General features: G+C 48.4%; 4 protein-coding genes and 1 pseudogene across 5 annotated transcripts; 4 read left to right on the top strand and 1 right to left on the bottom strand.

Annotated features, from left to right (window-relative positions):
* Positions 1–10,908: 10,908 nt before the first annotated feature.
* LOC116898555 (WASH complex subunit 1-like) lies at positions 10,909–13,390 on the top strand. Its single transcript, XM_032899765.1, has 4 exons — positions 10,909–11,269; positions 11,983–12,141; positions 12,743–12,811; positions 12,895–13,390. The coding sequence occupies exons 1-4, from the start codon at positions 10,909–10,911 to the stop codon at positions 12,954–12,956; spliced, it is 651 nt and encodes a 216-aa protein (XP_032755656.1). The 3' UTR covers positions 12,957–13,390.
* Positions 13,391–18,716: 5,326 nt separating this feature from the next.
* On the top strand, positions 18,717–20,898 carry LOC116898553 (ATP-dependent DNA helicase DDX11-like). Its single transcript, XM_032899764.1, has 2 exons — positions 18,717–18,860; positions 20,578–20,898. Exons 1-2 carry the CDS (start codon positions 18,717–18,719, stop codon positions 20,896–20,898), a joined length of 465 nt encoding a protein of 154 aa, XP_032755655.1.
* LOC116899557 (ATP-dependent DNA helicase DDX11-like) lies at positions 20,848–30,476 on the top strand. 2 transcript variants are annotated; one of them, XM_032901454.1, is made up of 7 exons: positions 20,848–21,258; positions 22,761–22,913; positions 23,697–23,743; positions 24,076–24,155; positions 25,006–25,050; positions 25,164–25,231; positions 30,134–30,476. In XM_032901454.1, the coding sequence occupies exons 1-7, from the start codon at positions 21,100–21,102 to the stop codon at positions 30,221–30,223; spliced, it is 642 nt and encodes a 213-aa protein (XP_032757345.1). In that variant the 5' UTR covers positions 20,848–21,099; the 3' UTR covers positions 30,224–30,476. The 2 variants fall into 2 exon arrangements, with proteins under 2 accessions (XP_032757345.1, XP_032757346.1); XM_032901455.1 differs by lacking the exon at positions 25,006–25,050.
* A 23,123-nt stretch (positions 30,477–53,599) lies between these two features.
* LOC116898552 lies at positions 53,600–54,309 on the bottom strand (annotated as a pseudogene).
* A 12,385-nt stretch (positions 54,310–66,694) lies between these two features.
* LOC116898551 (putative sperm motility kinase W) lies at positions 66,695–68,176 on the top strand. Its single transcript, XM_032899763.1, has one exon. It carries the CDS (start codon positions 66,695–66,697, stop codon positions 68,174–68,176), a length of 1,482 nt encoding a protein of 493 aa, XP_032755654.1.
* The last annotated feature ends 1,738 nt before the right edge of the window (positions 68,177–69,914 follow it).

The raw sequence follows: 69,914 nt of genomic DNA, 5'->3' as shown, positions 1-69,914 counted from the left end.
CAATTCCACTCATTGCACACAGCAGCTAACTCACGCCCCATTCTTTCCTGACCTGGTCCAGATCTCCCCTCCAAACTACTCAGAGGACGTTATCCATCTCTCAATTGTCTGAGGTGCAGATGAAGAACGGCATTAGGAGGAAAGCAGAGGTGAAAGTTCCTCTCTTGCGCATCCTCAGAGAGTTTTAGCTGTTCAGTCTCACAGAGGGAGACCATGACTGCGAGCTGCCTTTTTGAACACCATGTTCTCTAGGGACTTGAAGCAATGACGTTGGGATTCCTCTCAAGTGGCAGTGGCCCATGCTCTCATAGCAGAGTGCTGTGTCCTTTTATATCTCAGGGGACAGATGATCCGCCTCTCCCACAGATGTGAGCTGGGTTTAGGACTGCGCACACTGGGAGAGCGCACATTCGATCAGGGGGTAGCCTGTTTCTTCTGGCCCATCAGGGAGCCATGGATCACCTCTCTGATTCTTTCTGCTGCCTGGAGATCTCAGGCTCTTCTGAGTTTAACATGGCGTGACACTGGACTACAGGCCAGTGTGGTCTCTGGTGCAGAGAGGCCTCCTTTTCCTGCACATTCTGCCCATGCCAACCCTGCTCTCTGGCTTCTCAGGAGGCCATGTTGTTCTCTAAGCTTTGCCAGTGCCTCTGGAGGACTCCATCTGGCTCGTTCTTAGCACTTCCAGTGGAGGACGCCACCTGGAAAGACACGAGCTTTGATTATCGCATGCTTTTCCTGCCCTGTTTGGTATGTGCGAACTTCATGAAGACCAACTTAGAACTCTACACACAAGATGTATTTGGGAAATTGTCAATACTGTTGTCCTCCATTGTGCCCCTGAGGTCCTGCTCCACCCCCGACAGGTTATCTCCTCACCAAGGTTTGCTGTCTTTCTAGTATTTGTTCAGTTGCATCTGGCCCATGTTTCCTGGGAATATCTCCTCCTGGTTTCTAGCAGTGACCCAGCTGCTTTGAGCTGGCAGACTGTCTCAGTTTCTGAGGTGGTTGCTGAGTAGAACATCTCGCTTGCCTTATCTGATGTCCAGTTTCCAGTATAAAACAGCTTGCAAGGAGGAGTTGAAAGGACAACATGTAAAGTTGTATTAATGGGCACAATTTTCACGGAAACTTGTAGACATGAAACACATGTGGCTTAAGAGAAACCTAGTAAATTTGCAAACCCTATGAAATTCCCAGTGATGTGCTCAAAGGTGTGATGCTCGAGAGTGTGGTTAGACTTTGGAGAATTTTTTGTACTCGGGAGCCTAAATCGTTCTTTTCAAAAGACTAGGCTAGGGTGTAACCATGAAGAGTTCAAAGAATGTCACTTCAGGAATCACCCAGGGCTGAAAAACAAATCTACTATCCTCTGGCATTCGCACAAACACGTAAACCCAGGTGCCGCCTAGAGGTCATGAATGAGCCTTTGCTTGTAGCTAACCTGTCATTCTTTAGGCTTGAGCTTCCCTTTCTGTCATGTTTGCACTGCCTCTTGGCCTACACCACCCTCTCTTCTTGGCCGTCACCAACAGTCTGGGACGTTACAAAGGCTCGATGATGTTCCAATGAGAGGTCTGGTGGCTTACCCCCTAATTAAAAATTCAGTGAGTTGTGGGGTTTTCCTGGGTTCAAGGTACCTGAGCAGAGTGGGGCAGGACAGGTACACACAGTCTGGAATCAGTGGTCACGCTTTAGCCATTCTCTGCTCTACTGTGGAAGACAGCACAGGAGAGGAACTTGACACTTAGCTGACTTGCTCCTCATTATACTCTCACAGCTTTTCAACGTAGACCTCACCCGCTCTGGTCAAAGTTGCAGTCCAGTGTGTTATGAGTTCCTATCTACCAGTTGGTGGATGAACCAATAACTCAATGGATACTGTTTTGTAGAACATTCTGCACCTCCATGTTGAGCCAGCCTTTGATATCACGATGTTTTGTGATCCCTGCAGAGTTCATGTCAACATTTATCATCGTGAAAAAACCTTCTAACCAGCACTGAGAATTCATTTCCCAGAAAATGGAACATCCTTGTGGCAATGACATCTCTGGACTCTCATAAACCCATCCTGGTGGAAGGTAGAGCTCTGTCAGTCATGGGAGCAATGCGTCTCTGCTGGTCAAGATGAGTTGATTCGTGGGAACTTTTATCAAAATGTGTTAAGATGATCTCAACCCTTAGACTATTAAGTAAGTGTTCAAAATGGTGTGTGGACACCCCATTTGCCCAAAGGAGGTAAGAAGTCTACTGAATTCTTTGGGGGCTTTTGGACATGGCTTGTGTGTTTAGCAAGGTTCAGGTGTGGGAGGACATCTCTGGACAGTGGCATATCTGCAGTGTCCCACCATTTCTTCATGATGCTCCCTCAAGACTGGGAAATGGAGAGGACACTATTACACTAAAATAGAGTCTCTTGTGTATGAATGTGGGGGCTGTGCACAGTAGAGTGGGTGCTCATCAGAAGTAACATTTGGACATTTTTTTCAGCTATGGAGGAAGAACCATTGGCCATCATCCTCACCCCTGGATGTGTTTATATGTTCATCCCAGCCCTTGAGCTGTCAAGTCTCCAGGGGAAAACTTCGTAGGGGAAGCTGCAGGATCTATGTGTGGGTCTCTTTGCTTGCCTTAAGTACATGGATAACACAGATGATGCTTCCTCTAACTGGATCTTGCGATCGATGAAGGTGTAGTTGTGTCTCTCTGTCCTCAGAGTTCTGCTGGGAAACTCACATTCTCTGTGCTCACTAACCCCATTCTTGAAGCTCTTCCATACCTGATCCCCAGTCATGGTCTGACCACAGTGATCAGACTTTTGAGGTGTCCATGTGGACACCCCTGACTGGATGTTTCCATTCTTAGCCATTGTAGGGAGGAGAACAAAGGCCTGGAGACGTCATGCTGTTCACCAGTTCAGGCAGTCACCTTCCCCAGGACAGCTACGATGCCACTGGACAGGCAGTATGGCACAGGTTAACTCTTTGCAAAAAAGCCTGACTGTCCTAGTGCAGAGAGCTCCCAAGTCTCCCCTCTCAGCCTCCTTCAGTTCTTGTATGTCTCCTTGGCTAGCACTTCAGTGAGCTTCTGATTCTGCTGACAGGAGAGCACCATGGAAAAGCTCAGACTCTCAGGTTGGAGGGACAAGTATAGTAAGGAGGGTTTCTTATGCATTGGTGGGGCGCTAGGATGTCTGGGAGGTGCAGACTGGTGGGAGACAGCTGGGACCATATCTACTGCAAGAAACCATTCTTCTCTCAACTTACACAAGTTCCTTCATTTTGTTCTCCATATTCAGCCTCTTGTCACAAACATTGTGGCCTTGCTGATGTCCCCAGCTTAGCAATGGATTGCAGCCAATAGCTTGGGCTCTATAAGGATGGACCACATCCTTAGGAAGTACATGGAAAGCATCCATGCACAGGAGGAAAGTTCAAGGACCAAAGTCTCATCAGAGATTCCAAGATACAGAGAGGCTGACAGCCTCAGGTCAGAGGTTACCTTGAATCCTAGAAGAGGAAGAAGGCCCCACTCCACAGAAGAAGCTTGGTGGTGATGCTGTTGCAACCAGGACTAGGAATGTGACACTTGTGTTTCTGTGATACCAGGTTTAGGAGTCTTGTGCCCAGGTATCCACAGTCCTCCTCAGGTACCTCATCTATGAGAGAGTCCTGATTGGGAGTGTCATGTCCTGATCTTATCCCACTTGACACATGGGCTAAGAAAGATTTTTTTAAAGAAAGATTTCAAGGGGCTGGAAATAGGTGGACCCACAGGCGACATTAAAACTCCCGTTCTGTCCTTTGTGGTTATTGATGCTTTTCACCCTTGTTTGACTGAGAACAAGGCTCTGAGCCTGATATTTCCAAGATTCACCTCTATGCAATTCAGAATCCCACAGCTCAAATCTGTACAGATACCACTCTGGAATGAGTCCCGGGACAAGGTGCCTGACATGGGTTTTATCCATGATTTGTTTACAGGCCCATGCCTCAGCAACACTAAACCTACAGAGAATCATTCAGAGATTCCAACTTTAGACATTGGGAGGGGACGTTAAAGAAAATGACCTGTGCAAGGCTCACAGAGCCATGTCATGCATCTGTGACCCTCAGTGTTGTGATTGCCATGCTCTCTGGCAATCTCAACGTGAGCCACCATTTACAGAATAGCAGTGCAGGGCAGCAGAGCAATGCAGTGGCCCTAAGGTGGTGTAGTGAGTGGTTCCAGTGGATACTGAAATCACTACATCCTCTGCTTTTAGGAGGAAAGCAAAAGGAAAGTGGGAGGGATTGTGTGAGGGTGAGATTCATGACTCAGTGTAGCCCAGGTATCAGCTCCTCCATCTGGAAGAGCACATCTGCCTCTGTATGGAGGCTTCAGGTCAGCAATGCCACCTGGGACACAGGAATTCATGATCACCCTATGAAGTCACTGTACCTGACATCTTGCTCTAGGATAGAACAAAAACAGGATAGTTATATCCCATCACCCAGGTTCCCGTCCATAAACCCCCATCACCCCCCTTCCTCTGTATCTTTGAGTGTGTTCCCCTACCACCCTCCCCTTCCTGCTTCCCCAGCCTGACATACCCCTACACTGGGAGTCCAGCCTCCCCAGGACTAAGGGCTTCTCCTACCATTGATGCCCGACAAGCTTATCCTCTGCTACATATGCAGCTGGAGCTATGGGTAACCCCATACTCTTTGGATGGTGGTTTAGTCCCTCGGAACTCTGGTTGGTTGGTATTGTTGTCCTTATGGGGTTGCAAACCACTTCAGCTCCTTCAATCCTTCCCTAACTCTTCCATTGGGGACCCTGTTCTCAGTTCAATGGTTGGCTGTAATCGTCCTCACCTCTGTATTTGTCAGGTTCTGGCAGAGCCTCTCAGGAGACAGCTATATCAGGCTCCTGTCAGCATGCACTTCTTGGCATCTGCAACAGTGTCTGGGTTTGGTGACTATGTATATGGGTGGATCCCCAGGTGAGGCAGTCTCGGGGTGGCCTTTACTTCAGTCTCTGCTCCAAACTTTGTCTTCATATTTCCTCCTGGGAATATTTTTGTTCACCCTTCTAAGAAGGACTGAAGCATCTGCACTTTGGTCATCATTCTTCTTGAGCTTCATGTGGTCTGTGGATTGTATCTTGGATAATCTGAGCTTTGTGGCTAATATCCACTTATCAGTGAGTGCATATCATGTGTGTTTCTCTGTGTTTGGGTTACCTCACTCAGGATGGTATTTTCTAGTTCCATCCACTTGCCTATGAATTTCATGAAGTCATTGTTTTGATAACTGAGTAGCACTCCATTGTGTAGATGTACCGAATTTTCTGTATCCATTCCTGTGCTGAAGGGCATTTTGGTTCTTTCCAGCTTCTGGCTATTATAAATAAGGGTGCTATGAGCACAGTGGAGCATGTGTCCTTGTTATATGTGGGAGCGTCTTTTGGGTATATGCCCAAAAGTGGTATAGTCATGTCCTCAGGTTGTAATAGGTCCAATTTTCTGAGCAACCTCCAGACTGATTTCCAGAGTGGTTGTATCAGCTTGCAATCCCACCAACAATGGAGGAGTGTTCCTCTTTCTCTATATCCTGGCCAGTATCTGTTGTCACCTCAGTTTTTTCTCTTAGCTATAGTATGAATTGGAATGTCAGGGTTGTTTTGATTTGCATTTCCCTGATGACTAAGGATGTTGAACATTTCTTTATATGCTTCTCAGCCATTCAATATTTCTCAGTTGTGAATTCTTTGTTTAGAACTCTACCCCATTTTTAATAGGGTTATTTGTTTCTCTGGAGTCTAACTTCTTGAGTTCTTTGTATATGTTGGATATTAGCCCTCTATCAGATGTAGGATTGGTAAAGATCTTTTCCCAATCTCTTGGTTTCTGTTTTGTCCTAATGACAGTGTCTTTTGCCTTACAGGAGCTTTGCAATTTTATGAAGTCCCATTTGTCTATTCTTGATCTTAGAGTATAAGCCATTGGTGTTCTGTTCAGGAAATTTCCCCCAGTGTCCATGTTTCGAGGCTCTTCCTGACTTTTTCTTCCATTACTTTCAGTGTATCTGGTTTTATGTGTGGGGTCCTTGATCCACTTGGACTTGAGATTTATTCAGGTCGAAAAGAATGGATCAATTTGCATTCCTCTACATGCTGACCTGCAGTTGAACCAGCACCGTTTGTTGAAAATGCTATGTTTTTTCCACTGGATGGTATTAGCTCCTTTGGCAAAGATAAAGTGACCACAGGTGTGTGGGTTCATTTCTGGGTCTTCAATTCTATTCCATTGATTTACCTGCCTGTCTCTGTACCAATACCATACAGTTTTATCACTATTGTTCTGTATAGAGCTGGAGGTCAGAGATGGTGATTCCCCCAGAAACTCTTGCTATTTTGGTTTTTTTATGATTCCAATTGAATTTGCAAATGGCTCTTTCTAACTCTATCAAGAATTGAGTTGGAATTTTGATGGGAATTGCATTGAATCTGTAGATTGCTTTTGGAAAGATGGCTATTTTTCCTATATTAATCCTGCCAATCCATGATCCTGGGAGATCTTTCCATCTTCTGAGATATTCTTTGATTTCTTTCTTCAGAGACTTGAAGTTCTTGTCATACAGATCTTTCACTTGCTTGGTTAGAGTCACACTGAGGCATTTTACGTTATTTGTGAGTATTGTGAATGGTGTTATTTCCTAATTTCATTCTCAGCCTGTTTATCCCTTGAGTAGAGGAAGGCTACTGATTTGTTTGAGTTAACTTTATATCCAGCCACTTTGCTGAAGTTGTTTATCAGGTTTGGGAGTTCTCTGTTGGAATTTTTGGGGTCACTTAAGTATATTATCATATCATCTGCAAATAGTGATATTTTAACTTCGTCCTTTCCAATTTGTATCCCTCTGACCTCTTTGTTGTCTGATTGCTCTGGCAAGGACTTCAAGTTCTACACTGAATAGGTGTGGAGAGAGTGGGCAGCCTTGTCTAGTTCCTGATTTTAGTGGCATTGCTTCAAGTATCTCTCCATGTAGTCCCATGTTGGCAACTGGTTTGCTGTATATTGTTTTTACTATGTTTAGGTAGGGACCTCGGATTCCTGGTGTTTTCAAGACTTTTAACATGAAGGGGTGTTGAATTTTGTCAAATGCTTTCTCAGCACCTAGTGAGATAATCACGTGGGTTTTTTCTGTGAGTTTGTTTATATAGTAGATTATGTTTATAGATTTCCATGTATTGTATAATCTCTGCATCCCTGGGATGAAGCCTACTTGATCATGATGGATGATTGCTTTGATATGTTCTTGGAGTCAGAAGAACTTCATTGAGTAATTTTGCATCAACATTCAAAAGGGAAATTGGTCTGAAGCTCTCTTTCGTTTTTGGGTCTCTGTGTGGTTTAGGTATAGGTGAACTGTGACGTCATAGAAGGAATTGGGTAGTGTTCTTTCAGTTTCTATTTTGTGGAACAGTTTGGAGTGTATTGGTATTAGGTCTTCCACGAAGGTCTGACATAATTCTGCACTAAACCCATCCAGTCCTGGGCTTTTTTGGTTGGGATACTTCTAATGAGTGCTTCTATTTCTTTAGGAGTTGTGGGACTGTTTAGATGGTTTGTCCAATCCTGATCTAACTTTGGTACCTGGTATCTGCCTAGAAAACTGTCCACATCATCCAGATTTTCCAGTCTTGTTGAGTACAGGCTTTTTAGTAGGATCTAATGAGTTTTTGAATTTCCTGTTTCTGTTGTTATGTCTCCCTTTTCAGTTCTGATTTTGTTGATTTGAATACTCTCTCAGGGAAATATTTTAACATCAGATTTCCTGCTCTTAGAAGTCAAATAACCTGTCAGACCAGTATTCTTCTCAAGGTTAATACTCTAGGGTCATCTAAGCCAGGCCTGTCCCTCAGCTCTTCTTGCTGGCTATTTCCTGGTCAGTCATTTTCTCTGTGGTGTTGAAGAGCAGCAGAGGGTTGAGAAAGGACATCAAAGTCACCCTAAAACTCTACCCTAGTGTTCACACACTGAGAGACACTTAAGATTCACCTAAGAACTACTCAAGTGTGTACACGTGGACTCCACCACAAAGAAAAGTAAATCAAAGCAGACATGGCATCAGGAGTTTGGAGACTGACCCATCTGTGCTTGCCCAGTGAGTATTTCATACACTATAATTTATCCAAAGGATCAGAGCCAGAGCCACCAAGGGAGTGGCAGGATGTGGAGTGCAATTACAGCCAATGGCATCCTCAGTGTCAAGCCAAGCAGCTGCAGGGAAGCCTCAAACCCAGACTGCTGGGTGGGGCCAAGATCCAGCAAGGAAGACTTCCTCAGGGAAAACCATTCCCAAGTGTATTACAGCTCAATAAGACGGATGCACTCGGATGATTCTTGGTGAAATAACTCTGCACTTTCTTTGTTACTCGAAGGAGGTGGACATTCTGTAATCATTACCAGATGTGCCAGACTCAAAAGAAAGACCACATCTCACAAAGAACTAAAAATCAAGAAGTATGATTGTTCCCCAAAGTTTCAAGCCTCCCCTTTTCCCAAGCCCATGGCCAAAATAAGAATTACAAACTTGTCATTTCTACTTCAGAGCTCAGAGCTCCAGGCCAGCTACAAGGGGTTTCCTGAGAAGCTCTAATGATAAATGGCACAGCAAAGGTGGCAGGCAGTGGTTAGAAAGAGACAGGTTAATCCCTAACTCAGCACTTCTGCTAGCTTCTGCTTCTGCATGCTGCAAACAATGATTCTCATAAGAGTCCCAGTGCATTAACTTGGTTTTACTAGTGTATACATGTATGCGTTCTACATCTTCTTTCAGAAGTCTCCTTTTTACTTGCTTATCATTCATAGCCAATGGAGACCAGGAACCACTCTCAAGCATTATGTAAAACAGTTTAATAAGTTCAATAGCTTTTTCCCTCAAGAATTAAAGTATCCTGTGTTTGTGTTCCCTTCTTCCATTTTTCCCTGGTCTCATGATTGTGTCTCTCATATTAATGATTTTCATAGTTCCAGTAAATTTCTTCTTTCTGGTAATGGACCTTGTATGACTCTCTGTTCCATTTTCTTAATTTATTTCTAGACATTTCTTCAAACTTTCTTTGCAAGTCTGACATTAACCGGAAACTACTGTTGTGCAGTTATCGCGTTGTTCCAAAAATGAGAGTGCACCCAGGGTTGTTGGGTTAATTTTCCAGAACCTCTTTCACAGCACGAACCTGGGCCATTCAGACTGTGCTGTGCTGTCCCCCCATGCCTCAGTTTTTGATTGTTTCAGAATCATTTTATCAATGAACATCTAGTTACACAGAATTCATGAAGGCAGAGGGAGAAATAGGAAAATCAGATATAATAGAATAATTATGCACACCAAGGCTGACTGAAAAGCAATTACAAACAGATGAAATCTATATACCCATTGACCAAGGCTAAAGTTTGACAAATGGGAACAACCTTTTACAAAAGAGCTGCCAGCAGTCTTCTGAGATGTCACCATCCAGGCCTGCTGAGGGCAGTTCCTTATTCCTGATGGCCGACCCCATGGAGGGATGAGTGTCCTGCTTCTGAGGGTCCCATGTCATCCATGTCATGGTACGCTGTCCCCAGAAGTCTGCTGTTGGCACCACATCTGGACTACACAGATATTTGTACATGTGTTTTCAAGGGATGCCGCCTAGTGCACAGACAACTCTTTTGTGTGGGAGACACAGGTTTATTGATAAGAGCCATTGATCTGCAGCTTAAAACCATCCTCTAGACCCATGCTGCCTCAGATGCTGATTATACTGAGTGAGGACTCTGAGGATGAAGGTGGGGAGGACAAGGTGAGGATGCTCAGTAAGGACGGCTCTGTATTAACAGTGGGTCAGGCAAGCTTTCTCCAGAGTGCTGTTTGCCCAGTGTGATATGCTTGGCCCAGGGAGTGGCACTATTGGAAGGTGTGGCCTTGTTGGAGGATGTGTGTCACTGTGGCGTGGGTTTGGAGACCACCTAACTCCTCCTAGGATGCTGAGGCTGTTCCTTCAGGTGAAGATGTAGAACTCAGCTCCTCCTGCACCATGCCTGTCTGGATGCTGCCATGCTTCCGCCTTGATGATAATGGACTGAACCTCTGAACCTGTAAGCCAGCCCCAATTAAATGTTGTCCTTTATAAAATTTGCATCGATCATGGTGTCTATTCACAGCAATAAAACCCTAAGACACCCCAACAGTGAATTTAAGGCACTTTAGTATTGTTCATAATGGCTGGGAAACCATTGAGCAGGAAGAGGGAGGGAAGGAGGGAGGGAAGGAGGGAGGTAAGGAGGGAGGGAGGGAGGCCTTGCTTGGGTGGCTTCGGAGACCTGAGCCTGGCACAGTTCTCAGGACTTGATTGGGTTCCTAAGAGTGGATCTCCAATGCACAAAGTGCTTCCCCAATGCGTAGGAGGGGTGGTATAGGGGCTTCCCTGGCCCCAGGACAGAGGTAGCCTCCTGACCCTAGCCCCCTCCACAGGTATAAGAAGTATGTTTTCCTGGACCCTCTGGCTGGCGCAGTAACGAAAACGCACACCATGCTGGGCACAGAGGAGGAGAAGTTGTTCGATGCCCCTCTGTCCATCAGCAAGAGAGAGCAGCTGGAGCAGCCGGTAGGTGTGGGGCGCCTGGGCAGGCAGGCTCTTGTACTGTTCCATGAGGGCTCCACTAAGCCTCTGTCTACCCAGCTGCGTGGGTCCACTCGTGTGGCCTGCCACATGGTCTCAGTGTGGGCCCTGAGCTACGGCAGAACCATCACATTTCCTGTCTCACGTGTTCCCATAGGCTCCAGAAAACTACTTCTATGTGCCAGGCCTGGGCCAGGTTCCTGAGATCGATGTGCCATCCTACCTACCCGACTTGCCTGGCGTCATGGGACGACCCTGATGTACAGTCTTGATTTGGGCCCCGGTATTGCCCGTCAGCTCCTGGTGCTATTCCAGAGCTGCCTGCCTTCCACATGGAGGTGGCGGCACCTTTCCAGCCAGGTGAGCCAGAGGATGGAACTGACCCAGAAGGTCCTTCCTGAGTCCTTCCTCAAACCCTTCTATGCTCTCACTTCCCTCACAGAACGGGAGGATGGAGCACTGTTGGCACCACCACCACCTCCTCCTCCTCCACCGCTACCTCCCCCAACTCCCACAGCGGTGGTCAGTGCCCCCCAACCACCGATGTCCCCTGACGTGGTAACTGTGACTGGCAAGGTTGCCAGGGGAGAGGACACTGGCAGCGGCGTGGCCCACTCAGGTAGGGTAGTGCAGTGGGGGTACATGTGGTCAGCTCTCTTTTTTTTCTTTTCTTTTTTTTTTTGGAGCTGGGGACTGAACCCAGGGCCTTGCGCTTGCTAGGCAAGCGCTCTACCACTGAGCTAAATCCCCAACCCCGTGGTCAGCTCTCCTTAACAGAACCTCTGGCTTTCTCTTGCCTGGTCCCTGAAGAGCTCTCAGTAGGTCACATATTCCTAGATCTGGGATCTACAGAGAGTTCTCTGGGTGGGTGTCTTGTCTCACTCGGTTGGTACAGTGGTCTCTGTGCTATTCCGAGTTGTGAGAGTCTGACTTTCAGGGCAGAGAAAGCCTTGGAGAAGCTCTCTGCCATTTCTAGTGTAGTCAGCGGGCAGGGGGACTATAACACACTTGAAACCACCAAATTCCAGCTTTCACATCACCTCTCTCAGGCTCTCCCCAGCCATTTCAAGGAGCAGAAAACCCTTGGTTGTCTTTTGGTGCTAAGTTAGAACACTCAGAGCATCAGACTCTCAGGTCTGTCACCCCACAGTGTCACTAAAACAGGGTTGGAGAGGGAGGAGAGACGCCTGGGCCCACGTCCCCTCAGCTCATTGTCTGCAGAAATCCAGGTCCGTTTCGGTTTGTCAGGCTCCTGAGGCAGCGCCCAGCCTGAGGCTGGACAGCCTTCCCTGTCCTGTGATGCTGAGCCTCCCTTCGCCCTTCTCCTCACAGCCTCTGTTCAGGGAGCCCCTAAGGAGGTGGTTGACCCCTCCAGCGGCCGGGCCACTCTGCTTGAGTCCATCCGCCAAGCCGGGGGCATCGGCAAGGCCAAGCTGCGCAGCGTCAAGGAACGCAAGCTTGAGAAGAAGAAACAGAAGGAGCAGGAGCAAGGTGAGGGACGAAGGCTGTCACAGTAGCCAGGCTCCCTGTCGACTCGCCATAAGTCCCTCGTGGCTGTCCTGATAGGTACCCTTGTCCCTCTGGGTGGTGCTACAGGACCTGCGGGGAAGCTTTCCTGTCTTGAGTTCTCCCAGGTAAAACCATGAGGAAGTAGAACCTTTGATTTGCATCGCAAAGAAGTGTGTGAGAACGTGAGGTCCTCTGAGACAGGGGACCTGGAGGCTCTCCCCATCCCGAGGACAAGGCTTTATGGCTGCCAATAGTCCTTGCTGGTAGCTTCCTAGTTAACCTGTGTGCACTGTCTTAGCACCCCAGCACTCAGAGTCCTGGGTTTGCATCCCGGATCTTCTGATTGCTTTGTGGGCGAATGCCAACAGCCTGGCCTCTGAGCTTGTGTCCTCCTCCATGCAGTGAGGCTGAGGACTGACCCATCGAGCCGAGACTGGGCCCATGGATATACCAAAGCTCCAAGAGCTTACAACCAGCACATGGCTGGGAGGCAGGTGTGTCTGTGCTGCCAGAGGCCAGCGAGCCCCTAGTGTGTGATGTCCCTGATCTTACACTGCCCTCCCCTGCCACTTTCCCACTACAGTGAGAGCTACCAGCCAAGGCGGAGACTTGATGTCAGATCTCTTCAACAAACTTGTCATGAGGCGCAAAGGTAGGCACCTTCCCCATTGTCTACCCCCTGGGGCTGGTGAAGTAGTGCCCCACTGTCTCTCTCTCATCGCCTCTCCCTCCCAGGTATCTCTGGAAAAGGACCTGACACTGGCACCAGTGAGGGGCCTGGTGGAGCCTTCAGTTGAATGTCAGACTCCATTCCACCTCTGCCGCCCCCACAGCAGCCAGCAGGAGAGGAGGACGAGGATGACTGGGAGTCCTAAGAGTGCTTTGGCCCTTCTCCCCCACCAGCAGGAACAGCCTGCAGGGGCTCCTGGGCCAGTCGGAGCCTGTCAGGCTCTGTTACCCAAGGAACTGCAGGGGTTTGTGCAGGAGTCCCAGGCCTGTGCCTAAATTCTCTTCATGGAGCCGGGCTCTGTGAGCCGTCTGCTGCCTTCCCTGTTTCATGCGACTGCTTCACTGGATCCTTCCCCGAAGTGCTTCTTCCTTTGAAGGATCCTGAGAGAAAACAGCAACATGGTGGACTAAAGAAAGTAACTGTAGGCCTGAACCCCAGCCAAGAGTGGCCTTTTAATAAATGAAGAGCAGCCATGCGGGCTGTGGCTTCGGAGAAGGTGAACTGTCCTCCTTCCCAAGTGTGCTCAGGCATGGTACAGGATGTCTGGGCGAACTGAGCTCTCTCTCCCTGGGATCAAGGCACATGGGGATGAGGTCAGCTATTGCAGGGGGAGGGAGGGATATCTGTCCACTGGGAAATGCCTGGGTGTTTGCTGAGGTGCTGTGGACAGGAGCTACTGTAGGCCACAGGGAGGGCTTAGAGGCCAGCGGGGAGGGAGTCCTGTGAAGGGTGAGGACACAGGAAGGTAGGGCTGCGATTAGGAAGTGACACTGGTATGAGGTCCCTGTGGCACTGCCCTGGAAATGTGGATTTCTTTGGTGTAGATGAAAGGGTCAAAGCTCAAGGACAACTCGGGTCCGCTAGAAAGGGCCGAGGCAGGGTAGCCTTGGGCAGAGGCAGGGTAGCCTTGGGCAGAGGCAGGGTAGCCTTGGGCAGAGGCAGGGTAGCCTTGGGCAGAGGCAGGGTAGCCTTGCCTGCAGACGGCAGAGGCTCCCAACTCCACAGATGCCTCCTGTCATGCTCTAGGGCCTGCCCTCTACCAAGGCTGGTGTCTGGCATTGAAGTCCAGCAGGACATCTTGTGGGACAGACAGATCTCAGACTGAACTGCTGGGGGAGACAGGCAGGGCTTGCCGTTTCCTCAGGATGATCCAGATTTGCTCCTGGTATCTCTTTGGTATATGGGCCATCCGGGCACCACTCTGGGGTGCCACAGGCTGTCAGAAGACCTGCTTTGTGCCTGAAACTGCACATGCAGGGATGGTTACCAAGGCTTTGCTGGGAGGGAAAGGCAGACTGAACCTGTACACCCAGAGAAGGCAAGGGCAAGGATGCTTTCCCTCCACTGGTGTGGAAACAAGTTTGGCAGGTGTGTGAGGATAGGAGGATAGACACATGCCTGCAGCCTCTCTGATACCTGATCACCCTACCAGGCTCCAAGTTACAATTACCTCAGCACAGAGGTAGCCATCAGGTAAGTTCCCTTCCTCTGCCCTCACATGGCAAACATGGCAGGTAACATCCCAAGTGCTTGACCTCACTATCAACTCCCAGCTGCAGGCTTACCTCTGGCTGATAACTTGGTGCTCAGATTCCTCACTAGTACTGTCCTTATGGCAGGGGTGGGGCTAGGGGAGTGACTGGACTTCACAGAGGATGGCTGGTGTCCTGAATTTGCAGCAAGGCCAGGGTTCACGGGCCTGGGCCAGGAATGAAGTCATAGAGAAGATCAAGTAGATGGAGCCTCTGCCCAAATTCTCTTGTGAGGCAGGGGACAATGTACGGTCAGTGCAGGACCTTGCCTTCCAGCCTAGGGGTGACACAGCTTGTTACCAGAGTTGTTAACAGACTGGGCTCAGCCCTGAAACAGGTCAGTTAAACAAACCCTAATGAAAAGGAGAAAAGGGAGATGTACCCAATGTGACTCCACTGGGAAGAGAACAGGGAGACTGAGTTAGGCCCTCCATGGTTGCTAAGTCCGTCTTTGGGAGTCCTAAGTTCAGGTTCAGGTTTAAGTGAACAGTGAGAGGTCAGAATGTGGTCCTGCCCATCATGACACGTCAGAGCTGTATGGAGACAGGCTCCCCTCTGCCCACCATGGGAGCCTCAGTCTTCCTCCTGGTATGAGATCTCAAGGGGGAGATTCAGTCCCTGCAGGTACATGAGCTCGACACCCTGATAGTCAAAGAGAAGAGGTACAAGTGTCACTAGACTGTCCCATTCTTGTGAGGTTGGTCCCACTGGGTTCCTCTCCAGCCCTCCCCTGTTCTCTGAAATGCTAGAGGTATTTGAAAGGGTCTGATGTAGCAAACCATCTTTCTCTCATGTCAGCTGTTAGCACATACTTGTGGGACACAGGATCCAGGGGTGTAAGGTGCTCAGGCCCTCAGAGTGCCATAAGCCGTTACCCACCACTCTTACAGCCTCTCTGGCTTCTTCCCTACACTTCTGCACCTGCCACCTGAAAGGGGTGTTTTCCCGCTGAGGGCCAGGCCAGGTGAGAGAACTGCATCCTGAGAACATCTTGGCTGCCCACTACTCTGTTCCATGGGGCCCTCAGCCCCAGCAGGAAGGAGCACTTGCTTAGCTGGTCAAGTCATCAGTAGTTCTTCCCTTTGGTTATCTTCCAGCAGACCACAGAGAAGAGCAGGGCCCTTCAGATGACTTCCAGCCATGCTGTAGCACTGGAGGGGACCTGCTAATCCAAACTGGGCAAGCCCATTGCTGGTCCAAGCTGCCAGGTTTTCATGGGTCATCAGCACCTGACCTGCCTGGGTTGTGTTCTTGATAGTATGAAAGTCCAGAGAGGTGGCAAGAGTGAGAGAACAGGAAGAGGAGTCCTACCTGACTGGAATAAACACATGGCTGCCTCGTGGAAAGCACTTAACCTACCCACTAACCACCAGGGAGAGGATGGTTCGTTTTTAGAATATCTGCTGGGACAAGACAATGCTTTTTAAAGGAGGACCTAAAGGCTTGGGACTGTTTAAAATCCTGGACTTTCACCAGGCGGTGCACACCTTTAATCCCAGCACTTGGGAAGCAGAGGTAGGAGGATCTCGTTGAGTTTGAGTCCAGCCTGGTCTACTGAGGGAGTTCCAGGATTGCTAAGCTCACACAGAGAAACTCTGTTGTGGGAAGAAAGGAAAAAAAAATCCTGGATATTCTGGGGTTGGAACTTGATACAATCAAACTTAAGGGAAACAGTAACCAAGTCCACAGAGCCTGGACATGGGGTTAAGGAGGTGGGAGCCAGCACATCCCCTGTCCTCCTCTTCTACTGCAAGCTGTCTTGAGCCTTTCATGAATCCGGAGAGATGACAACAGAACCATCAGGGTAATCAATGGCTTGCAGATCTCACTGAGGACTAAATCCTGCAACTGCCCGTCTCCCCAGAAAATGGACACGAAGGGGCAGAGAATTAATCATTCTTACACCTCTGGGCAAAAGCGGGCGAAGGGCACCAAGCTTGAAGTTGTGGTTAGAATTTTCTGGCACAGCCTCTGAAAATAGGTCATGTCCAATGTTCCTAGTGCAATAAACAGGGACGTTTATAATGACTAATTGTTCTGCCTCCTGTGCTGTGCGTGCTTTTGTTACTAGTGACAGAAAACCAAGTCTCAATGGACTGCCTGTTCCCCAGAGTCTGTTAAATATTTTATTCTGCGTTACACAGCAGGAGAAGTTTGTAAAGGACTCTGTGTAATACCTACACCTTTGTCGTTATTGTGAAACAGATCCAATATCTACAGCAAGGAGGAAACAAATATATGCACGAAGAATATCAACCCTCTTAGCTCTTAAGGGTTTGTGTACATTTGATATTTAATAGTTCCTCTTTTTACTTTTAACATTCTTTGAGAAAAGTGTATTTAGAAAATGATAACTTGGGAGCTGGTGAGAGGATTTAAGAGCACTGGATGCTCTTCCAGAAGTCTTGAGTTCAATTCCCAGCAACCACATTGTGGCTCACAACCATCTTTAGGGAGATCTGATGCCCTCTTCAGGCAGGCGGACGTATATTCAGCAGAGCACTCATACATTAAATAAATAAGTTTTTTAAAAAGCGCGATATTTCTGTGAAAACAAAAAACCCGATAAATGGTAATAGTAAAATCCTAATACGGAAAGTTAGATCAAGGCTCAAGCACATAGCCCTAATCAAAGCAATTTGAACCTCAAGTCCCGAGATGAGCTGGAGCGCTCAAGCGCAGTGGCGCGGGGGCGTGTCCAAGTGGCCGGTTTTTCCGTTTGCGCATGCTCCTTCATTGAAGCTTCAAATCTTACCGCTGTTGCCTGGCTTACTTGCTGGTCTCAGGGAGTCCGCCCTGCGGATGAGAGCGAATACGTGAGTGAAGAGCTGACACCGAAGGCAGAGAGGTGAGAAGGGCAGACTCGAACAGAGGCGAAAACTGAGGCTGCCAGGGAACTGGGTGAGCGAAGCGCACCTTAAGGTCAGACTTGTGGGCAGAGGCAGCGTGGCAAAGAACGAACGCGAGGGCAGCCCAGTGGTGGTAGCAGGTTGAGTTCTAAAATTTAAGGAGGCTGTATTAAGCGATTTTCGGGCATTATTGTGTATAGTGGACGTCAGGTGAAGACCTACAGGTTGACTATAATTAACTTGAGATCCAATTTGGCAGTCTCTCACAGGGCCCATACTGTTACTTTCTCCGTTGCACTGCCCTCTGCCCCGGCATTTTTTTTAAGGTTCAGAAAGTTCGATCTGATGTGTGGAAGTCTTCCACATTTGCGGTGGAAGTGTCATAAAAGTAGGAGTAAATACTAAATGCATGGTTCCTGTATTCAGGAACCTGTCCTGAAATCCAGGCTAGCTTGCAGTGCTCATGTTTCCCCTTCTGCTCTCAGCCCAGGTCCCTGGTTTCCCAGACAGTGACATTCTTCACCTTAGTGTGCATAACTCTAGGACCTCTCCTTTTCAGTCCTGCTACTTCTCTGTTGTACCCAGGTGAGTTTGACCATAGCCTGCTCTAAGAGCGGGGGTCAAATGCTTGCCTTTTCTTCTTTAAGTAACTATGTTACTCCTTAACACCCAGCCCCTTTCAATTGTAGATTAAGCTCCATGCTGCTGTTAGGTAAGGGCTCCAGCAGTGAGCAAGGCCCCCAGTCAGCAGTCCTTTAATATCTGTACCGTTAGCGTCCAGAAGCATGTCATGCTCTGATATCAGTGATAGGTTAAGTGAAATTAAGCAGATGTGAGCTGTCTGATGGAGGAGGTATGGATGTGAATCAGTGCCTTCTGAACAGGTCTTGTTGGTCATTCTGTGCCATTTCCCATAGGTTTATAGGCCTTCATCGTAGGATCAGGTGAGGCAGCTTGGGCAGGCGATGCCCATTACAGAGGCCTTCGGGAACATTGCTGGAGGACTCCCACGTCCAAGGCAGCTTGATCCAAAGAGCACTGTCCTTGGCAAGGCAGGCCTCTGCTTTTGAGGAGGAATTATTGGAAGGGCATCCAGTAGCAGAACAGGAGGTTCATCCTAAGGTCTTTCTGGGCTGGAGCCTACAAAACCAGTATCTGACCAGCATCACTTTATGGGTTGTGTGGTTCTGGTATAATCACGTGTGTGCAATGGACAGAGCATGGTGACTGCTTGCCAGAAAAATGTACAACCCAAAGGGAAACTGTGTGACTAGTGGGAAAAGTGCTTTGGTTCAGCAGATTTAGTCCACTTCGTGGCTCATGAGAAAAGTAGTGTCTCTCTCTCTCTCCCTCTCTCTCTCTCCCTCTCTCTCACTCTCTCTCTCTCTCTCTCCCTCCCCTCCTTCCCTCCCCTCCCTCCCTCCCTCCCTACCTCCCTCTAGGGCAATGGCTGAGGAAAGCCAGGAGATGGGTGGCATCCATTTTCCGTTTCCCTTCCCCCCTTATCCTATCCAGAAAGACTTCATGGCAGAACTCTACAAGGTTTTGGAGGCTGGCAAGATTGGGATATTTGAGAGTCCAACTGGCACGGTGAGTGTGAGGGATGAGGGATGTGCGAGCGCCACTCAGACAGTTTGAGGCGGCCTTTCTCACCCTGACAGTTCACCTGTGTAGACATTGCCTTCCTCAGGAGTGGGACACACTCACAGCTGGCCCAGTTTGTGCGTGAGGTACAGAAGAGCCCTTTTGGCAAGGAGACGCGGCTAGTCTCCCTCGGGTCTCGGCAGGTAAGCAGAAGGAGGTGTTCTTGTCCAGACAGATGCCTCCTCCTGTGTCTTTTCTCTTGGCCTAGGCATAGACAGAGGTTGCTGAGGGCAAGGTGGGCCTGGGGGCAGCGCTCCTTGGTTGGCCAATTATTCTTAACAAGTTGCAGGAGACGCAGACTTGGCAGTGAGTCCGTCCTTTGTCCTTCAGCCAGCGCCATTTCTGTTCTTTATCTTTAAAGACATCTGTCAGTGTTCAGTATCCAAGATGTTCAGCTGAGCTCAGAAATGCCTTGAGTGGGAGAAATCCTCTTCCTCAGGAACCAGTCCACCATTGCCTATCCAAGACCAGATGGTCAGTCCTGCCAACCTACTACAAGTAACGTTCTATACACTGAGCAGGCTGGAGTTAGGCAGATAATGTGTATGCACATAAACACGGATGGATACATATATCAATGAAAGAGAGGCTGTGAATTGGAAAGATAGCAAGGAGCGTTTGGAGGGAATAAAGGGTAGGAGAAAAATGCAGTTTCAATCTCAAAAACAATCAGATAGGGAGAGAGAGAGAGAGAGAGAGAGAGAGAGAGAGAGAGAGAGAGAGAGAGAATGTGTAGTAGTGTGGCTTCCATTTCTCTCATCTAGGCCCAGAGATCACAACAAAGAACAGTAATTTTTTTTCAATAAAGGGCAGAGGTATTCTTAAAAACAAAAACAAAAACAAAAACAAAAACAAAAAAAAACAAAAGAAAAGAAAAAAAACCCACTGCAAACTCACCCTTTGGTTGGGAAAGAAAGAGAATGTGAGCACATGAAACCCTTTCATATAGGTTGGTGTGGTGCTGCACACCTTTAATCCCTGCACATGGGATACGGAGGAAGAGGAAGTTTTTTGAATTTGAGGCTCGACTGCTCTACACAGTGAGACGCTCTCTCAGAACAAACGACTACAATGCACACTAAAACCCCAAAGCCAACTAAGGAACAAAACCCTAAAATACTGGTACAGAAACGGACTGTGAGGAAGCTTCCTTCAAACAGTATAAGCTTGGGCGGGAGCCATGGCCCAGTGGCAAAGAACACTGGCTGCTGTGCTCTTCCCGAGGACCCAGGTTCAATGTCTAGCATCTCCATGGCAGCTCACGGCCGTCTGTCACCCAGCTCCGGGGCGTCGTACGCTTCCTTCTGGCTCTCCGTGCATGTCCCAGGCACGCACATGGTGCACAGTTAGACAAGCAGACAGAATGCCCACACACATAAAACCTAATCACCCCCGACTGATACGAAACACAGTGGGTTCTCATGCACGCAGAGAACAGGTTCTTGGAGTTGGTGGAGAGCTTTGTGTGGTGCAGCTTAGGCACAAACGAAAACTTCAGGAGGGCAGAAGAGCAGTTTAGTGGTCCGATTCTATGTTAATGGTCCATTCTGTAAGCAAGGGTCAAGATGAGGCAATCTTTAGAGTTGACTGAGGGTAAGCTTGGTAACAGAGGTTTCCCAATGTGAACGAAAGCCACTGCTTTCCCTCTTCTCCTGCCTTGTAGAGCCTTTGTGTGAATGAAGATGTGAAAAGCCTGGGTTCTGTGCACCTCATGAATGACCGCTGCGTGGACATGCAAAGACGCAAACACGGTAGGTACAGGACCTGTGTTGTGAGACGTTCCGGACAGCGTGTGAGTGGCAGAAGTGTGGTGGGGTCTACAACAGGGCCATGGCGTGAGGACTGTGTTAACCAGAAGGAATGGCTAAGCGGACCCTGGCTTCTGCCTCAGGCCCCTCCTTGGGCACAAGTGTTGGTGCTTCCTGGATCAGGGTCAGGGACCTGGCATAGACATGTTTGTGCCATCTCTTTTTGGAGAGCATAGAGGACAATTCCCATAGTATCCCCATGAGTCCACAGTAAGCAGGAATTTCCTACCCCGTGAACGTGTGTGGTTCCATATCATCGTTCCTACTCCTGACCCCAGACGTAGCTGAGCCCCTTCCTGTCCTTGTTCCCCTCCATCTGCACCACCACAGAAAAGATCAGAATTGGGGAAGACAAGGCAAAGAGAAGGAGACAGAAGATGCAGGCCTCCTGCCCCTTCTACAACCATGAGCAGATGGAGCTTCTCCGGGATGAGATTCTGCTGGAGGTGAAGGACATGGAGCAGCCCGTGGCCCTCGGGAAGGAGGCCCAGGCCTGCCCCTATTATGGAAGCCGCTTTGCCATCCCTGCAGCCCAGGTGAGCGAGCTGGGGAATGGGAAGTAGTCCATGTGCTGACACAAGGCTTTCCTCATCTCTCTTGTGTAGAGGACGATGTCCCTACCTGGGTTAGCATGACAAGTGCTTCACATCTCACCGCTATGGCACAAGGCCATCTTCTCCAGAGCAGAGAGATTGAGGAGGCCAGGGATCCCACATGGCCTGGGCGAGAGGCCAGTTAGCATCATGGAGAGTTCAGCACGTAGGAATCTGAGAAGAGTGTTGTTCATCCTAAAGAACCACACTGAAGGGTGTTGGGTAGGAGCTGAGCCCAGAACTGGAAAATAACCAAATGCTTTTTCAGGCGGGCTGCTGGTGTACCCTCTGACGGCTGCTGGCAGTCCTGTCCGGGTTCGACCGCCTTAGCTTTGTACAGAGAGGAAATCTGCTTCTCTCTGACAGCACTGCTGTCACTGTGCGTCACTTTGTGCTCTCCTGCTCCCTCCTAGGGAGCTCTGTGTCATCCAGGAGACTTAGTGGATTTCACGAGAGCAGGTCCTGGTAATCCTCCTGCTCAGGGCGGTGCTCACACATGGATGTCCCTGCTGTATGTGGGTGTGCACAGACAGACTGAGGGACTCGGCCTTGTCTCCAGATGTCTGTCCGAGTGAGGTGGTGCTGTCCGTATAGAAGACCTGAGCATGGTGTGTTCTCGACATGTGGAAGCTGTTCTCACCTCATTTCCCTTTATAAACAGCCCACTGAAATAGCTCTGTTTCTACATGGGAGCACTGGGGCCCAGACAGATATTCTCTTCCCTCACTGTCGTAAAGGACGGTACCCACATTGGCACCTGGTTTCCCGTTGTCCGTATCTTTGTGTGTGTGCGTGCATCAATGAACCTGTCTGTGCTTCCCTGCTGCTGCCATCTCCAGTGATGCCACCACTCCTGGCCTTTCCCCAATGGGATTGTGTCCCAGATTTAGCCCTTGATTTCAAGGAAAACACTTTACCAACTGAGTGCTCTCCCTCACTTGCTTGTTGGAAAAATCTTCATGGCAGTCTATACCTACAAATCTGAATTTATACTCACCCCTCATTGACATGGTTTCTCAGATTCTGTTAGCTGATGAAAAACCAAGGGTCATTTACATGAGAGTGTGCCAGAGTCACAGGGCTGAGGTAGCAGCCCCAGCGCCAGAGGCTAGGGTTGCCTTCTGCTGCTTGGTGATTGATTCTCAGTGCGGTGAAGAACTTTGGAGTCTAAGGCCGCAGCTCACCTCCAGGGACTCCAGCCCTCCCCTTTCCCAGTGATCAGCTCCAATTTGAGTTCCTCATAGTTGACCTCTCAGAAACCTTCTGAACGGAGGGCTGTTGGAACTGGCGGAGTCCGGATCTATGGCATTGGGGCTTGAATGCCTCCTGCAGGGTCTGAGTAAGAAATTCAACAGTGCAGTGGCCTGGGTAGTTTACTGCAGGATAAGCCTTCCGCTCTGGGAAGCCAGGTTGCTTCGCTCTCCAACCATCACCTTTCCCTGCAGCTGGTGGTGCTGCCCTACCCAATGCTGCTGCACGCAGCCACCCGGCAGGCTGCGGGGATCAGGCTGCAAGGGCAGGTGGTCATTATTGACGAGGCTCACAACCTGATCGACACCATCACCAATATCCACAGCACAGAGGTCAATGGTTCCCAGGTGGGTCAGCCCCTCCTGTTTGGGGCAGAGTGACATTGGTCATCCCTTTAAATGCCTGGATCAGGGGGTGTTCTGGATGTGGGGCTTGGGAAGGGTGAACTGAACTGGAACCCTGTCCTTTCCTGTTCCTCGGTAAGAGTGAGGTTCTTGGATGCCAGCTTGCAAAGGGCGGCTGCTTTGTCCTCAGCTCCTCCACCCAGTGCTGCTCACGAGTTGTCTGTTGGAAGGATGGGGGCATCCAGGCCAGCAGGCTCACAGCAGTGCCTTTTATCCTTGTGGTACCACATTGCTCAGGCCTCTGCAGGCTCCTGATTACCTTCCTGTGTATGTGGCAAGCAGCGAAAGGGGGTCTGTGTGCCTCATGCTTTTCTCTTGGGGTAGGGGTTCCCTGCTTTATTTTGGGAACTTGGGGATTCTTGGAGGGCAAAGCTGTGTGTCTTATACCCAAACTGCACAAACTGAGGTGAACCAGGATGTGACCACTGGCTTCTGACAAACCTATGTGATGTCACCCACCTTGAACTCAGTCCTGCAGTGTAAGCCATCTCCCAGCTCAGTTCTCATCTGAGCTTGAGGACCTTTGGCTTTGGACTCTTCCCTTACTCTCTCAGCTCTTGTCAGCCCCACGGCCTACCTGTGCATGTTTGCCTTTGTCTGTTGCTACCCAGATGCCCATCACCCTGATGGCCCCCATGTGTCCTGGGCTGGCATTTTCTAGATCGCTACAGAGGTTCTCTTAACCACATCCTGGAATTCCTTCGTGCTGTTCTGTTTTCTCCTTAGCTCTGCCAGGCCCATTCCCAGTTGCTCCAGTACATGGAAAGATACAGGTAAGAGACTTCCCAAGGCCAAAGGTCCCCCATGCTCACCTCTGTGGCTTCCACATTAGCTCCTGGAGCACTAGTGGAGGTGACTGGTAGTGCCAGCGTCTTGGAAGAATGGGTTGAATTGGTCTGTCCTGGTGTGTGCCCTCCTCATCCTAGGCTTTCTGGGGGAGAGCAGCAGGTGCTGAGAACCCTGGTCCTAGGCAGCCTTTATCTGCTGGAGGGTTTGTACCCCGCAGCCCAGTGTGTCGGCCCCTAGGCGGAGAGAAAGGCCCGTGCATCTGGTGCAGGGAGTTCCTGGAGGATGCCACAACCCTGCTCTGATGCTCCTTCCTCAGGAAGCGTTTAAAGGCCAAGAACCTGATGTACATCAAGCAGATCCTGTACTTGCTGGACAAGTTTGTGGCTGTTTTGGGAGGTAGGTGCACCTCTTCCCCTCCCCCTCCCACCATCACCCCTAATCTGCCTATTGTGTTGGTCTTGGTCCTTGAATGCCAGTGAGGACTCTTGGGTGTTTTATGCCTTTAAGAGCTGTCTTGGTCATTCCTTATGGTGTCCTTGTGTCTGTCTGTCTTAGCTGAGATGTTTGACCTCAGCCTTTTCACTTTAAGAAACCCAAGGGTGCGGTTATGATCATCATGCAGTGTGAAACAGACCTGATGTTTCATGGCGTAGTTACAACCACATGGTGTCCTGGCCATGACACACTGGCAGAAGGGAAGCCCAGGAGATTCAAACTTCGTTCACAGAGGGAAAACTAAGGCTGAAGCTGGGGTCTGCCTGTCGCTCAGGAGACAGGATGCAGGCTGTTGTCTCTAGCCTGCAGGTTTCTTTGTCTCTTCTGGGCGGGGACTCTTACACTGTATGTCAGCGGTTTGAGAGGCTTCTGTACAGCTATATTTCTAGAAAGTCGGTGGAGGCTTTTGTAGCAAGATGTCGTCCTGTGTTAGTACTTTCCACTTCCTTCTGTGCCTGTGCCACAGCTCAACGTCTTCTTCAGACCCTGGTGTTCCCTTGTCCTGCTCAGGGACAGTGGGGAGACTACTCTGCTCCTGTCTCTTGCCTGGCCTTGGGTTCCACTTGAAGTGTGTGAGTCACACCCACAGCTCCTGTACCCGCCTGGTTCTTAGTGTGTTGTTTGTACAAATGCCCCACACGGATGTCACTTGAAAATGAATGTTCCCTGTAGCTATGACGCTAGGACGGAGTTATAGCTCAGAAGTGGGCAGAGAGCTGCCACCCTGACCCATTGGCCTTTCCTCTCGTAGGTAACGTTAAGCAAAACCCTAGTACACAGAGCCTGCCTCAGACAGGTGAGGAGGTGGCTGTCAAGGGTGGGAGGTGGTCTGAGCCTCGCAGGGCTTTACTCCAGGCCTGAGCTGAGGCCTCACCAAGGTACAAAGGAGCATCTTTTGTCTGCCCACAGGGTCTGAGCTGCAGAGCATCAACGACTTTCTCTTTCAGAGCCAGGTGGACAACATCAACCTCTTCAAGGTAAAGCTCTCTTGTGGTTCAGGCACCTTTGGGTTTCCTTAAGGCTCTGAAAGGAGAGGTAGGGGAGGAGGTCAGTTTTTGTTCACTTGCCTGTCGTGTTCTGCCCCTGTCACCTAATCAAGTAGACATAGAAGAAATAATATGTAAATCGTTGTCCTTGAGTAAGCGAACATCAACGGATCTAAATTAGGACAGCAGCAGCCAAGTGGTTGTGCCAGGGCCTGTACACCACTCTGGGGTTCTGTGACCTAGGGTTGGTAAGAGAGGTTGGTCTTGGCATCCCTTGGAGTAAACACAACCTCTCCATCCCTACCCACCTCTGTTCTGCCAGACTTTCTCCAGGGTGACTGAGTGTGATGAGCAGGTGGGCGTGGCTAGGATTACAGTCCCCTGTGTACATACTGAGTGAGGTGGGAAGGTGGGCGTGGCTAGGACTACAGTCCACAGGTTACTTAATGTGTGAGGGGAGCAGGTGGGTGTGGCTAGGACTACAGTCCACTGTGTACATACTGAGTGAGGTGGGAAGGTGGGCGTGGCTATGACTATACTCCACTGTGTACTTACTGTATGAGGTGGGAAGGTGGGCGTGGCTAGGACTACAGTCCCCTGTGGACTTACTGAGTGAGGTGGGAAGGTGGGCGTGGCTAGGACTACAGTCCCCTGTGTACTTACTGAGTGAGGTGCAGGTGGGCGTGGCTAGGACTACAGTCCCCTGTGGACTTACTGAGGGGAGCAGGTGGGCGTGGCTAGGACTGGGCGTGGCTAGGACTACAGTCCCCTGTGGACTTACTGAGGGGAGCAGGTGGGCGTGGCTAGGACTGCCCAGCCAGTCTTCCCAGTGGATCCTTGGGCAGGATGGCAGGCACAGACCTTTGCTTCTGTTAGCCTTTGAAAACTGGTGCTCCCACAGTTCAGTCGCTAGGACTCTAAACCACAACCTAGTGTCCCTTTGTCCTGAGCACTCTGCCAGCACAAACTGTGGACACTTAAGAACAGGAGAACTGCTGGGCTGTGGTGGTGCCCGCTTTCATTCCAGCACTCAGGAGTTGGAGGCAGGTGGATCTCTGTGTTTCAGGTCAGCCTGGTCTACAGCTCTCCGGTCAGCAGAATCAGAAGCTCACTGAAGTGTTAGCCAAGGAGGCATGCAAGAGCTGAAGGGGGCCGAGAGGGGGGACTTGAGTGCTCTCTGCACTAGGACAGTCAGGGTTTTTTTGGGAAAGAGTTAACTTGTGCCATCCTGCCGTCCAGAGGCATCCTAGATACCCTGGGGAAGGTGACAGGGTCCTCACACAAGTTCTGATGTTGGTTGCAGGCTCTGCTCCTGCACTGCCTGAACTGGTGAACAGCATGGCGTCTCCAGGCCTTTGTTCTCCTCCCTACAGTGTGGCTAAGAATGTAAACATCCAGTCAGGGGTGTCCTCATGGACACCACAAAAGTCTAATCACTGTGGTCAGACCATGATGGGGATCAGGTATGGAAGAGCTTCAAGAATGGGGTTAGTGAGCACAGAGAATGTGAGGATCCCAGCAGAACTCTGAGGAGAGAGGACAGAGAGACACAACTACACCTTTATTGATCATATGCCCAGTTAGAGGAAGCATCATCTGTGTTATCCATGTACTGAAGGCAAGCAAAGAGACCCACACATAGATCCTGCAGCTTCCCCTACGAAGTTTTCCCCTGGAGACTTGACAGCTCAAGGGCTGGGATGAACATATAAACACATCCAGGGGTGAGGATGATGGCCAATGGTTCTTCCTCCATAGCTGAAAAAAAATGTCCAAATGTTACTTCTGATGAGCACCCACTCTACTGTGCACAGCCCCCACATTCATACACCAGAGACTCCATTTTAGTGTGACCGTGTCCTCTCCATTTCCCAGTCTTGAGTGAGCATCATGAAGAAATGGTGGGACACTGCAGATATGCCACCGTCCACAGATGTCCTCCCACACCTGAACCTTGCTAAACACACAAGCAGGGTTCCAAAGCCCCAAAGGACTTCAGAAGTCTTTCATCTTTTGTGCAAATGGGTTGGCCAGCAACCCTTTGGAAAACCTACTTATTAATAATCAAGGGTTAAGATCATCACAATTCTGAGATTCTACCTCAAACCATCCAGAATGGCTAAGAAAAAAGACTCAGATGACGGGGTTGGGGATTTAGCTCAGTGGTAGAGCACTTTCCTAGGAAGCGCAAGGCCCTGGGTTCGGTCCCCAGCTCCGAAAAAAAGAACCAAAAAAAAAAAAATCTCAGATGACAGCAAATGCTGGCGAGGATGTGAAGAAAGAGGAACACTCCTCAATAGTTGGTGGGATTGCAAACTGGTACAACCATTCTGGTAATCAGTCTGGAGGTTCCTTAGAAAATTGGACATAGTACTTCCTGAGGACCCAGCTATCCCACTCCTGGGCATATACCCAGAAGATGCACCAACATATAACAAGGACACAGGCTCCACTATGTTCATAGCAGCCTTATTCATAATAGCCAGAAGCTGGAAAGAACACAGATGTCCCTCGACAGGGGAATGGACACAGAAAATGTACATTTACACAATGGAGTACTTCTCAGCTATCAAAAAAATGACTTCATGAAAGTAATAGGCAAATGGATGGAACTAAATATCATCCTGAGTGAAGTGTCCCAATCACACACACACACACACACACACACACACACCAAAAAACCACACATGATATGCACTCACTGATAAGTGGATATTAGCCCAAAAGCACAGATTACCCAAGATATAATCCACAGACCACATGAAGCTCAAGAAGGAGGATAACCAAAATGAAGATGCTTCTGTCCTTAGAAGGGGGAACAAAAGTATTCATAGGAGGAAATACAGTGACAAAGTTTGGAGTAGAGATTGAAGGAAAGGCCATAGAGACTGACCCACCTGGGCATCCAACCATATACATAAAGCTATCAAACCCAGACAATATTGCTGATGTCAAGAAGTGCATGCTGACAGGCCTGATATAGCTGTCTCCTGAGCGGCTCTGCCAGAGCATGACAATTACAGAGGTGCATTCTAACGATTGAACTGTGAACAGGATCCCCAATGGTAGAGTCAGAGAAAGGATTGGAGGAGCTGAAGGGGTTTGCAATCCCAGAAGAACAACAATACCAACCAACCAGAGCTCCCAGGGACAGAACCATGGCTCAAAAGAGTACACCTGGACAGAGCCATGGCTCCAGCTGCATATGTAGCAGAGGATGGTCTCATTGGGCACCAATGGGAAGAGAAGCCCTTTGTCCTGCCAAGGCTCAATGCCCCACTATAGGGGGATATCATTGCAGGGAGGCGAGGAGAGCTGGGTAGGGAAACACCCTCATAGAAGCCAGGGGAGGTTGATGGGATGAGGGTTTATTAATGGGAAACTGGGAAAGGGGAAAACATTTGAAATATAAATACGAAGATGTCCAATTAAAAAATCGCAATTCATCTTGATAAAAGTTTAGTGGATGCTGCTAATCATGGGCCAGCAGAGACTCATTGCTCCAGTGACTGACAGATCTCCATTCCCCAGCACGGTTGACTTCTGAGGGCCCAGAGATGTCACAGCTACTTAAGGAAGTTCTTTCTATCTGGGACATGGGTTCTCAGAGCTGGTTGAAGGGTTTATTCAAGATGAGGAGTGGGGATATTCTCTGGAGAGTTCACATGACTTGGTGATACTAAAGGCAGCGCCCAAAATGGTGGCAGAGATTGGTGTCCAAAACAGTATCCATTGAGCATCTTCATTCATCCACCAGCCGTTAGATAGGAACTCAACACACTGCACTGCACCTTTGACCAGAGTAGGTGAGGTCTAAGTTGAAAAGCTGTGAGTGTAGTGAGGAGCAAGCCAGCTAAGTGTTAAGTTCCTGTCCTGTGCTGTCTTCCACAGCAGGGCAGCATATGACTAAAGCGTGACCGATTCCAGACTGTGTGTACCTGTCCTGCCCCACTCTGCTCAGGTACCTTGAACCCAGCAAAAGCCCACAACTGAGCTCCTATTAAGGGTGTAGGCCCTCATTGCAACATCATCCACCTTTTGTAATGTCCCAGATTGTTGGGGATGGCTGGTACTGCAGAGAAAAGAGCATGGTGTAGGCTAAGAGGCAGGGCACATGACAGAAAGGGAAGGTCAAGCCTAAAGAATGACAGGTTAGCTACAAGCAAAGGGTCATTCATGGCCTCTAGTGGTGGCACCCGGGTTCACGTGTTTGTGAGATGCCAAAAGATATTAGATTTGTCTTTCAGACCTGGGTAAACCTGAAACCTGAACAAGGAATTCTCTGAACTCTGCATGGCCCGGCAGGAGCCCAGCTTTTGAAAGGGACTATTTAGGCTCCTCAGAACCAAACAAAAATCTTCAGAGTTTGAGCATCTCCTCAGCATCCCACATCTGAACACATCACTGGGAAGTTGGTAGGAGTTCACATAGCTTACTGTGTGTGTCCTGAAGCACCTCTGTCTCATGGCCACGATTTTCCTTGACAATTCAGCCCATAAATTTTGCAAGTGAATTTTTCGATGCCTTCTTGCAAACAAGCTTTTTAAATATGGTAACAGCACATCAGACAAGAAAGGGAGATGATCTACCCAAAAGCCACCTGAAAAAAATGAGATAGGCTGACAGCTAAAAGCAGCAAGGTCTTTGCTAGTGACCAGAAGGAAACATGGATCATATGGAACTGAGCAAACACCAGAGAAGGAGAAATCGTGGGGATGACATAACCTGTCGGGAGTGGACTAGGGGCTCTGACTCATAATAACTCAGGACAACAGTATCGACAATTTCCCAAATACATCTTGTGTGTAGAGTTCTAAGTTGGTCTTCATGAAGTTCACACATACCAAACAGGGCAGGAAAAGCATGCGATAATCAAAGCTCGTGTCTTTCCAGGTGGCGTCCTCCACTGGAAGTGCTAAGAACGAGCCAGATGGAGTTCTCCAGAGGCACTGGGAAAGCTTAGACAACAACATGGCCTCCTGAGAAGCCAGAGAGCAGGGTTGGCATGGGCAGAATGTGCAGGAAAAGGAGGCCTCTCTGCACCAGAGACCACACTGGCCTGTAGTCCAGTGTCACGCCATGTTAAACTCAGAAGAGCCTGAGATCTCCAGGCAGCAGAAAGAATCAGAGAGGTGATCCATGGCTCCCTGTTGGGCCAGAAGAAACAGGCTACCTTCTGATCGAATGTGCGCTCTCCCAGTGTGCGCAGTCCTAAACCCAGCTCACATCTGTGGGAGAGGCGGATCATCTGTCCCCTGAGATATAAAAGGACACAGCATTCTGCTATGAGAGCATGGGCCACTGCCACTTGAGAGGAATCCCAACGTCATTGCTTCAAGTCCCTAGCGGATATGGTGTTCAAAAGGGCAGCTGGTAGTCATGGTCTCCCTTTGTGAGACTGAACAGCTAAAACTCTCTGAGGATGCGCAAGAGAGGAACTTTCACCTCTGCTTTCCTCCTAGTGCCGTTCTTCATCTGCACCTCAGACAATTGAGAGATGGATAACGTCCTCTGAGTAGTTTGGAGGGGAGATCTGGACCAGGTCAGGAAAGAATGGGGCGTGAGTTAGCTGCTGTGTGCAATGAGTGGAATTGGTGCCCTTGCTCACCTCGAAATGCCAAAGACACGGTGGGGGAGCTGGGAAGACTTACAAGGTGGAGGGACATCCTCAGATGTCATTCCCTAGGTCTACTTTATAGGGAGAGCTCACACAAGGAGGAAGAGTCCTGCATGGCTCAGAGCAAAGCCTGCTGTGACAGGCCTGGCTGTGTGGTGAAATGGGCTCACTGTAGAGCTGTTAGGACACTGGACAAGGCCAACAACTGCCCATGTTACACAGGAGAAAAGCCTGCTGGGACGGGTCTAAGTGTGCAGTAAGGCGAGCTTACCACTGTTAGGACAGTGGACATCTTCCCATGTCACACAGAGGGAGATGATATCCAGACTGTGCCAAGGTGATGGCTGAGAATGACTGAAATGGGTCTGTCTGAGGGGAAGAGTGTTTTACAAAGAAAGCCAGGAGGAAGGAGAGTTCCTGGGTCTGGGGCCTATCAAGCAGGACTTCAAATGTGGCCCTTTCCTGTGAGCCTTGATGACTTTTTGTGTCTTCAGGAGAGACCTGCCTCAGCCTGCTGTCCCCTTTCTCACAAGGTCACAGTGTATCATTTATCTCAGTGATGGACAGACAGGAGTACATTTACCAGAACATAATAAATAGCCCGTCCTTCCATATATGGACAATTTAGATGCATTGGGTTGTGATTCCAGCAAGAGTATCTAAGTCAGACCAGGAGGCACTGGATGAAGAGGTATGGGGACATCCCTGACAACAGCTGCAGCAAGAGCGGTGGGACTAGTCATACGCAGCCATGTTTCCAACCTCCCTAGCTTTAGGATGTGGTGCCATCAAAGCCTCTGCTCTAGGTGCAGACCTGAGGCTGCTTGGGAGAGTTTCCTTTTACATGATGTAGAAGTTTCCCCGTGCTGCACCCTGAGAACACAACCCCAGGTCATCAGCTGCAGGACTGAGCCCCCCTTTTGCCCTCTCCTCTCATAGCTGCTAGGAACCTCAGTGTCTTAGCATCAAAAGCTAACATATCTAATGTTCTCGCCTTACTAGCATCTAACAGATGAGGTCCATGGTGACTTTCTGTGTTGTCTCTAAGGGGAGACTAAGGAAAGACAACATGAAGGGTGATCTGATTCTTGGCCTTTGGATCTATGGTGAATCTCTGAGTGTCTCAGGTCATGAGTCACTGCAAAACCTTGGCTCATCTTCTGTGAGGTAGGACTGTGCGAATTTGTCAGTGATCCCTAGGAAATGGAATTGCAGTGTTAAGGTGAGATACCTCAGACCCATTTTCTTTTGTGGACTCAAAATTTTTCTCATGGCAGAGGAACATTGCTCCTTGAACAGGTTGTTGGTTATTTAGAGCAGATGAAGCCAAGTGAAGCCAAGTGTTTCCCAGAGCATCAGTGTTCTATCAGACTCTAATAGACACTGTAGATGAGTTCACTGCTTCGCTCCAGCATCCTCCCTGAGTGTAGGGCACTGGAACAGGCATGGCCTTGGAGAGATGTGGTATTTTTAGTGTGGAAGGTGGAGATAAAGGCAAAAGATCCAGCATGGGTCAAGATCATGCAAGGGTTATCCCTTGCTTTCTGGGCTCCTGCTTTTGCATAATCAGTTGTTGACACAGCCAAGAACATGACTGAAAAGGTCCCAACAGTGAATAAACAATGAAACTTGGACAGTGGAGCTGGGAGCTCTCAGGCTCAGGAACCACACTGGAGCAGGTCATGCTCTGAGCTTTAAGTTTATTCTCACCTCTGAGTCCGGATTAAGGTTGTTGGCTTGGTCCCACTCACAGGTAAATAAGAGCATCTGGTGTGAGGGCTCTGGATCTGCTGATGAGGGAAGCCATGTCCTAAAATATTACAGACTTACTGTTACAGCCAAAGAAAGTTCTGGCAAAATAAAGGTAGGCAGAAAGATCTGGGACAAATGAAGTAGGATGCTAAGATTCAATGAGACTTAACCTTAGAGAACTAAGCTGAGAGGTTGAGGATCCCCAAGTCAACAATCAAGGCAGTCTGCAGGAGAGATATGATCCAGACTGGCATCCAAGGAAGGAGAACAGCACACGTCTGTGCCAAGGCCAAGGCTCCCACTGCCCAGACAAGTCAGGTACTTCTGTGTGTACTGGCACTGACAAAGACCCTTCAGATTCTTCACCTGCAAAAACTTCCAAGAATAGACAATAGAGTACAATCTCAGGGTATTTCCCCAAGTTTGAGTAATGCCTCAATAGAGTATCCTTTGACCTCTATACGGTACCCAGAAATTAATCATGCTACCTCTTCCCCCCCCACACACACAATGATACAGACAGATAGACAGAGACAGAGACAGGCAGACAGAGACTGAGAGGCAGGGAGAAAGAGCAAAGGAAAGAGAAAGAGATGCAGAGACAGAGACAAAGCAGGAGTAACAGAGAGACAAGCAGAAACAGAAGAGACAGAGGATAGAGGAGACAGTAAGGAAGTAAGTGACTAAATATGTCAATAATATAAAGTGCTTTGCAAGGTTATGGGCTCTCAGAGCCATACCGTCTGTGAAAATTAGGGTAATGTCTGTAAGCCTCATACATACCTAGTAGCACTGAATTGGGCCTACTCAAAGAAGCACAGGGTAACAGAAGGAAAATGGCATGAGAGGGTGACCAGTCGTTATCCTTTCTTGGAGGGAGGGGTTCCATACCTGGAAAAGGACCTGGCAGAGGAAACAGAAAAAAAAGGATCAAATGAAGGCAAAGAAGTCTGCTGAGAAATCTTCCTCTATGTCTGGAAGGCATCACTTGAGGACACAGTAGAGACATCACAGTTATGAGCTGATGGCTGAGTGAAAACAGTGTCAGGTATAATGTGAGGAAAAACTGAGAGGGCAGAGAGAACACACTACAAGGTGTCAGCCTTGAGCCCAGGCAAAGTGAGAAGCTGAAGCCTCCAGTCATGAGTCTGAGAGTTTTCAATGTTGGGAGCTGTGGTGGCCACAGGAGCAATTCATGGTCTTTAATCAGACTCTCAAGCAGTGCAGGAGAGGTGACCTGGAGGGAGAGTCTTCACAGAGGAGTCCTCTAGATGAAGTTCCCCTGTGAGCATGTCTGTAGAGGACCTCTTTGATTACCTTAATTGACGATGGAAGGCACAACAGCTTCGGCAGTGTCATTCCCTAGGCTTGTGTCCCAGACTGCATGACAGCAGAGAGCTCTAGATGAGCACAAGCAAGCAAGCCTCATGCATGCATTTCTGTCCCTCTGCTCTAGGCTGTGGCTATGACATGGGTAGTCCCTTTGCACACGAACCTTGGCTTCACATGGCCTTGCAGTATAACCTGGAAGTGTCACCTCACTGTGATAGAAATGCAACTAAAAAGGGTTTATTTCAGATAATCGCACTGACTCTAAAACAACCCAGGGCAACAGTAGAAGATATCAATCTGTAGGTCCCAACTCATGCTCAGTGGAACATTGCCTCTCTCCCTCTGAGGGTCTCATCTCCAGTCATAATGTAAAAATTTCCTTCAGGGCATTCTGTCAAGGGTCAGAGGGACTTCTGTCAGTGTGTGCCAAGTGTCAGATTACAACACAGGATTTTACAGTGACCTTGAGCACCTCCACTAATGACCTTCTGTGAAATACCAATCATATTGAGAGGCAAGCATGTGATACTCCCCTTGTTCTGTGTGCTACCATTTTCTCCCCAGAGCTTGATTCTGGACCGAGTAATTTCGTGGAGAGGCCTTGGACATCCCTGTTTATTCTTTGCCTTAGAGCACTGGAAGCTCAGTTAGACAGGATCAGAGTTGCAAATGTCTGTGGTCTTCTCTTGGAGAATACTGGAACACTGGATTAGCGCAGTTCAGGGCCGGTTAAGAAATATGCAGGGGGGCTGGAGAGACTGCTCAGTGGTTAAGAACACTGACTGCTCTTCCAGAAGTCCTGAGGTCAAATCTCAACCACTACATGGTGGCTCAACGACCATCTGTAATGAGATCTGATGCCCTCTTCTGGTGTGTCTGAAGCCCACTACAGTGTACTTATTAGAATAAATAAATCTTTTTAAAAAGAGAGAAATCTGCAGGGACTTAAGTGCTCAAGCTTCCCAAGGAGCAAAGGTCGCAGGGATGGGGAGGGCTCCTTTGCTTTCTTGTCAGCAGGAATTCTGTAATGGAAGGAAATAATAGGAGATAGAATGAATAGGGGATGAGGACAAACAAGGGCCAGCTCATGGATCCTATGAGAATGATTGTTATTTGGTCTTGGGGTACAGGGATTGAAGGCATCTGCTCAGGTCTTCTTTTGGGCAGATACCAAAGAAGCCTTGCTCTTGTGAATGGAGTTCCTGTGGAGAATCTGTATCATCACGTACACACTACATTAATGGCTTGACTGTTGTCTTACTGGTTAGGCATGCAGAACAAACGTGTAGGAATCCGGTCTCTCTCTTGTCTACAGATGCTGATGTCCATTCTTGGCGGACGCTCCACACTGATACAGCAAACCAGCAGCTCAACACCTGGGGGTTCTTCCGACCGCAGGGAGATGCGGAGGTGGCCCATTAGAGCCTTGATCTTTGTCCCTCTGCCGGGCACCACACCATCACATTATATTCCACCTGGGCATTTGTTCCTGTGTACAACAGCCTCACATATTCCTGCATACCTTGCTCAGGGAGGAGGGTTTTACTCTGTGTTTCCAGTTCAGCGTTGGTATTGAGATGTGATCCTCTGCAATAATGACCACCTGCCCTCATCGTCAGAGAGCTATGTCCTTCCTGACCCCACATGCACCAGCTCCTGTAGGACGGAGCCGTCATCTGCAGAGGAGAAGCTGAAGGAGGGGAAGGCCTTAGATGCAAGGTGAGGGAACCATGGTACCATGGACAAGGGCAAGCCCACCTTTGCTGAGAACTTCCTACTGCATGAGACACCCCCGTGTAGATTACAACTAGGGTAAGAGCCAAAGCGCTCAGGAGGGAAGGACACTGGAGCAAGTGCAGAGACGGGAGAACTGATGGGCCATTGCCTTGTCCTGAATGACTAAAGCCTGCACTTGAGACATGCAGTGGCCATCAAGAATAGCCAAGGCCATCGACTACTGGACGTCAGCAAGTTGTGTGTCAGGAAGCTAATGGAACAGCACGTCCTTTAGGGCGGTGAGGGAAAGGGGTCACATGTGCCATTGGGCTTCATCTCATGCTGACTCTGGGATAGGGAGAGTCCGGACCCTCTATGTCCTGTGCAAACTCAGGTTCCATAGGGAATCAATGACCATCCTCTGCAGATGAGGACAGCAGTCATGAGTCCCAGAAATGAAACCAATGGAGAACAGAATCGATGGGGCGGTAAGTGGCTGAGACACCTGATAGAGGACTGAGTGAAAATGTGACAGGGCACGAGGTCAGGCCAGCCATGTCCTGTTCCTAGAGTGGCAGGCTGGAAATTGTTTTCCTCTCCCCATCTGGATTGGATGATTTTCTGTCAATTTGGTAAACTTAAAGTCATTGGGGATGAAAATGTCTTGTTGAGAATATGCCCTTATCAGATTGTGAGTGTGTCTGTCATACATTTCATTATCAGTGATTGACTGTGTTTAGTGCAGTTTGGGTGACAGCAGACATGGGAGTAGCTAGCCACTTTTGGAAGATAAATGGTGGGTTTTTGTCTTCAGAGCCCTGGGGAAGCAATAGAGTCTTGACAGGCAAGCCCTGATTCTCTTGTGCAATCACTTGAAGCACCCAGTGTTCTGAGGGGGAGATGAGATTTCCTTTTTGGTCTTCCTCAGGCAGGAAGGGCCTTTTCTCTCCGATGTGCTGCTGCAGACACATGGGGTAGCCACAGCTCCTGAATGGAGGGCACAGGCAGGGAATTGGCTCTTCTTCTTGGGACAGTGTGAAGCAAAGGCAGGCATGGAAGCCCTTCTTGCCATCTTGTGTGCTGATAGTGCCAGGGCAAGAGGCCCATGCTCTCCTGAGGGCCAGAGTGGAGGATGTCAAAGTTGGGCTCACTGGCCCTCCTCTTTAGGGAAAGGCCAGGCATAGAGTGATGTGCCGTTACGGGTTGCATAGGGCACGGAATCTCAGGCTCGGCTGAAGTGGTAAATCTATGCTCGGGCCTCTTGCGAACGTTTTTTAAAACTAAAATAGGTATCCGTCTGTTCATTAAAATTTTTTAGCTGTGATTCCAAGATCTCGTTGGCCTAAAACCCCATGCTTCAGAGCATGTTCTATTGTTTTAATCTGGATAGGTCGCTGTGTGGTATTAGCTTCACTTCCATGCCCCATGGATATCTCTTAGTGTCCTCACTGGAGGGCCTCATCCCTGGGGGACTCTGAGGACATGGTGAATTATGTTTTCAAGCTGCCCAGGAAAGTGAGCTGGACTGTCCCAGGTTCCCTTGGCAACCCTTTATCTAGGTCTGTCTTCTGCTTCCTCTGAAGGAGCCATACCTAGGGGTGAGGAAATGGACAAGGAAGTCCAGATGCACTCCTCTGCCTCCTCGCCAGCATATGGCTGCCCCATTATGCCTCTGGGCCATTCAAGCTCTGTTCCCACTCTGCCATTGCAGTAAGGTGCTGGGTTTGCACTCGATGCCAGGACAAAGGTTATTACATAATCCACATTACCCCCTGCATGTCCGAGGGAAAGCTGGGTTTCCTGCCTCGACGGACAATGCCAAGGCTGTGGCAGTACTTCATGGCTGACACTGTCTGCCTGAATGTTTTCATTGCCTCTCCCTCCTCCTGCAGGCCATCCTCCACTGTCAGGTCAGAGAAGTGTCCTCCTGGGGCACACTCAGGAACAAGATGGACCCGACTTGCTGTTACTAGAGCCTGGGAGAGGCTGATGGTTTAGCATGGAGTAGTGACCACTGTCAGGTGTGATGCCCCAGCCCATACTTGTTGACACTTTCATTGGGTCTGCTTCCTGCCTCTTTATGCTTGTTTTTTTATTTATTTAAAAATTTCAACATGAATGAACACACATTAACATTTTTATTTTCATTTCAAATGTTATCCCCTTTCCCAGTTTCCCATCCATAACCCCCCTATCCCATCCCCCTCCCCTTTCTTCTATGAGGGTGTTCCTCCTCCCCAACCACCCACCCCTTCATGGCTCCCTGCCCTGACATTCCCCTACACTGGGGGCGGGGTCCAACCTTGGCAGGACTGCCCAGTGGTGCCTAACATGGCCCTGCCTGGCTACATATGTAACTGGAGCCATGGCTCTGTCCATGTGTACTCTTTGGGTAGTGGTTTAGTCCCTGGGAGGTCTGTTTGGTTGGTATTGTCGTTCTTATGGGGTTGCAAACCCCTTCAGCTCCTTGAAACCTTTTTGTAACTCCTCCAATGGGAACCCTGTTCTCTGTTCAGTGGTTGGCTTTGAGCATCCACATCTGTATTTGTCAGGCTCTGGCAAAGCCTCTCAGGTGACAGCTTTTATCAGGCTCCTGTCAGCATGCACTTCTTGGTATCAGCAATGCTGTGTGGGTTTGGTGGCTGTATGTATATGAGCTGGATCCCAGGGTGGGTAGGCTCTGAGTATCCATTCCTCTAGTCTCTGCTGCAAACTTTGTTTCCGTATCTCCCATGAATATTTTACCCCTTTTAAGAAGGACTGAAGCATCCACATTTTGGTCGTCCTCCTTCTTAAGCTTCATGTGGTCTGTGGATTATATCCTGGGTACTTCGAGCTTTTGGGCTAATATCCAGAGATACAGGCATGTGCTGGTGAAAGGAGGGGCATAGTGCATGGAAACCAGGCTTGGCTGAAGTGGTAGATCCATGCTCAACCTCCATGCATACCTGTTCTTTTAAAATCAAATATGCACCCATCATTCCGCCAGTGCCTTTTTTTTTTTTTTGGAGGGGTTCAACCATCTCATTGGCATTAGACAGCATTCCTCAGAGCATGTCTACACTGTTGTAATATAGAGAGACCACAGTTGGGATATTTACTTCACCTTTCCTGACCCATGGGTGTCCCTCAGTGTCTTGAGTGCAAGGCCTCATCTCTCAAGACACTGTGAGGACCTGGATAATTAGGTTTTCAACGTGCTCAGAGATACAACTTAGAATATGACAGGTCCCCTGGCAATCTTTTTCTTGATACCGTTCATGTGGCTTCCTCTGAACTGGTGGCACCCAGTGTGATAAAATAGAAAAGCAAGCACAGACCCCACACATCTGCCTTTATCCCACCACGTGGCCCCTCTAGTACAATCTCTGGGGTACCAAAGCCCTTGGTTCCTCACTGCCATTTCGGGAGGATGCTAGGTCTGAGCTTGGTGGAGCAGCCAAAGCATCAGCTTGGTTTTTCTGTCTGCATCTTGTATAATGTTTTGAAGTTTAGCGTCTCGAACAATGTCAAGTTTGGGGCAGTACTTTGTGGCTATCTGCCCAAAATTTCCTTTGCCTCTCCCTCCTGCAGCAGGCCATCCACCATTATCAGGTCAAACAAGTTTCCTCCTGGAGCTCACTCTGTAGCTAGATAGACCTGCTTTGATGTTGTTACTAGAACCTTCAAGAGCCTGATGGAGTCAGCATGGTGAATGTCTGAGGTGTCATTTCTGACAGTGTTCTCCTGATGTGCTTCTTGGTTATCTCTACAGTTTTTATGGCCAGCACAGCTTGTGTTTGTCTTTGGCAGGCAAGATTGACAGTGCCAAATGTACCCTTGCCGATGGGAAGAGCACACGGACTCCCGAGTTGGTTCTGTGCAGAATTGCTGGCCACAAGGCTAGGGTTGCTTTGCTCTGGTGCATACCGCTGCTGAGGGACGACCCACAGCTCCCACACTAGGTGCAGCTGATCTCACCCAACAACTAAACAGACAGCTGTGAGGGAATCCCACAGGTCGCCAACCACAGCTCTCTCTCTTCTGTAGGGACAGAACTACAGACAGCCCACAGCCTCCTATGGGGGACCCTCAATCTTCCATCACAGTAATGTCAGAGCAAGAAATGGAACAAGCACAACACGGCATAAGCCACAGTGGCTGTCTCTACTTTGGGCCACTGGGACCTTTGCATTCTCTTGAAAATGAGATTAGCCTCTCCCAGTTCAGCGGTTCAGAGACAGATATCTACTTGTTTAACAGGCAGCAGAGTGCTTCAGTGGCCTTTGTAGATAGATGTTGACCAGTACTCCATGCAAGCAGGGCCAGCTCTAACCTGCTGCTCAGGTAGGGTGTCGGTCACAGTCTTTGAAGTTTTGCAGCTAGTGAGGGACATGGCCAGTTCTGTACAGATGACCACAGGGCCAGCTCTCCTGCCTGCCACTGGTATCACGTGATGAATGAATGAAGAGGGATCTCACCCTCGCCTAGCAGACAAGAGGACCCTTGGGGTTTGTACACAACCCATACATCCAGGCCCAGCTCTACTGTGCTCCCAGGCAAGGTCTGGGGCCTGAACTCCAGAGTGCTGTAGCAAGTGAGTGTCAGGGGCAGCGTTCCTGCTCTGGTCACACCAGAGTCAAGTCTCAAGCTCGCTGTAGGTGGTGCGGCACAAGGACAGAGAAGGGTGTCCCTTTCTTTGTCCGCACTACTGAATTGGCACCAAGTAGCAGTGCCAGCTCACCCAAACTTGCTCTTCCCGAGGGCAACACACACCCTCCTCAGGCGGTGACTGTGATTTAGGTCAGTGTAGTCCCTGCTATGTCATGATGGGGAAAGCCAGTGGCAATGTTGTGCAGTGCCTCACATGCCCCCTAAGGAGGTTTCCTGGAGAGCATGCAAACTCCAGACCGTGTCTGAAAGATTGTCCTTGGTTTGGAGTCAGGTGGCCCATTGATGTTTCCAGCAGTTTGAGACCTGGTAACTAGGATAAGCCAGCTATACTGACAAGCTTTCTGCATTGAAGTGTGGCTTTCTTTTGTAAGAAAACTCTTACCTACGCAGACACACACTGACTAAAGACTTGCTACTCTCGTCAGGGACCTCAGTAATCTTGGATTGGTCTTCTCACTCAGGGAAAACAAAACCTGTACCTGTCTTTTCAGCCCACTGAATAAAACTGATCTTTTTGTTCCCAGTTATGACTGCTTGGTTGGTGTCTTCTTTTAAACCAAACTGTGCAGTCCAAAAAATATCTCCACCTTTCTCCTGACCTGTCTTTAGCCTGACTGGACATCTAACATTTACCAGGATCATGAGGCCCTGGGCTGTTTCCTGAGCCTATTTTTTTAATTGATGAGAGTTGCTAGGTAATTTTGCTTTTGATGTGTGGTCAAACCTCGGATCTTGGAAAAGAATCTTCAAAGATTTAAAGCTTTGATTATATGAATAGGTCCTTATTACTAGAGATTTCTCAAATAGTTTAAAATTACCATGACTGTGTAACAGAAAAAGAAGCAATAGATAAAAGAGATCCCAGAGGGAAAGCAAGAGATACCAGGAGAGGAAGGGGGAAGAAGGACATCTGGTCCTATGTTGGTGAGATTACAGAGGGTCCATGTCCCATGCTGTATTGGCCTTCCTCTGGGGCAACAGAAGTGCATGTACAAAACTCAAATACCCAGGCACTTCTCATAGACCAGCACCCATGTCCTATTCTTTTAACCGCAGCCCAGCTAACATGCTGCCAGACACTAACCCAAGGGAGCCTCTTCCAGAGAGCAGAGAAGTTGTGGTCATCACACTCCCTCAGCCTTGATGGGGGAACAAGAGGAGGTGACTGCGTGATGCTGCAGTGGATGCAGACGGGATGCCTAGCCATGAACCACCGAGAGGGGAAGGTACATTCTAGGTTCTTCCCCAGGCATGTCACGTGTAGCTCAGCTCATCCAGATGGGCACTGACAGTTTGGCTTCAGCTTGTAGGTAACCATGGGACGTCTGAGTGAATGGTTGACTGCTGCAGGTGGAAGACAGAGACCCCATATTGTGTACCTGATATAACATGGGACCTAGAGGGGTCGTATGCTTCCACCCCTAGCTATATGCTCACCGGTACAAGACTGGCCTCCTGTTATGTTTGTCAAGGAAAGGTGTGTGTTCATAAGAACAATGCTATGTGTCGCTTTTCCTAGGATCCCCGTTCTTTGTCGACTTGGCATTCTTTGAATTCTCCCAGCTCCTCAATCTACCAAGTCTTGGTGTAAGCCATGGATCCAGAGATTCCCTATAGCTTCCTAAATGATGTTTAATCCCAAGGCTTTGCAAAAAAGTCTGAGGCTTAAGACCTAGTCTTTTGAAGCCTTTCGCTGGGAGAACTAGAGTTGTCTCCCCACATATTCTAAATCCCAAGACAGCGAGTCAGGGAGAGCAGGTGTTGATGGCACATTCCAAGTTCAAGGGAAAAGTGATGCTGGGTCCACAGATCCTCTGTGCCTGTCAGCTGGGAACAGCTCTGTGACGCACAGATTTGGTTCAGGAATCCCCGGGTGGTTCTTTCGTGAGAGTGCTGCAGTCGCTCATAAGACCATCTCTACTGTCCGGTTCTGTGTGTCAACCTGATGGAAGCTGGAGATATCAGAGAGAAAGGAGCCTCCCTTGAGGAAATGCCTCCATGAGATCCAGGTGTAAGGCATTTTCTCAGTTAGTGATCAAGGGTTGGAGGGCCCGTTGTGGCTGGGGCCTTCCCTGGACTTTCTGGGATCTAAAAGAAAGCAGGCTGAATAAACAGGGGAAGCGAGTCAATAAATAGCACTTCTTCATGGCCTCTGCATCAGCTCCTGTCCCCAAGGTCCTGCCCTGTGTGAGTTCCAGTTCTGACTTCCTTTCGTGATGGACAGCAATGTGGAAGTGTAAGCTGAATAGACCCCTTCATCCCAAACTTGCTTCTTGGTCATGATGCTTTGTACAGGAATAGGAACCCTGACTAAGACAAATTGGTACTGAGAGTGGGGTATTCCTGTGACAGGCTGACCATGTTTTTGGGAGGACTGTGGAAGGACTCTGGAACTTTGGGATAGAAGAACCATTGGGTGTTAAGAGCTCTGTGGGGTGTTGTGTAGGAACTTGGAAGATAATGTTGAGAACAGTGCAAAAGGTTTTGTGGTTTTGGTTAGCTGGGTCTGTAGAATCAGCTGTAATGAACAAGATATCAAAACTACTGAAGCAAAACCTTTGCATTACTGGGATCCTTTGCAGTACTGGGATGACTGATGCTGGCTTGCTGGATCTAAGAAATTTGCAGTGATTTAGAAGAGATGAGCGCCACTGAGGTGAAATCAGGGAAGTGTTTCCTGAGAGCACAGAGAAGCTGTGTTCCACACACATGGTCGTACCTCATGTCCACCAGACTTGGTAATGTGTAAGAGTCACCCAGGGTTACTAGGTTTCATACATGAAGGTAGCAGCTGAAGCTTGACACTGTAAGAGTGCAGGAGAGGCCGTTGGTGAAGGTGCAGCCTCAGTGGCAATTCAAGGCCCAGGATTGAAGAGAAGTTGAGGCTTAGCACCCTGAAAAGAGCCTGTGAGAGGCTATTTGTGAAAGTGCAGTGCAGTTGCAGCAGAAGACAGCAGTGTTTTGGAGATGCCAGTGCCATGAGATGACCACCAAGAACAGCAGCAACAGTGGACTACAGGCATCTGGAGCCTACAAGACAAGGTGTGTGCTACAAAGGGCAGGGCTGGTGAAGTGACCCAAGTCCTTGGAGGAGCCCAGAAGATCGTGAGTGGATCCCAGACATTGGGCAGTTAGAGTTTGATGTTTCTTTTCATTGTGACTGTGCGCTGATATTTTTCCCTCTTTCATTTATGTATGTATGTACGTATGTATATATGTATGTATGTATGTATGTATTTACTTACTTACTTACTTACTTACTTCATTATATGTAAGTACACTGTAGCTGTCTTCAGACACACTGGAAGAGGGCATCAGATCCTATTACAGATGATTGTGAGTCACCATGTGGTTGCTGGGAATTGAACTCAGGACACCTCTGGAAGAGCAGTCAATACTCTAAACCACTGGGCCCTCTCTCCAGCCCATATTTTTCCCTCTTGAAGAAAGTACGCCACAGTTAAGAGGCTTTGAATTTTATTAGATATTGGATATTTTAAAGGGATTGACATTTTAATCTGTAAAGCCTGTGGGTCTTTTAAAATTATTTAGGTCTTGGGGTTGAATAAGAAAGTGAGGGTTGAGGCTTAATGGTGATGTGTTTCTCAAGTTGACAAGGGATCAGTTGTACTGGCTGGTTCTGTGTGTCAACTTGACACAAGCTGGAGTTATCCCAGAGAGAGGAGCCTCCCTTGAGGAAATGCCTGCATGAGATCCAGCTGCAAGGCATTTTCTCAATTAGTAATAAAAATGTTGAAGGGCACATCGCAGCTGGTGCCATCCCTGGGCTGGTATTGTAAGGTTCTATAAGAAAGCAAGCTGAGCAAGTAAGGGGAAGGAAGTCAGCATGCACCACTCCTCCATGGCCTCTGCATCAGCTTCTGCCTCCAGGTTCCTGCCCTGTGTCAATTCCTGTCTTGATTTCCTTTGGTGATGAACAGCCATGTGTAAGTGTAAGCTGAATAAACCATTTCCTCCCCACCTTGCTTCTTGGTCATGATGTTTTGTGCGGTAATAGAAACACTGGCTAAGACACCATTTGACGGGGACTTTGCTCTACTCTGGACAGAATGTGAGTGAAGGGTTCACCTTCTCTGAGTACCTGGACCTGTAAGTCTTCTCTTCTCTGGTGGGGCTGGGGCCACTGGGCTATACCTCTAAGGCATGCCACAGGATAGGTAACCACATGGCCTGCTGGGGGTCTATAGGTTGTGGGTGGATTAGTTGAAATCCCTCTCCACCTGGCTGTGTAGACAGAGAAGTAGGAAGCCATGATTTGCTTAGTGTCCTGGTATCAGCCTGGGTTGGATCTTGGAGCTAAAACAATCTTTTCCAAGTGGTACCTCCTCCGTTGTGAGATCCAGAAGGCCATAGACTTGTAAAGGGATGGGACAGGGATTAGTGGTTGAGAATATAATGTCAGAAACGAAGAGGACAACTCATTCTCACCATCATGCCTGGTGCGGGTCGAGCTTCTTTCTGGCTTCAGGAGGCTGTACCAGCAGCAGCTTTGTGCCTTTTCTGCCTTGTGGGAGGCATTCTGCCTGCTTCTGTGAAAGCCTGCCTGTCAGGCTTAGTCCAGTCAGGTCAGGGTCTACTGGCAGATTGCCTGCTCTACTGACCATAGGAGGACAGGGTTTCCACTTGAAGTTCCCGTCGAGGAGCTCAATGTTCTATTAGTCTTGGAGGAAGGAGGAGTGAGGGATAGGGAGGCCTCCAGATGGGTACAGGTATTGAATGTACGTCAGCCACTGTCTCTGCTGGCTTGGGAGTTTGCTTCCCACCATACTCTAAAGCCTCTGAGAAGCTCAAGGCTGCAGCAGCACTGACTGGACAGCCCTCTCCACCTCGAACCTCTGTCTCTCAGTCTTCTCTTCCGTGTTTCCTATAATCCTCACCCCCCATCAGAAGACTACTCCACTTCGTACTGGCCGGACCCGTACACTGCAAGCATGCCTGGTCATTAGGTCATGACTACTTTCAAATCCTCTATTACCAAGTCCATTGTTGTGTTTGTGGTGAAATATCCCTTGCTTCGCAGTAGTTACCCCACCTCATCTCTCAACTCTTGTTTAAACCAGCTCTGACCATTAGGGCAGGAGGAAAGCATACGCTCTGCTGAGCCTTCTGTATCTTTCCAAAAAGGTTACCCTTCTTAACCTAATGGGCACTGTTCACAGGGCCTGAGGCCTGCAGTTGCCATGACCATTGTATGTCTCTCCTTTCTCAGTCCTACTAAAGCTAAATAAAGTGCACTGGGCTGAAGCACGTAAGGAAGTCACTTGCGCCATTAGTTCTGACACATGGTGGACACAGGTGATGGTCCACCGAGGACAGTTGTCCAGCCACTCTGCCCCATGGACACAAGAGTGTTAGACCTTTTCTTGCCCAGCAGCCTCTCTGACCTGTTCCTGCTGAAGTAAGGAAGGCTGCAGCCTGCTTAGGGTGTCATGGTCCAAAATTAACATAATATATTTTGTTGCTGGATAGACAGTTGGTTCTTATATTCAATTTTCGAGACATGATTGGTCAGAATTTTCAGTGAAAGATACTTAATCCATTTTGATTCCTTTGAATTCAGACAAGGAAAATGAGATTTGTATCTGCACTGAGGTCCCCATTGGGAGGGTCCCAATGTCAATCTAAGGGAAAACATTCTACCACGAGATGCCAGGATTTATATAGAAGGATATGTGTCTTTTGGGGGGATCATTTAGGAATGTCAGAATAAAGAGGGCATTTACCTATCAAAATTGGGAAGCACTCTTTTAATATGGGGCAGTTCTTCCCATAGGGATTTTCACCTCTCCTTAGTAGATGCCTCCATGGTGAGCCAAGCATAGTTAGAATCCAAGTGTCTAATCTGTATCTGTGGAAGAGCCCAGATGATCGTGAGAAGAGTAGTTGACATAGAACATTGTCACCAACTGCCTTCCTTCCTGTATATAGGGCATCTCTCTCCAACCACCTTCCTCCCTGTACATAGGGCATCTCTCTCCAGCCACCTTCCCTCCTGTACGTAGGGCATCTCTCTCCAGCTACCTTCCTCCCTGTACATAGGGCATCTCTTCATCACATCACATCCTGCCTTCCTGTAAAAACCTTAACTGGAAAAAAATTCTCTGTGAGGGGGCATAAAACAACCTCTCAGAACTGATCTCTCTCAAAGACCATACTAAGAGGCCGAGCTGGAGAAGACAGGAAACTTCTACTTCAGGGTAGAAACTTTCAGTTACTTAGAATGCCAGATAAGGGTTATCAAGTTGGATCTTGGAGGTATTTGTTCAGAGATAGACATATCCCAAGCAATCTGTCCACTTTCTAGGTATCCTACCTGAAAATGAGGAAAGTTCATGTACGAAAGCAAGAGGAATGGATGGGAAGCAAGGAATAAACTGTAAAGTCCTGTCAGGAGCCATTTAGGAAACACTAAGGCTAGCAGGTGGCCTTCCTGGAGGAGGCCTCACTCTCTGCTTGAACTAAGATGGCTGAGCTGTGAGATGCAAGGCCTCAAAGAGACTTCATCTCGGGATTGCTTTTGGCAAGTGCTGTGCCTTTCCTCTCATTATGGAATTAGTGTAATAATCCTTGGGCTTTAACCTACCCCATTGAGCAGATTTCCTGCAGATCAACCTAAAGATGACTTCATGAATCAATACTGTTCAGATGAAGAATGATTTTATTGAATTCCTGATTTGATCTTAGGAAGAAAGTTTTAAGAGATGGTTTTAGTTGGTTTCCTGGGGATAGATAATCAAGAAGAGAATGTTCCAATTCCTCATAATATTTAGTAAAGGCTGTATAATAAATACAATGAGCTTTCATACCCTAACCACAAAGAGGACAAATAGACTTGGGAGAAATCTGTGATCCAGGAAAACCATTCTAGTTCATGTTGGCAGTGAAGCCACTGGTGTGCAATATGGCGATGCAGGCCCCTGGGGAAGAGCTGCTTTGAGTTTATACCGCTCTTACGGGACAGAGCTGCTTGCAACTCAGTATCTACATCCTTCTGTCACTCCCATTCTGTGCAACATTTATCTATGAAAATGCCAGAGAACAGAAATAAAGATGGTGGGGTTGCACTGGGGAGCTTTGCTCCATCCTCCTCCATCCTTCTATCCCTCTATCCATCCATCCATCCTCTATCCTCCATCCTTCTATCCCTCCCTCCATCCATCCCTCCATTGTAGAGGGCCGCAATAACATGCGCCACCACTAGATGGCGCTGGCTTCCATCCATCCCTCCATCCTTTCCCATCCATTCCGGGCGTGCCTGATGAGATCATGAGTAAGCCATCCCTCCATCCCCATGAGAGAGGAATAAAGTCACTCATATCCTGTCCATCCCTCCTTCTATCCTTATCCATCCCTCCATCCCTCCCCCTATCCATCCCCATCCATTCCTCCATCCTTCTAATCCATCCTCCATCCCCCTATCCTTCCAACCCTCCCTCCATCCATCCATCCCTCCATCCCTCCATCCTTCCACCCCTCCCTCTATCCCTCCCTCCATCCATCCCTCCATCCTTCTATCCCTCCATCCCTCCCTCCATCCAAATGTATATGTCTGTCTGTTCATATGTACATATGTAGGTATATGTGTATACATGCAAGCATGCATGAACACTTGTGGCACTGAGACAGATTGCTGGGCTAGAATGTATATGCATCAATGTATATGTGTATGTGCAAATTTGCCTGTGTACAAAAGTTTAAGTATTTTCCTTTCTTTCCTCTCTAGTTCACAAAGAGGTAACCAGCCTAGGCAGACAAGGGCTCCTGGTTAACTGGCCAGAGAAGGGAGCACTAGCAATAAATCCTTTACCTTACTCCTACCCCACAGACCCAGGGTCCTCTGTTAAGAAACAGGTGTTACTTTGCCTGAAGCCATAGGTTTCTGGCCCCAGAATAACAAAGAATCAAGGGGAGTAAATATTAATACTAAGCAACTTTTACTTTTGCAAAACCCAAGTTTTGCCTCCAACAATGTTCTGTCACCTCAGCTGACTTCTGGAGCGAACCAGTGCTCTCTGGTCGGCTTCTGGCAAAGTACGACCACACCGCAAATAGGATGCGGGTTGTTTTAACTTTGATTTGATCTGTCACCAACAGTAACTCAGAATGAAGTTTTTGGACGGTGACGCTACAGATATTAAATAACCGCTGGCCATGCACACAGCTCACTGCTGCTGCCCTTTCAGAGCAGCAGCCATTGGCTGAATCTCCAACAGACAGGTGTTGGGTCTTAAGGAGTAGCATTAGGGAAAGATGAAAAGTATGCTTTAACACACGCGCGTAGAGCCCTGCTATGGTCAAGCTCACCTGGGTACAACAGAGAAGTAGCAGGACTACAGAGGAGAGTTCCTGGAGTTATGCACATGGAGGTGAAGGATGTCACTGGAGAAACCAGGAACCCAGGCAGCAGGCACATGGGGAAACCCTGTACATGAGCACTGCAAGCTAGGCTGGATTTCAGGGCAGTACAGGAACCTCACCATGGACAGACCGTGGGCTGTCACCCTACAGGAATGACCATGGAGCCACAATCTTGACAGTGTGTTACATTTTGTTAACCCAAACTTTGAACAGCCCTTTCCGCATCCACATCCTTTTAGTTTCAGCTCCCACTACCAAGGAAAATTCCTCTTCCAGTTCCTTATCCAAGTGAGAGCCTGATTAATATCGCCTCTCCCTTTAAGACAGATCTCTGGTCACCTAAGGCCTGGTGAGATACCAGGCTGCACCTTGGGCCTGGCAGCTGCTGTTCCCTCCTTGGGAGTGGAGAGAGTCCAAGCTGCTCCTGTCTTCAATGTCAGCATGGTTTTAGCATTCCTGAACCTCTAGTTGTCTACACTGACACATGTGCAGTCAAAGAGAAAGATCTCCCCAATCCCAGGAAGACAGGGTTTGGAGCCATGCTGTGTGCACTGAGAAATTGAAAAGTCTGCATGAGAGCTGGACAGAGAGGCTGCTTTCCTCAGAAATGGGGACACAGGGCAGGTCTGTAATGTTGTATCACTAGTTTCACACAACATTACAACCACTGTTTTAGTAAAAACCACAAATCAGCTATAATTTATACATTAACAGGGATGGGAGCAAGTAAAGTGGGTTGAAACTAAGGAATGAACCTAACACACCACCCCATCTCTCTCCCCCCGTCTCCACATTCTCTCTCTCATCCTTCCTTGTCCTTCCCATCCTCCCTCTTCTCAAACCTTTAGCTCTGGGGCTTCCTGTGTCAAGTTCACGACTCTCCCACCCAATATGAAGAAAGCCTCCATGTTAGTCCACTTCAGAAGGTCCCTCTGACAGAAGCGCTCATTCTTTAACATTCCCCCACTCCATGATTTTCAAATCATACTGTGATTATCTGTTCCTTTGTCTACTAAACTGCCTCAGCTTCACACGTGAGGCCAACAGCCCTCTGGAGAAAGCTTGGCTGACCCACTGTTAATACGGAGCCGTCCTTACTGAGCATCCTCACCTTGTCCTCCCCACCCTCATCCTCCCAGTCCTCACTCAGTGTAATCAGGATCTGGGGCAGGAAGGGTCTAGAGGACAATTTCCAAGTTGCGGATCAAAAGTTCTTATCAATAAACCTGTGTCTTCCTACACAAAAGAGTTACCTGTGCACTAAGCCGCATTCCTTGAGAAGACACAAGCAAGTATCTGTGTCATCCAGATGTGGTTTAAGCAACAGACTGCAGAATTATTCTACCCAAGTCAAGCATACTCAACCAGTGGGTTCACGGGAGCTTTATAATCAGGTATGCATGTGGAGTCAGTTAGGAGGGGCCACCCTTGGACAAATGATCTCCAAATGCCTGACCCAGCACGGTCTTCATCTTAGAAAAGCTGCATTGCTGAAGCTGCGTGTGAATGGGCATCAGGCCCTACTTGTCCTTGTTGAGGGTCATAAGTACCCCAAATGGGGAGGACCATGGAATGGCTCTCCCTTAAATAACCTTTATAGCAGTCCCAAATGTTACTACTCAACAGCAAAACCATTAAATATCTAATGGCTTTGACTTCTCAGTGAGGAAATGTCAGCGCGTTTGATCCTCTAAAGCAATAGCTACTAAGGTCTGGGTCTTCCTCCTTTTGCTGTAGTAAGACACCATGACCAAGGCAGCAGACTTAGAAAAGTGAATTGTAATTCAGACTCATAGACCGAGAGTCTACTGTGGTACAACAAAGCCATTGTGAGAGGAACAGCTGAGAGCTCACTTGGTCTGCATGTGGGAGGCAGAGAGGGAATGAGTCATTGGGAATGGCCTGGGCTTTGAAACCTTCAAACCCAGCACCAGGAACACAGCTCTTCTCAAGGCCCCACTGCCCAACCCTTCCCAAACAGTTGTACCAGCTAGGAACATGTATTGACTCCCAGGACCCTATGGAGACCAACCTCATTCAAACCCCTACATAGGTCCATAGCATGATCACTAGGAAGAAAAAGGCCCTCAAGTCTAACATCACCACAGCCACTGTGCCCATATGGTGAGGGGGCGACCTCCACTTCATGTTCACATGGAGCATCGATATGTAAGTCTGTGTGTGGTTTGCAGTTTCGTATTCAAGGGAGCTGTGTTTTTTGTTTCTTTTGGTGCAACCAAAGGACTCCTATGTACCTGCTTTGGATTCATTTCTAGTCCAGCTGTTGGAAAGGGAAAGAAAACTGCTATGTCTGCTTCCTCAAGTCACCTTGTTATTCGTTCCCAAGGCATTCTCAGTGACTTTTATCCAGTGCAGAACCTGCACCACCGGCCAGGTCAACTGCAGCCTCAATACTGCCCCTTAATACTGTTCAACTGTGGAGGCCAACAGGCTGGGGCCTGGGCACAGACTATGGAGACATTAGGACTTAACTCTGGGAAGAATCCAAACTTGGCTCATTCCCTCCCACTTCCCTCAAATCCCGGGGGTTAGGGGTCTCCACGCTGTCTCCTAAGATCCCACGGGCAAAGGAAGCCGGCAGTTGCTCTGCACATCTTAGGAGATCGCTTCAGGCCGACCATCATCCTGCTGTGTAGAGTGTCTGAGACGATTCCTCCTGCCCACCTGAAACTTTGTTCCCTTAGGCTTCAGGCCAGCTTCCCATCTCCTGCCTTCCCTGTGCCTGGCTCCTGGGGGTGGTCACTGCGTTCTCCACATTTGGAGGTTGAACTGTGAGAAACGCCATGAGGAAGCCTTGTGGGGGGAGGTGCGCACATTTAATCCCAGCACCCGGGAGGCAGAGGCAGGTGGATCTCTGAGATCACTGCTAGCCTTGTCTTATGAGGGAGTTCGAGGATACCAGGGTTACACAGAGGTCTTGAGTCCACCCTGCCCCAAAGTGAGAAATGTCATGTAGAGATAAAGACAGAGTATCTGAATACCTCATCTCGGGCTCTGGGCTAGTTAATGTAAGTTAAACAACAGTTTGTGGCAGTTAGGGTTTGCCCATCCCCCAGAGTGCTGTCCACCAATCCCCTTTCTGCAAGGAGGCGGGCCTATCAGCCTCCCTTCCTTCTTCATTCTCTGTCCTGGAACATCCACTGCCTGGTGAGGACCAGTGTACAAAATACAAGTGTGTCGTAGGCTACTTTGCATCAATGTGGCAGACACTATGACCAGAAGCAACACAGGGCACACAAGCTTCATGAGGCTCATGTGTCCTGATCCTTGGCCTTCTTTGAAGAGAAGTCAAGGCAGGAACTCCATCAGGGCAGGAACCTGGAGGCAGGAAGTGAAAGAGAGCCTTCAGAGGAGGGCTGCTGACTGTCTTGCTAACCTGACTGTCCTTCTCAGGACATGCTGCCCAGTAGTGGCGGATCCTCCAGAGGGCTATGATCCTCCCATACCTGTCACTGAGGAAGACACCACATCATTCCTGTAGGCTATGTGATGCAGGCATTCTCTCAATCACACTTGCCTCCTTTCAGATGTCTCCTGCTTGTGTTGTTGGCAAATGGACCAGCACACGCGGTCAATGGTCACCATACAAATGGAAAGAGCAGGACTAGGACCAGGTGACATGTCACCAGAGGTGGGAACTCAGGTTTCAGAAGCAGCTGGCTGTCCCTTGTAGCTCTCAGGACCTATTTGAGGCAGACGTGAGGGCCTGGTGGATTGCAGTGGAACTCAGTGCTCACTAGGTGGAGTGGATGTGTGTGGCACAGCCTGAGAGAAGCTATGACTCTGACCTGCCTGCTACAGAGAGCCCTAGGCAGAGAGAGGCCCTGACTGTCCTCACTCCTGTCAGTGAAATGGTCCCTAACCTGCAGGGACCAGGAGAAACTTGAATGGGTGAGGTCCTGTTGCAGTCTATTTTGACATGCACTTGGCTTAACTAGGACTCACAGACCGGGTGTCTCATCCTAAATTGGCAAGGACGTTCCTCTTATGTGCCGGGGTATTCCTCTTATGTGCCCGGATGAAGAGCACAGCTTTGCTCTGGAGTCCAGTCATGAGTGTGGCTGAATGACTGATCAGTGCGTGCAAGTTCTAGCCAGTGTGGTTTCTCCCCCTGGTGTTTACAGCCTGACACTGATCATGGACAGACACCTCCCACCCAGGCTAGCTAACCCCTCCCCCTGTGCTGTACCAATTAAACAGCCTGAGATTCCTGGTAGCCACAGGCACACTTAGAGTTCCCAGCTGTTCCCAGCTTCACTTTCAATGTGACTTTCCTTCATTTCCTCAGCAGCTCAGGAGAGCAGCCTGAGTCAGGTGACCCTATGGACATATCCTTAGGGACCTATACCCTCTCCCTAACCCCTCAGAGGGCTGACTGGTTGTTTTGTTTTGAGACAGGGATTCTCTGTGTAGTCCTGGCTGTCTTGGAACTCCCTCTGTAGACCAGGCTGCCCTCAAACTCTCAGAGTTTCACCTGCCTCTGCTTCCTGACTGCTGGACCTAAGCTAAGGCCTGTACCAGCCGCACCGCCCAAGCTGCTGTGTTCTTAAGGGCGAGCCATTGACTTTGTAGGATTCCAGGAAGCCAGAGAAGGGAAACAGATGAACTGGCAGCTCTCCTGCTAGTCAGAACTCCCCCCACCGGGCTTAGGGGTCCAGATGCAATCCATGGAGCAGGCTGCAGAGTTGAGACACCCAGTTATACCCACAGGACCCGGGTCCTAGTTTGATTACTGTTCGATTTCCCACATTTAATGAAATGCTCTACTTTCTTATTTCTATAATTGATTAATGAATGTATTTTTTTAGCAAATACAATTTCAACTTTATTTCCAAAGAAATTACAACTTTATCTTTATTTATACAGCTGTTTGACGCTTTGTGAAATGCTTAGAAGTGTTTTGCCAAGTCACAGACAATATCTTCAAACTTAACTAAGTACACACTGGGCTCGGCTTCAGCCTGGTGTATGACCATGCCAGTTCTCTTGGAGGCATCGTCTTTGGTGTATCCCACATGTTTGCCTATCAGGGCATCCATCAGCTCAAGGTTGATGTCTAAAAGAGGCGGCTTTCTGCACCCTGCCAAAATACAGAGGTCGCCCTCTTTATAGTCTTCTAGAAGCTGGTACATGTACAGCACAGGATCTTTCTCATAGGTTATATAAAAGCTGGCATCCAAGATAGGAGTTTGGCCCAGGACCATGCCCCTCCAATCACCCTCATTGCCATGCTCACCCTCAAATACATGTTCCACTGCTTTGCCAATGATGGCATCAAGAAGGCTGGTGTCAGTGACTTGGGATGATGCTACCCTGTCAGAAGGAATTTTAAGGCACAGTACCCTCTTGTCTTTGTTAACTTCCAGTCCACAGACACAGTCAATGCCATCACATTTCAGCAGGTGGAGAGAGGTCTTTACAGCCACCTGATCCAGCACAGTTCCTTTCCACTGTGTGATGGGCTCATGTCCCTCCTTCTGCCCATGAGAAATTCTGCAGCCCACGATGTTCCTTCGGGGCAGGGATGGGGAAACTTCTCCTCTCCCTGACCAGCTCTCTTCTTGGCCAACTTTGCGCTTCCCATGTTCTGTTCTGCAGCTTTGCTGGTGTGCTGCCCTTCTGCTTCCTGGGTCCTGGAGGGTTCCAAGGTTCTTCCTAGCTTGTACTGTCTTCCTGCCTCTGGGGATAGAGGCTGTCGGAGGGGGCTCCAGATACCTCTGCTAAAAGCCGAGGCGAGGGCGTCCAACCTAAGGAGTGCTCCACACAGAGCTGAGAAGGAGGATTAACGATTTTATTAAACTTTTTGTCCCATACAACGCAGGGATTTGTAGAGTACAACTTGGGAACTTTTTAACATATGCTAAGAATTCAACAGCCATTGGTATGATTATCTCACGCATTGCAAACATGATTCCAGGAGATTTTCAAAACTTGTAGCTGTGCCTGTAGGAACTCAAATCCCCCACACCGGTCACCTTTCCCTGTCTAACACACCACCCCTTCATGAGCACTAGCATGTCTGATCAGTATGAATTTGATTATAGCTTTTACTCTTTAATTACCTTTGCTTGTGTGGCTGTGGTTCTGTGTACATGTGTGTGCACACGTGCATTTCTTCATGTGTGTATGTGCGTTGGTGTGCTGGGCACTCACAGTAAGGGTCACGGTTAGAGGAAAGTGTTTGATGGTGAGCTCTCTCCTTCCACCCTGCTTCTCTACAGTCCCCATTGATTTTGTTGGGTCATATATTAGCCTGGCTGGCCTTGGAGATTTTAGTCAGTTCTGTTGTCTCTGCCTCAGGCTTTGCCGTGTTTGCATATTTTACTTTACATTGTTTGCTACTCAGTAAGCTTTATTTTTGAGGGATCTTGGGATGTTGTATGGGTCTTTAGGCTAACACAACTACCCTCATTATATCCTTGCTCTCGTTTAGCCCTGGTTTCTTTCTTTTTTTTTTAATTATGTTGTATTTTAGGTTTCTTCTTGAAAACCAATTGAACAAAATGTGCTACTTGTGTTTGCGTGTGTGCATGCAAGCTTGTGTGTACCTATGCATGGATTACACCGTAGTTCCATCCTCTTCCCAGTGGCCTGTTCACTTTCCTGAACCTCATAATGGGTTTCCTTCCAATCCCAGCTATTTCCTCACTCCGATGTTGTGTCATACACATTACATACGGTGCCTCCTCTTCTCGCCCACAATACCTGTGTTCCCCTCTCAGAACTGGTCCACTCTTACGTTTCCTGTTTTAAGACTGAAACACAAAGGCACACAAACAGTTGAGCAAGACATTCTCAGGCATTCACACACACACACACACACACACACACACACACGCATTTCTGTTCCTGAGACTGGCTTATTTCACTTAGCATCTTGATCTCCATGTCGACACACGTCCTGCTTATCTCAATTTCCTTCACATGTAATGATGTGACAGTGTTGCTGATTTCTCATCCCCTCCCACATGTTTGTGCTCATCCTGTCGGTTCCCTTCTGAGCCATAGTGAACAGGGCAACCATGAGCCTGGATGTCTGAGGATCCGTGCCCTACATTGATGGATCAGGCAGGAGTCCCCTTTTCCTTGTTCTGAGGAACTTTCATGCTGGCATCCAGGGTCACTTCCCCGGTCTCACTTCCCACCATCAGTGTGTGAGCATCCATGATTCTCCCTGTCCTGCCTGTCATTTGTTGGCCTTGGTTTCCTTGTTACCAGTCATGGTGGAGGGGGGACCTGTCACCTCAAACACCTTTAATTCCCTTCCCGGGATGGTGAGGATGCTGAGCACTTGTTGAAGTGTCTACCTTTGTGGGTCTTCTTTTGAGGGCCTTCTCTTCAGTTCACTACCCCAAGTATTGATTAGATGCTTTGGTTTGTGTTGTGTGGGGCAGTGGGGGTTGACACTAGACAGAAGACCGGGCAATGAAGTTAGTTAAAAAAAAAAAAAACTCGGAATTCTCATAATTGCGAACTCTAGGCATTAGTTCCAATTCAGGCCAGGGCCTACTGGTTTCAGAACAAGTGACGAAAACATTCCACTAGAAGGATCACGTCACTTAGGGACAGCACCTGAGGCCCTCCCCCATGCATATAAAGCATCCTAACCTCTCAAGATTGAGCCAAACAGAGGCATCGACCCCTGGATCCCAGTCCATTCCTGGAATGTGGAACAGGCCTCTGTCCACAAGGGAAAAAGTGCATGAGCTATTTCACCAAGAATCATCCGAGCACATCCGTCTTAGTGAGCTGTAATACTCTTGGGAACAGTTTTCCCTGAGGAAGCCTTCCTCGCTGGATCTTGGCCCGGCCCAGCAGTCTGGGGAGGCTTCGCTGCAGCTACTTGGCTTGACACTGAGGATGCCATTGGCTGTAATTGCACTCCACATCCTGCCACTCCCTTAGTGGCTATTGCTCCGGTCCTAGGGATATAGTGAAGTGTGTAAAATACTCACTGGGCAAGCACTGGTGAGTCAGGGTTCAATACCTTGGGCCACGTCAGCTTTGATCTATGTTTCTTTGTGGTGGGGCCCAAGTGTGTACTCTTGGACAACTATTAGGTGAATCTTAATTCCTCTCCGTGTGTGAGCACCAGGGCAGAGTCTTAGGGTGACTTTGAGATCCTTTCTCAGCCCTCTACTGCTCCTTCACACCACAGAGGAAGTGTCGACCAGGAAATAGCGAGCAAGAGGAGCTGAGGGAGGGGCCTGGCTTAGATGACCACAGAGTACCATCCTTGATAAGACTGCTGAAGTGAAAGGTTTGATTTGGCTTCTAAGAGCAAGAAATCTGAAATCTGAAAGTCAAAACACTTTCTGAATGGCCTTGTAGGGCATCAATGGTAGGAGATGGATGCCGCAGAGTAGGGGATGCCAGGGCAAGGGGTGGGAGGGAGCGGGTGGATGGGTGAGGGAGCACCCTCATAGATGCAGGGGGCGGGGGGCATGAGATATTGGGTTTCTGGAGGGGAAACTGGGAAAGGGAATAATATTTAAAATGTAAATAAAAATATCCAATCATAGGAAAAAATTACTTTCCTGACACACTCTGGGAATGATCAGAAGACCGGGCCCAGAGGTCTGATGTTCTCGTGTCTCCTGGTCCCTAGGAGAACACATTGTTGTCCTGTTTGCATTGATCTGTTAGTACTGGAGTTTCAAGGGTTTGTTAGGCACGCTGTAGGTGCTGGGACTCCAACCTGGGGCCTCTGCATGAGCAGCCAGTGCACATAACCACTGCGCTGTCTTGACACCACACCCATATGATCTTACTAAGGATAAACGCAAATGCCAGATTAACTTGTGGGTTATCTTCTGCCACATTGATTAAATATGTCCCTACAGCATGGACCAAGGTTGCTTTAGTGGATATGAATAGTAGCCCCTACTTTTGTCCTCGGATTGTCATGGGATGGCCTGAGTTCTCACCATGGCACTCAGAGTGACATAAAATTTAAAGTGTTGTCTTTCTTTGTGCAACGTCCAATTAAATGTTTATTTCCTTTTTCAAAACATTATTTTTAGTTTCTCTGCCTCTCTTCCTCTTTGCCTCTCTGTCTCTATCTCTCTGTGTCTCTGTCTCTCTGTCTCTGTCTGTCTCTGTGTCTCTGTCTCTCTCTCTCTCTCTGTTTGTGTGTGTGTGTGTGTGTGTGTGTGTGTGTGTGTGTGTGTGTGTCTGTAAGCTATGCATGTACGTGCAGGCACTTATGATGACCAGCAGAGGGCTCTGGATCACCTAGCAACTGGAGTGACTCGTGATTGTTAGTCCCTGGGCGTGAGGGCTGGGAGCCAAGGAAGATCATCTCCAAGAACAAACAGTCCAAGCTCTCAACCGTGCGCCCTTTCTTCAGATGGCCCCACTCTGCTTCAAGAGTAGCTATTGATGAACTGCACTTTACCATGCAGGGATTCGTCAGGACGTTCCCCCCAAGAAGAACCAGTTAGGCTCTGACTAAATACTACGTAGGTCTTTAGCAGGAAAGACTTCCAAAAAAGGACACTCACTGTTCTAGAAAGTGGCACTGAAGTGTCCAAATGATCACTTTTGAGAAATGAAAGAACTGACTGCAACACAGAGCAGAGTGACCTCAAAGTGAAGCCAGAGGAGAGGGTACGAGGCCGACATGTGTCCCACACTGCAGACCTTGCTGCCTGAGTTGAGCCTGTGCGAACTTCGATCAACCATAGATCTGATTATTGTTGTTGCCGTGGGTTTTTTTTGCAACTCATAGAATTTCTACTTGACGCAAAGGGGCTTTCTTCCTGAGGGTTAGGACTGAGAATCTAGGAGAGACAGTTGTAGACAATCTAGGACCAAGAACAACCTGGCCTAGAGTGTTTCCTCAGCCCACCCCATTGTTTTGCCAGAGAAACAAGAGCACATGTGCTGTTCAAGCCAGCTGCTATGCCAGGAGCAAGAGTCAGATTTGCCTCAGGAATGACCCTGCCTCTACCATGCTCCTTGGTTGATATCCACGCCCTAACCACTCACGGTATTCAGTGGTTACAACCTCAGAGATTGTTCCACAAAAACTTCGGCTACAGAGACATCTGGGATACAAGGTCTGCAGCTTTCCAGAGACTCAAACCAAGCAAGACATGCAGATGGCAAGCCACAACAGGTAACATGGTGACTGGGTCAGACCACAGGATGGAAACACAAGCCAGGAAGAGTCAACGCCTCCCTGAAGGTAACCAGTGGGAAGGCTCACCTGGCTACCCTGTAAGAGCAGACTTGCACACTTTCAACCAGGGAGCACGACCTTTGCTGACCTGACTTCTTGTGATTGATGCTTGGGGTTCATGCTCCTGATAGTGATCTGCCAGAACTTCCCTCTCTCTGGAAGGAGCCCCTTGGCCACATATGGCAAGACAAACGGGAAAAGCGCTGTCAAAGGACCGCCTGCCACGTGTGCCCAGATGTTCCTCTTTCAACTGGGAGAGCTGAGGGCATTGTCCCAGTCCTGGGCTCTGAGGATACTTCAGGCCCAGTGCCCACAGGGGAACAGTCCCTAAGTTGGAGAACACAGGAGCCAGCTGCCCTCTGTTCCTGTCTTCTGCCTTTCTTCTTGCTCTTGCCTTGCTCTGGAATCTGACCCTCAGGGAATGTGTCTGTATATCTCAGACTGTGGCACCTGGGACATCAAGCCCAGAGTGAAAGCTTTGTCCTGGCTGCTATCCTCTAGTGAGTGCATTCCCTGAGCACGGGTTAGGTAGGGAAAACTGCTTCTGAGACCTTGTCCAGGTTGGAGCCAACCAGTCTCTGGTTGTCTTTTTTGCAGGAAGTTAGGGAGCTCTGGGATGCTCTCAGCCTTCTTGTGCCTTAGCCACGTTCACCAAAGTCAAGATGCCTGGACTCCATGGAATGGGCCTACATAGAAATCATGCACATATGTGCATTCGCACTCACACTGGCACACGCACACACACACACACACACACACACACACACACACACACACACACACACACACATGCTCATGCACACACACATCCAAACTTGTCGCCTCAGAGAACCCAACCTCTGTCTACCAGTCCTTTTCCTGATGTTTCTCCAGGACACTTTCAGAGGCCCAGTGTCATTACAGGCATTGACTCAGCTGGAGCACTGGTTCAGCCTTCCACATCTGCTGAGCTCTGCATCCTCTCAAAGGGCTGAGTGACAGGGCACAGGTGAGATTAATGAGCACTCAAGGAGTCCCACGAATGAAGGGTTCATTCTCACCACTGCATGGTTGTGGATGCAATTGATGAGGTGATCTTTTTTATTTGAGGTTTGCTGTCGGCCTAACATTCTGTCTTTGTTTCTGTTATGATCATGATCCACACTTAATGTCTGACTTGTAGACATTTGAGTGCAGAATGAAACCACTAACTGGTTGTGTGTAATCCTAGTCTCTAGTCAGCCACCTTTATCCATAATTAGGGGATGAGACACATCTGCACCGGTGCAGAGACCCTCACACACAGCACAGCAGGTGGTGGGGGAGTCCACCTAGAGGTGTACATTCACAGGTCCCCTCCTCAAATGAGGCTTAAGTCAGGACCCTGAGCCGATTTACCTTAGATTCAATTCAAGGAGTTGGAGGAGGGACGGAATATCAGTGGGAAATTCTGTGGTCTTAAAGCCTTGGGTTCTTAGCAAAGTTGGGGTGGCCTTGGTTATATCTTTGCACCTTGGAAGGAAGTAGACTTACACTGAGAGAAGGCAAGAGAACTGGATGGTTTTGGTCAACTTGACACAGAGACACGAGGAGAAAAAAATTCAACTAAGAAATTACCTCCACTTTTCTTCCTGTGGTCACGTCCATGGGCTATTTTCTTGGTCCCTGAGGAGTTCCATAAAGACCACTGTGGGCAGCACCACTCCTAGGCAGTGGTTCTCTGTTACACAAGAAGGCAAGCTGAGGAAGCCAGGGAGAACAAGTCAGTGAGTAACTTTCTTCCATTTTTCTTGCCTCTGCTCCTGCTTGACTCCTTACCCTGACTTTTCCTCAGTGAAGGGTTTCACTGGGATGCCAATTAAACCAACCATTTCCTCCCTAACCAAGGCTTTTTGCCCTGGCGTTGATCACAGCCGTAGAATTCAAACTGGGACAACAAACAGCCGAAGGCAGTCCCATGCACATGGATTGCTGCGGGATATTTGATTAAACTCTTAAACCTTGAAACCAGAGATTGCGCATTTTTCTTGAATAATGTGTTCCTAGTTGTGGTATGGCTCAACCTTAGTACACACCTTAATCACAACAGAGAAGGTAAAGTACAGTGCAGAAAGTAGCATCATGTTTAAAAGTTCCGTCTAATTGAGTGGCAGACGAAGCGATGAATCTAAGAAAATTTGACAGAAGAGTATATGCCTCACTCTCACAAGAAGAGAGAGGAAAAAGAGCTACTTAAAAGAACAGTGCAGAGAGAAATGACAAGGAAGCAGCTTTACTGGGTGAGTTTATAAAGAGGAGGAAGAACCAAGAAGGGGTGAGCTTCTTCCAAGTACGTCTTAGAGGCTGAAAACATTCTAGGCCTAGGTAGGATCATGTGGAGGCTCCAAGCTTCTAAGACGAGGCTTAAGCTATCGTCAGAGTCTACAATTACACTAAGAGAATGAACAATGCATTTGCAGGGGAGGAAAAATGCAACACCCTAGTCCATTGCTTGAGGGGGAGCAGGTCCTGACTCTGAAGGAGACTATGAGCAGGACCAGGGATGTGGATCAGGACAGAGTGGATCTTTTATTGGGTCCCTTAGTCTCCCAAGTCCTTATGAGCTAGTCAATGTCGCAAAGACAAACCTGAGCGTGACCTCTGGTTGAGCATGAGATCCTGTCCCACAGTCAGAGCAGTGTCTCAGGGAACTAAGAACTGGGAAAGAAAACACATTTTTCCCAGAGCAGACAAGAGACTGAGGCAGTTCTCCAGGAGGTGTCCTGACATTTCCTGGAAAAGCATCTGAGAGCAAGCCAGCACCCAAGATCACCAGGGAGAGCTAAAAACCCACTCTCTTATCTGTAAGGAGTCAACTTAGTGGTTTGGCAGGACCCTGTGAGGTGAAGAGGCATGACGGGAGCCTGGAGGGGGGTGCTAAGACACCTCGGTGCTTCTAAGACGAGTATCCTCATGCCTACGAGACTCCAGTTGCTGCTGCCGCCTTTCTGGGCATTGCACACCTAATGATGCCCTTTAATATACACTGGAAGCAGCATTGTTGGCCAGAACCAAAAAAAAATTCAAGTTAGAGAGGGCCAAGAGCTCCTGGTGTCTTGAATCTGCCTTTCTTCCTCCAGGTCCCAAAATCAGAAGCCTGTGAATGTGGTGTTGACAAAACTCCCTTGTAGAGAGACTCTCCTATGTCTCTGTAGAAGCATCTCCTGCCAATAAGTAGGCATCCGATTGGCTGAGGCAGGAAATAGAAGGGAGATCCACCAGCAGAGAGTGTGGAGGGAGGAAAGGAGGGATGGGGGAGGGGGAGGGAGGGAGGATCCTGGGACTGAGGCAAGAGCAGAAGCTTGGCCCTGAAATCTGAAGATGTTGGACACATGAAACTGAGGACAGGTAACCAGAAACGTGGCAGACATTAACTAGAAGAAACAAGTTATGAAAGGTACAAGCTAGCCTGAGAATGATCCAGGGCTTACAGCCTGGGCATTTGCTCATAAATAAGTCTCAGCATTGTAATTCTGATAACAGAGATGGTGGGTAGAAAAGGCAGCGGTTACTAATGGACACTGAATGTGAGGTTAGAATCCAGGCTTAGAGCCTGAGAAACCTTGGTTGCAAGACAACTTCCCAGCCAAGCAGCAGTAAACCACAGAGAGGCAATGCAGAAGTCACAAGGTATAATCATCACCATCATCATCATATAGCAACAACAATACTTTTAAAAACTTGCTGAAAACTTACTGAGAGGAAAGGGCTCTTCTACTGGCCCCTCAGTGCAGCTCCTGGGTGCTGCTCCTCTAATTGGTGACTCCTGAGCCCATACAGCTGGAGGGTGCAGTGCTGATCAAAGGTCTCTCTCAGGCCACAGCTTTAATGCACTTCCCTGGTGCAGCAGAGGAACTGAGCAGCCTGGGCCTGTCAGAACCCAGCATGTGCCTATGGGAGGAGCCTGCAATGGCCCCTAGACAAAAACAGTGCACTGGAATTCTGAGAGCCTGATCTACCTTCCCAGAGAGGGCAGCAGATACAGGGCAAAGAGCAGCTCCAGCCCCTAACTGTCAAGGGCAGCCTGCTGGACCAAGCAGAGATGGTAGCCAGCGGCCATAGACATGCGCTGGCCTCAGCAGCCTGCAGAAAGGCAGAAAGGCAGAAGGACTACATATACTGCTGTTTTGACTGTGAGCAAGAAGGGACTATGGTCAGGAGTGATTGTAGTTTTCTAGAACAACTTTTAAGTTCAGAATAAAGCAGGCGTAACTAAGAGAGGGATGGGAGGTGGAACGCTAGGTCAGAGGCCACAGAACAAAGGTGAGAGGAAACTTTAAATCAGAATAAAGAGTCTTGAAAGGTTCTGATCCGGAACCTAGAATGAGAGCAGAAACTATTTCCAGAGGAGAAAAATGCACAAAGGCTTGAGGAAGGAAAATGGCTGCCAATACAGGCTTAATATTCTCAGTCAAGAATCCAGATTCTGCTTAAACATGCCACATTAAAGCAGCATCCTATAACAGATTACGTGTCTCATTTTGTAGATTTCAAAAATTTAAAACATGCATGTATGTTGATATATCATACACTGGCTATACATTCGGACTTCCACAGGGCTTCTGCCTTGAATTTGGAAAAGGATCATTCTGAAATTCTACACTTATTACCCATGATGGCTATCTGGGAAATGCCTTGGCAAACTCGACCTGATGATGCCTTAACACGTGTATCCCTTATACAGTTTTAAAGACATCGTGGCATAGAAAACGTCACAGAAGTACATTACCAACCTACAGGTCAAACAATTATGGAGAGCTCTCACAGGACTCTAAAGGAAGGGCTCATACAACAAAGGGGGAATATGGGGTCTCTCAAAAGATAGATTGCATACTGTTTCATTGGGTTTAAATGTTTTAAATGCCAAAGAGGCAGATAAAACACCAGCTAAAAAGCACTAGGTCTTAGAAAGGACTCTGAATCAGGTCAGAATAATATCTGATAACCTCAGAATAGAAGGCAAGAAATGTGGGGCATCAAGGAAGAGAATATGCTCCTGCTTCAACAGAAAAAGGAAAACTGTCCGGTCCTTCAAAATTAATAAATGTCAGAGTTAACTGGGAGAAAACTCCTCAAGATCCTGACTACAGACAAAAAGAAAGTAATCATGAAGACCAACCAAAAGGGTAACTTGATTGTCTGATCCCTCTACATGGGAACAGCACTCAGACGGACTGAGACGTGAAAAAGTCTCCAGCCAAGACCTCGGGTGAGCATTGCCAGTAAATCTTGTTGGCCACAGACTCCTCAGGACAGATCCACGCCATTCAAAAGAATGGCATGGGTGAAAATTCACATTAAACTTCGGTTATACAGTCCAAGATTACATTTAAAAGAAAAACCAAAACTTTACCTGCTCATCAAATCCTCCTTAACCGATTGAGCACACCTCGTACCCCATCAGTGTGCGGTTCATGCAAAAGCGTACATTACCTATAGAAGTCTATACTTACAGTCACCAATGAAGTAAAAGAAGCCATGAGAAGATCTGCTGTCAGGATGCTGAGTATGATACTATGACCCTGAGACATATTCATTCTATCAACCTGCTAGGCTCAGCCTCAGACTGCAGCCAAAGCCATTTCATCAAATCCCCTTCTACGGCAACTTCAAAGCTGCTGGTTCTAGTTGGTCCAGCCCTTCAGACTGTCCCATGAACGTTTTGATTCAAGCCCCACACTTTCTCAGAACTCAGAGACTGGACAACTAAAGTTATAGCCAGCTTTCTTAAGGCAGGCCGAGATTCCAATTCTTTGGGCACCCACAGGTAAAAGATACCACCAAACGGCAGGAAGCGATGTGCAGAGAATGACACCCTATTCACAAAAGGACGGGGTGGGTGATTTTGCTTATTTATAAGGTAGTATATGTTTGCCATCTTTTAAGGGGGCCTGGGTAAAAGTTGTTAATGGTCCTGATTAGGGTGGAAACAAAGGAAAGGAGTTTAGACTCGGTGATTTCTTTTTTTCCTCTTCCTTTTTCTTTCTTCTATTCCTTTTCCTGTCTCCTAACTAATGTTCAGGTGGAAACATGGGTAGAATGTGTGAAAAGAAAACCGGGATAGAAAAATAATAGCAATACACACACACACACACACACACTCTACACACACATATGTGTGTATGTGTATGTGTGTGTGTATGTGTGTATGTATGTATGTATGTGTGCATGCATAAGAATACAAGTGTAGATTATGGAATCTATTTTTAGACCAAAGGACATCAATAAGCCAAATAATTTTACATTTGGCCTGGGCTTTGTATCTCGATGCAGATGGAGGATTCTGTTTTGCTGCTTTCACTCTTGTTTAATGTACTGTACCTATGTAATGTGAAATTTTAGTCCTTGAAGGATGGAGACAGAATGCAGTCTAAGTCGGGGACAAATAAGACACAGGGAAGTCGATGGCCAAGCTCTGCCAAGACAAGGTAAGCAATCTGTCACAATGCCTGCTTCACAGAAAAGTCTGTCAGATATTCTGGGCTGGAAGGCTCAAGATGGATGCTGCAAAGACTCCTGCACACTTTGGGTGACTGTCTGGGCAGTCAAGCTGTCCCTGTCATTGCTATAGATTTGGAGTTTCGTGATCTGTACTTCTAGCATACGCAGGCCATTTTACTCCTCAGGTCTCTGATGGGGTTGAAGACTAAGGACATTTGTTTTAAGGCCTAAGGAGATGTTCTTTGGTTTATAAATGCATAGAATATAATAGAATATGCATGTAAATAAATAGAAAATAATTTATTTACAGAAACCCAAACCCAACTGCCAAGATAGGAATAATATTAGAATACTGTTCTTCTAAGGTGGCTAAATACAGTCAGGCTGGACACTGGATTTCACAGTTGTTCCTAGGTACGAAGTTTAGTGACGTTAGAGAAAGGGCCTTTTATTGGACGATAAGGGGGAGATGTAGAGAGAATCTCTTCCATAGTCTGTGCAAGCATCACCTGTAATAAAAAGCTGATGGGCTGTTAGCTAAGGCAGCAAATAGAAGGTGGAACACTGGGCAGAGACCCATAGGACTTTGGGAAAAAGTCAAGACCTGGAGATTGGCCCCAAAGGCTGAGGAAACCAGAAGCATGAATCTGAGGAGAAATAACCAACCATGTGGCAGACACAGACTAGAGTAAACAGGTTATATAAATTACAAGCTGGTTGGAGAACGGGCCACAGCTTATAATCTGGGCATTTATTCTCAGAGTCATGATTCTGGAAATAAAGAGTCTGGGTAGAAAAGCTCCCAGTTACACTTTGTGTTGACTTAGCCTCTCTCTCTGCAGAACACTTGTCCAAAGTGCACCTCATTCTTGAAAGTCCAGATGGTTAGTTTGACATACTCACTATCCAGCTACAAAGTCCACTGAGGCACTCTGCTGCCTGTAATTCTAGACTTGTGAATATCCATCTGTCTGATCTGCAGAAGCAGAAGCTCAGAGAGGGCATTCTCATTCTCATGGAAATGAAAGGTCCCTGGGCCCAAAGTGGAAATAGCCACTCTGGGTTATAGCGTGCTGTGCTTGGTCCATTTCTGCCTCTGACCTCACAAAGAGACACTGTGATAGAAGAATGAGTGTCCCCTCTATAAGGCAGTGGGCTGGTCTGTGGTTTTGTCTGTACTGACCAGGTAGCTGTTTTGGGTAACCTGTGGGACTCCTTCCTCGGTGTCTAGTTTGTCAGTTGTCAGATTGAGGACCTCAGTTCAGTTAGCTGTTTGGTAGTTGTGAGTTATTTTACGTTAGAATCTGACGTGTGCACCTGAGCACAGTGAATACCTAGCCTCATGGCGAGGCACTCCCAAAAGAAGAGCATAGGGCGTCAGTATAAGATGCTTTCTTCCATTGACCACGGTGAATTCGGCACAGTGAAACTCGCCTGCCACAGGAAAACCGAGGCCCTCGTGGCCATAAAGACTATACAGATCACAGAGAGGTGCATAAAAAGGATCCTGTCAGAAGTATCAATACTCAAGATGCTACACCATCCAAATATTATTTGCCTCTATCAAGTGCTGGTAACAGAAAAACATGTTCACCTTGTGACTGAGTTTGCTCCAGGAGGAAACTTATATGATTTGATAGCTGAAGATGGCCCCCTTCAGGAAGAAGTGGCAAAGAAAAATTTTGGACAGATCGTGTCAGCAATCAAATACTGCCACACACTCGATATTGTCCACCGGGACATTAAACCACAAAACATCGTGGAAGATGAAGACGGGCTCATGAAGGTCATCGATTTTGGCCTTGCAGCACATCAGAGACCTGGCACCTTACTGAGTGGGAAATGTGGGACCAAACGTTTTGCTGCACCAGAGATTTTACTCGGGGAGCCATATGATGGAAAAAAGTCCGATGTGTGGAGTCTGGGCGTGCTGCTCTACTTTATGACCGCCGGGTACGTCCCCTTCAAAAGAGTTACCGATAAAGATACTGGGGAAGAGATCATTACACGGACCTATGCTATCCCATCTCACTTTTCTGGGCAGCTCGAAAATCTTATTCACCAAATGCTCACAGTTCCCATAGAGAAGAGGCCCTTCATTGAGGCTATTGAAGAACACCCATGGGTCATAAAGTCTGAACCAAATATGTCACCTAAGACCTACCCAGACACCCAAATAATAGATGTGCTCTGTGGCATGGGGTTTAATGCCAGTGAGATTAGGGAGTCATTGAAAAACCAAAAATTTGATGAACCAATGGGGGCATATTTAATTTTGAAAGAACAAGAAGACAAGAGGGTTGCGTATACATCAATCACATCATCCAAGCCTCTGAACCTGTGCCGTACCCCATCCCCATCCAAGTCATATCCCTCTGTCCCTGGTCTTCCCCTAGTGAGAAGGGGCAGTGAGCCCAACTTTTGCCCACTCCACATCTGGCCCTCAGGAGAGCATGGGCCTGTTGCCTTGGCACCGCCAAGATACAAGGTGGCCAGAAGTGTCTCTATGCCTCCCATTTCTGTAGATTGTACCAACAAGAAGAGCAGTACTTTTAGCTGTTACCTCCATTCTGGACATGGGAGTGACCCATGTATCTGCAGAAGCCTATTGGAGGACGAATTGCCTGTGCTTCCTGACCAAGACTATGACATTGAAACATCATCTCCCCCTCAGCAGATGGGGTGCTTTAAGAGACTGAGGAACAGCATCAGGGAGTGCCTGTCAAGACTCAGTTGTTTGCCCAGGGCTTGGAAGAAAAGAACCCAGCAAAGATTCTCCAAGAAAGTGGCACCCCTGAAAGAGGCAGGAGGCCAAACCCAATGAAGGGTTAGCAGGCATCGGAGGCGCAAGCTCTGCTTTGTGTTTTGTGTTCTCTGTCTTTATTCGTGTCTTCTTGTTGGAAAAATCAGAAAGGTGTACATTTCTAGGGTCTCCTGGGATGTCAGATGCATTTCTACTCCAGCTGGATAAACCCTGATCCTGGGCTCACCACCTCAAGAGGAAATCCGGCTGGACCATGCCTAGGTGCTATCTGATGCAGCTACACTAGCAGTAATGAGCAAGAGCTGTGGGTACTGCCAAGGTGAAAGGGGACGTGGGGAGCTGTTGTCCATGGGGAATATATTCTGAGAGAGACTCTGCTTGGGGACCTAGAGCCTGGCAGAGTGACCATGGTCAAACACAAAGGGGCCACCTCAGTGTCCCCCTACATTTGCACTGGACAGGCAGAGTGTGCTGAGTCCTGTGAAGCCTCACATGGTTACTTGGATGCCTACATGGGGAAGCTGAGCTGGATGCCCACTTACTGAGTATCCTGGGTACCCTATCCAGTGGAGATGGTTTCAGTGTCACCAGAATCTCCACAGTGGCATGCAGATCCTTGGCATACCATACCATGCTGGTCTTACCAACCAACTCCTACTCAGGGCAGACTAGCTGGCAGAGGATCTTCACGGCCACCAGGCTCAAGGCAGCAATGCCTCACAGTGATTCCATCAGGACACTGACCCCTGGCCTTCTCAACTCTCCCTTCTTCTCATCATCACAGGTGAACCCAACAGAGGCCTGCTCAAGAGCAAGTAAGGAGCAGAGACGGGAAGCATCCCACCACAGCTCTGCTCTCAATCCATTCAATGCCTGTGCTGCCTTGGGCAGTTCCTGTGCGGTCACAGGACAGGCCTAGGGACACCCATCCAACATCCCACCCCCGTGCATACCTAGGAAGCACCTTGATGGCCTCTCACACTAACTAGGCTCCCTTGGGTCTACGCTTAATCTCCAGAAGCCTGTGAACTTCCCATTGTCCTGTGAGTCCCCCCTGGGAGACGTAGGACATAGTATATGGCTGACAGCAGGAGGCTCTGAGGATATAGGAGATGGGCTTCAGTTGTGAGAACATGAATGGACTCCAGGATCTGACCCAGAACCAATCCCAGGAGTGCTCCAGCTGTGCACATGAAAGGCTTCTGTCTACAGTGAGTGTGTGGTGAGTCTACATTGCAGAAGGACCACACACAGGGGTTGAGGGAACACAAAGTGAAAGGTCAGCCGCCATGCAGTTCAGTCAGCCTGTGTGACCTGCTTTCCTGTGGGAAGCATTGGGGCAGGCACACAGCACATCTGTCTCACCGAGCCCAAGAAAGCTGCAAACCTTGTGAGTGAACCTCGAAGGCTTCAGTGACTGAGAAACAAGAACTTTCTGACCATCTTTCTGACACTCGGTCTTCCACATCTGAAGAGACTGGAGGAGGGTCTCCTCTTATGTGTCAGAGGGTAGCCTTGTGACCAGTGCCACTGCGTTTCCTTGGGATGTTGTTCCCAGGCCGTGGGCTGTTCGGCACGGCAGGGCTTGGTGTCCGAGCCATCTGGCTTGCTCCCTGCTTTCTGGGCTGGGCCTGCCCATGTGCTCCGTCTACAGTCACCTGTGCCCACGTCATTGCTGGAGTTGTCCTCTCTCACGGGCCCCACTTCACTCTACTTAAATACTCGAGACTTCCAGTGTGAAAGCGGGGTCTGAGATCCAATCCCGTGTTCGAGGCTGACTCTGTCAGGCTGTGATCAG

This window comes from Rattus rattus, chromosome 4 (genome assembly GCF_011064425.1).
Source record: "Rattus rattus isolate New Zealand chromosome 4, Rrattus_CSIRO_v1, whole genome shotgun sequence".
NCBI classification, from domain to species: Eukaryota; Metazoa; Chordata; class Mammalia; order Rodentia; family Muridae; genus Rattus; species Rattus rattus.
This window is presented reverse-complemented; position numbering and strand designations above follow the sequence as displayed.

Coding starts and splice junctions, on each gene's coding strand:
- LOC116898553 (XM_032899764.1), top strand. CDS start 18,717: ATGGCTGAGGAAAGCCAGGAGATGGGTGGCATCCATTTTCCGTTTCCC. Junction 18,861..20,577: donor TTGAGAGTCCAACTGGCACG/GTGAGTGTGAGG, acceptor CCTGCCTTGTAG/AGCCTTTGTGTGAATGAAGA.
- LOC116899557 (XM_032901454.1), top strand. CDS start 21,100: ATGCAGGCCTCCTGCCCCTTCTACAACCATGAGCAGATGGAGCTTCTC. Junction 22,914..23,696: donor CAGAGGTCAATGGTTCCCAG/GTGGGTCAGCCC, acceptor TTTTCTCCTTAG/CTCTGCCAGGCCCATTCCCA. Junction 25,051..25,163: donor ACAGAGCCTGCCTCAGACAG/GTGAGGAGGTGG, acceptor GTCTGCCCACAG/GGTCTGAGCTGCAGAGCATC.
- LOC116898551 (XM_032899763.1), top strand. CDS start 66,695: ATGGCGAGGCACTCCCAAAAGAAGAGCATAGGGCGTCAGTATAAGATG.
- LOC116898555 (XM_032899765.1), top strand. CDS start 10,909: ATGTACAGTCTTGATTTGGGCCCCGGTATTGCCCGTCAGCTCCTGGTG. Junction 12,142..12,742: donor ACAGAAGGAGCAGGAGCAAG/GTGAGGGACGAA, acceptor TTCCCACTACAG/TGAGAGCTACCAGCCAAGGC. Junction 12,812..12,894: donor ACTTGTCATGAGGCGCAAAG/GTAGGCACCTTC, acceptor TCTCCCTCCCAG/GTATCTCTGGAAAAGGACCT.